The 72089-nt window shown below is 40.1% G+C and overlaps 5 protein-coding genes and 1 non-coding gene across 6 annotated transcripts; all 6 read right to left on the bottom strand.

Annotated features, from left to right (window-relative positions):
• Window positions 1-5893: 5893 nt before the first annotated feature.
• LOC112926985 (olfactory receptor 10A6) lies at window positions 5894-6838 on the bottom strand. The gene has a single exon (XM_026008128.2). It carries the CDS (start codon window positions 6836-6838, stop codon window positions 5894-5896), a length of 945 nt encoding a protein of 314 aa, XP_025863913.2.
• An 11215-nt stretch (window positions 6839-18053) lies between these two features.
• Window positions 18054-19010, bottom strand: LOC112926983 (olfactory receptor 10A3-like). Its single transcript, XM_026008126.2, has one exon. The coding sequence runs from the start codon at window positions 18996-18998 to the stop codon at window positions 18054-18056; it is 945 nt and encodes a 314-aa protein (XP_025863911.2). The 5' UTR covers window positions 18999-19010.
• Window positions 19011-27590: 8580 nt separating this feature from the next.
• Window positions 27591-28535, bottom strand: LOC112926984 (olfactory receptor 10A3). The gene has a single exon (XM_026008127.2). The coding sequence runs from the start codon at window positions 28533-28535 to the stop codon at window positions 27591-27593; it is 945 nt and encodes a 314-aa protein (XP_025863912.2).
• Window positions 28536-46741: 18206 nt separating this feature from the next.
• LOC112926986 (olfactory receptor 10A3) lies at window positions 46742-47686 on the bottom strand. Its single transcript, XM_026008129.2, has one exon. The coding sequence runs from the start codon at window positions 47684-47686 to the stop codon at window positions 46742-46744; it is 945 nt and encodes a 314-aa protein (XP_025863914.2).
• A 593-nt stretch (window positions 47687-48279) lies between these two features.
• LOC112927110 (U6 spliceosomal RNA) lies at window positions 48280-48386 on the bottom strand. Its single transcript, XR_003236457.2, has one exon. It is a non-coding gene; the product is annotated as a U6 spliceosomal RNA (small nuclear RNA).
• Window positions 48387-56389: 8003 nt separating this feature from the next.
• NLRP10 (NLR family pyrin domain containing 10) lies at window positions 56390-59547 on the bottom strand. Its single transcript, XM_026008149.2, has 2 exons — window positions 59265-59547; window positions 56390-58086 (listed from the first exon to the last, which is right to left on the bottom strand). The coding sequence occupies exons 1-2, from the start codon at window positions 59545-59547 to the stop codon at window positions 56390-56392; spliced, it is 1980 nt and encodes a 659-aa protein (XP_025863934.2).
• Window positions 59548-72089: the final 12542 nt, after the last annotated feature.

Here is a 72089-nt window from a genome sequence, read left to right as displayed (position 1 = left end):
AGGCAGCGACAGTTTAGTTACCAAGGAAACAGATCAACTGTACAGAGAGGCATGTTTGACACCTGGAGACCAGGGAGCTGTAAACATGTGTATTTCTGCTGCTGTTTCTTTTCTTTTAGCACAAGGGGGATGCCAAGTAAATCAGGGCATACATCCTCCTCTTAAATCATTGAGAAATTGTCTACAGTGAATTCTCTGGACCACCATTCTCAAAATTTTTAGTCTCAGGACCGCTTTATACTCTGACAATTTATAGATAATCTCAAAGATCTTTTGTTTGTCCAGATTACAGTAATTGATATTTACTATATTAGAAATTCAAACTAAGACATTTAAAAGATATGTACGTATTAGCTCCTTTAAAAATAACAGTAGTTATTGTTAAATCACACATTAACAGAAATAACATTTTGATGGAAAATAATTATATCTTCAAAAAACATTTAGAAGAGTGGTATTGTGTTGCATTTTTGCAAATCTCTTTTGTCTGGCATAATAGAACATAGCTGGATCCTCATTCATTCTACATGCAATCTGTCATGATAAAATGCATCAGGTAGCTTCTGGAAAATTCCATTGTACATTTCTGAGAGGATGAGAGATAAAAGGCAAATAATATTTTAAAAGTAATTTTGACCTCGCAGAACCCCTGAAAGGGTCTCATTGTTTGTCAGGGGTCCCCAAACGAAATTTGAGAATCACTACTCTAAAGAAAAGTGCAATAAAAGATGGTCACTGAATAGCTTTATTTCTAAATGAAACATAAAGAAATAGACCAAGAAAAAAGGTTGCAGTTATTAAGATGGAAATGTCTATGCCCCACTCTTGATATTTCCACTGCTATTGACCATTAAAACCTATAGGGAGTTCTGGCCTGCTTCTGGCATATTGTTCAAATGACATCAGGGATGGTCAGCTCCTGTTTCTGGATGATAATCAGGAAAACAGAGAAACAGCCCACCTAGAAGGCCTAACACCAAGACCAGGTTTTCTATATTTTTCTTTGAAACATTGACGTGATAATCTGTAAATTGCCAAATATCACAAGTCCACAAAATGTATTAGCAAAGGCTAAGATGTTCAAAAAAAAAAAAAACAGGTCATACTTAGAAACAGTAATAACAGAGATTGAAAGAATTTTCATGTGCAATGAATGTCTGCTTTCCCCTCTTAAGTTCTGGTGGAAAAGTAGAAAATTAGAAGAAATGTGAACTTTCTAAAAAGAATTGCCTTTGTCTACTTCCCCAAAGCAACTCTTTCCTATGCCCATATTATTCACATGAGGTGTCAGGAGAGTTGCACAAGCAATCCTCATACCGAATAATTTAGAGTTTATACCAGAGACTGTAGAAAGAGATGAAGAGGGACACTATATCATACTTAAAGGGTCAATACAACAAGAAGACCTGACAATCATGAATATTTATGCTTCTAATGTGGGAGCCGCCAAGTATATCAAACAATTAATAACCAAAGTAAAGAGATACTTAGATAATAATACACTAATAGCAAGAGACTTTAACATGGCACTTTCAGCAAACGACACATTTTCTAAGCAGAACATCACCAAAGAAAGAAGGGCCTTAAATGATACACTGGACCAAATATATTTCACAGATATATACAGAACTTTCCATCCGAATGCAAGGGAATACATATTCTTCTCAAGAGCACATGGAACTTTCTCCAGAATAGACCACATACTGGGTCACAATCAGGTCTCAACCAATACCAAAAGATTGGAATTGTCCCTTGCATATTTTCAGACCACAACGCTTCAAAACTAGAACTCAATCAATCACACGAAGAAATTTGGAAAAGACTCAAACATATGGGGGTTAAAGAGAGTCTTATTAAAAGATGAATGGGTCAACCAGGAAATTAGACAAGAATTAAAAAGATCCATGGAAACTAGTGAAAATTAAGTACAACCATTCAGAATCTTTGGGATACAGCTAAAGCGGCCCTAAGAGAGAGAGAAATACATCGCAATACAGGCCTCACTCAAAAAATAAGAGGGTTGCACAAGGACGTGTGATGATCTCAGGTCTTGTCTCTCCTGCAAGAATGGTTAGTATTTGATCTGAACAATTCTGCCCACAATCTCTGCTGACGGCCTGTTCTAGGACTACACCTGTAGCCAATGTGGTACCTCCAGGAGTGTGCTCCAGCCTGCGATGTCCACTGGGACAACAGCTCAGTGCATGGCCATTGGAGAACTGCCTGGGTTACATAAGCCCAACTTGAGAGGGTTTTTAGTTCCTTTGCTTCCATCATGTGAGATGCAGTAAAGCAAGATTATAGACCAACAGCATGAACTCTGACGTCCAAGAAAGGTGTGTTCTAATCCCAAACAGCCAAAAATAATCTTGAATACTCAAATTATTTAGTGTCTCTCAGCTCCTCTGTTGAATGGTATTGTTGAGAAGAATAGAATGAGCTCAACCATGTAAGAGGCTTAGCCAGGTATATAGTGAATGTCCAGTAAATACTAGCTATTTTTAAAACGCAAGTTTGATTTTGTTTCTCCCTTATATAACATCCTCCAGTGACTCTCCCATGCCTTTCCACACTGAGTGCAAACTCCTTTGTTTAGCTCATAAAGTCATTCACAGTCTGAACTTATTTTCTGTCCTTCCTCAAGTATTCCACGCAGCTGTCACACAATTCCACTCGAGATCTTAAAATCTAACATGTTTTTCAGACCAGCTTTTCTTTAGATGTGGAGTCTTCTTTCATGTTTTTGCCCTGTAACTAACGCTTATCAGTCTTTACAAACGAACCACAGTGAGCTCCTCCTGGAAGTCTTATCCAGTGAAGTCTCACAGCACAAGTGTTAACCACAGTTATAACACTCACCACACAGTGTTGTTAAGAGTTCATTTATTTGCTTCGGTCATTCAAAGTGATCTCCCGAAAGTTTTGCCTAGCATCCAGCACAGCAACTGGTACATGTCAGGTACCCAATAAGTGGCTTTGAATTTATGAATGGATATTCAAATGAAATTACAGACATAACCCACTCTTGTGAATGCATAATGTGTGGGATGTGGGGTTAATGATTATGGCGATGGTGATGATATGGTGATGGTGGTGGTAATGACAGTGGTGATGAAGGTGGTAGTGATGGTGAAGGTGATGGTGGTAGTAGTTAGTGGTGGTGATGGCTAAGGAGGTGGTGATGGTGAAAGTGATGATGGTGATTTTGATGGTAGTGATAGTGGTGGTGGTCATGGGGGAGCACCATGCCACCATGGTGGCAAAGGAATGGAGATGGGAAAGGGGGAAGATTGAAGATGTCCCTCAGTCTTTCTGCTCCTAAGCCTAACAAAAAGATACATCTACACCTATTAAGGATATGAAAATTGCCACTGCATTTGTCATTTGTCCAAATTCTTTGATCCCAGGGCTGATGTGATTGCTTCTATTGCTTTCTGTGAGTTCACCAGAGATGGTATTGGTGAACCACGGACAAATTTAGCTCCCTGAGCTTTCAGCAGTGAGATTAAAGCAATTATATACTTGAGCCACTAGATGGCAGTGAGGATTTAGTCTATCTTTCCGCATATTTCACTAAATCCCTCCTGGAGCTCTCTCATTCCCTTAGGGTTTAGGGCACCATCCTGAAGCTTCTTTCCAGATCCACTTCCTTTATCCCTAATACCTTTCCCCTAGCCTCCCAATGTTAGCTCTTTGGTCCCTGGAATGCCTACAACTTCACAGCTCTGTCTTCCTCTCTCTATGATCCATACAACACTTTGGTCCATTTGTATCTCTCTCTTCCTCAGGTAAAAACATCTCAGCTCCAAGCTTGAGCCGCACTGATTCACTACCTCTCCTTTTCTTTTGGATTCTTTCCATGGAACTTCAAACATTCTGGAGTCATTCCATCTTAAGAAGATCCTCCCTGGATCACGCATCCCTCTTTAGGTATTCCCCTATAGCCTGTTCCCCTAATTTAGAATCTCCATTCTGAGCCTGACCTATACATCCCAACTATCTACTTGACTGATTTTCCACAAAAGTCTCAAACTTTACTCATCCAAAATTGGATTTCTCCCCCAAAATTCTTCCTTTCCAATGTTCCACATCTCAACAAATGGAAACCCCATCCACTTCCTATTCCAACAAGAAATATGGGTGCATTCTTCACTTCTCTCTCCTACCCCCACTCCCAACAATCCATAACAAGTCCTGTCAATTTGACTTCTTAAGTATGAGTAGAATCATCCACACTGCTCCATCCACACTCCTTCCACTCTTAAAAAAAAAAAGATTTTATTTATTTATCCATGAGAGACTCAATCCCAGTACTCAATCCCGGGACTCCAGGATCACACCCTGGGCTGAAGGCGGGTGCTAAACTGCTCAGCCACCCAGGGATCCTTGCCTATTTCCACTCTTGAACTCCTTCCATCAATAATGAGCCAGGAAGACATTTTAAAAGTACAAACATGTCCATGTCACTGCTTTGTTTAACTCACTGGTCCCGTATCACTAGCAGGTGAATTCAGAGTTCTTGTACTGACAAGATTTTACTTAGTCTGGCTTCTGCCTACCTCTTCATCTCATTCCTCCTTTACTGTTTAGCCTCCTGCCTTCACTGGAATAATATCAAGTTCTTTCCTATCCAGACTTTCACACATGTCCTTCTTTCCACATACATGACTCTCCTCCCCACCCCCTCATGCTGGAGTTGAGCCTGGATAACTCCTACCTGTCTTTGGACTCAGTTTCAATATTCACTTTCTCAGGGAGGCCTTCATGGTCCTTCCAGTGCCAATGCTATCCTATGCACCGCCCCCATATCAGATAAGGTCTTCTTATGATGATTCCAGGGTATCTTGTGTTTTTCCTGTTTAAAAATTATCACAACTGTAATTGTGTTTTTAGTGCGTGGTTATTTGTTTAATAGTTATCTCTTTCATTAGACTATATTGCCAATCTTGATGCTCTCAGGACCTGGCACAGTCTCTGGTACATAGAAATCATTCAACAAATATTGGTAAATAAACAAATGATCTTCAAAAACAATCCCTTGCTGCTGTCTAGTCACACACTAGGTGAATATAGTCTAAGATAACCCTGATTAAAACTAGATATGACCTTTAATAGACCAGTGTGATCCTTCCAGTAAAGAACTGCTCTTTTCAACTCATGCATGGAACAGATTTTCACTCAAAAAAAAAAGTGCCCCCCCCCCCAAAAAAAGCCCATCTTCTTATTTGTTGTTTTGCTGGGTCTTCAAAGGCAACCTGAATTACGTTTTTAAAAAGTAATTTGTGGGGGCCACCTGGATGGTTCAGTTGGTTAAGCAGCTGACTCTTGCTTTCAGCTCAGCTCATGATCTCAGGGTTGTGGGATAGAGCCCTGTGTCCTCCTTGGGCTCTATGCTCATCAGGGAGTCGGCTTCAGGATCCTCTCTGTCTCTCTGCTTCCCCTACGCTGCTTTCTCACTCTCTGTCTCCAAAACAAATAAATATTTTTCTCTAAAAAAGTAAGTTGGCAATATTTATAAAATATTATATTTTATTTGCAAATTCACAGTTGCTTTGACCCATTCAGCCCACACTGTGAAACCTATTCTACAGAAATTAAAGCTCGAATATATATGTGTATAAAACTAGTTTCTTCATTTAGCATACTGCAAGGGTCAAAACTAATAAGCAAATTTTAAAGAAACTTTTATATTCAGTATTAATGAACATTATATATCTATGAAAAAAGAATAAACATGAATATATGAACATATCTTTAATATATTAACAAATATGTAGAAAACAAGAGGTTAAGCATATTCATGCAAAGAAATGCAAAATGTTGCCACCATTTATTAGGTTTAAGTAAAGTTCAGTCAGGCAGTGACCATATATCACATGGCTTCTCAGCACAATCAGAATGTGTGTAAATCCACTCTTCTTCGCCATAGTTTCATCAAAGCTCTTTTCATCTCACTATTTCTGAAGCTGTAGATCAGTGGATTCAGCAGAGGTGTAAGAAGTGAGTAAGACAATGACATCAGCTTCTTGGTTTCAGGGGAGTAGCCAGATTTGGGTTGTAAATAAGTCATACTGGCTGTGCCATAGAAGAGGGTCACAGACGTGAGATGGGAGGCACAAGTGGAAAAGGCCTTTTGCCTCCCAGTGGCTGATGGCATCCTCAGGATGGCAAAGAGAATCCAAATGTATGACAAGAGTATCAACATGAAAGGAACCATGATAATCAAAATGGTGCCAGTGAATGCATAGATTTCAAACAGAAAGGTATCTGCACATGCAAGTTCTAGCACTGCTGGGGTTTCACAAGAGATATGATTGATTTCATTGGGGCCACAAAAAGGAAAACTGGAAACCCATGATGTTTGCACAGTACCTAACATGAAGCCTAAGGTCCATGATGTTATAAGTAATTTCATGAAAACCCTTTTGTTCATTATCATTGGGTAGCTCAGAGGGTGACAGATTGCAGCAAATCGGTCATAAGCCATCGTCCCCAGGAGAAAACATTCAGTGCCACCAAAGAAAAGGATGAAATACATCTGTGCAAAACAGCTCACAAATGAAATGGACGTTTTCTTCCTGGTGAGGACCACCAGCATTTCAGGCATAATGACTGCACTGAAACTCATGTCCACCACAGACAGGTTCTGGAGAAACAGGTACATGGGCACATGGAGGGTCTGTTCCAAGGCGATGATGACTATAATGATGGCATTTCCCATCAGAGTCACCAGGTAAACAGCCAGGAAAACCCCAAAGAGCTGCTCTTGGAGTTCAGGAAAGTTGGAAAAGCCCAAGAGGATGAATTCAACCACAGAGCTTTGATTTTGCCTTTTCATTCCAGTGGTGGAGAGCATATCGTTTTTATGGACATTGTATACAAATGATGAAGTCACAGTCCAATAGCTGGGAATCTGTGTCTGCAATTCACCCCAGGTATTCTTGGCAGAAGATGTAAAAAGGAAGGCATCCTGTCTAAATTCAGTAGGCAATGTTAGAAATGGTCATTATTTGGATTAATAAATGTCAAATAAAAAGGAGGAAGTGAAGAATGCTGGCTCAGAAGTCTTGTCTGAAAAGTAAAAAATTATATCGGAATGCTTTTGTAATTTGTACGTCATATAGTTTGATTTTGAACATAGCCTTAAAACAAACATTGATATTTTATAAGTGGTTCCATTCCCATGTCATAACTATCAGAATCATCATTTTTCTCAATTTATATAAATAGTTATTTTTAAAACCACCAAAAATAAAGTATTAAAAAGTAGAGAAAGGGAAAGAGATACCCACAAATTTTTTTTAAACAACTGAATGATTCAAAGTTACAGCACAGTTGATTTATGCTTCTTGTAAATATTTATCATTTCAAAATACTGGTATGAGGCTTATTAAATATGAAAAAAACAGGGGATCCTTGGGTGGCTCAGTGGTTTAGCTCCTGCCTTCGACCCAGGGTGTGATCCCGGAGACCTGGGATCCAGTCCCACATCGGGCTCCCTGAATGGAGCCAGCTTCTTCCTCTGCCTGTGTCTCTGCCTCTCTCTCTGTGTCTCTCATGAATAAATAAATAAGTCTTTAAAAAAAAGGTTTTTTGAAAAAAATTATGAAAAAAAACATCTAAGTTCAACCCCATTTGTGGATTCCAGCAGAGTTTTCATATTTCATATTTCACTATTAAGTGATCTATAAATAGTGTGAATTGCTTCAGGGCTATTGATTACTGCAAACACTGATCATGGCCAATTATACTGAGATTCGTCTGCATGGGAAATTTTAAGAGCCAGTTTTCTACGGTTAATCCTTGTGACCATTATATTTAAGAATCATCCAGTTTTCATCACTCTAAAACTATTATTTAAACATTTCCTGTCTCTCTCTTTCTCTCTATCTTTTCTCTATCTCCTATTATCCTTCTCATCAGGAGTTCATTTAATCATTAATTATTATTCAACAAACACTGATTGAGCAAGTATCATTTTCTAGGTTCAGTAATCACAAGAACACATTGGATCCTCAGCTCAACAGAAAGCGGGAAACAATATACAAAACAGCATTCCACTGATAGCCCAGTACTTCAGGTCCTATCTATTATACCTTGCTCTGTGTTTCTCCATTATCAGCACTTGGTATTATATGAATATATACAAATTATGGAGTTAGAATTTACATGTACACACATGTATATATTACATATTTATAATATTTACAGATTACATATAAGTAATATATAACTCCATCATTAAAATATAAACTCCAGGAATCTAAGAATTTGGTTTTTTCTTTGCTACATTCACAATGACTACAATAGTCCCCTGGCCTGTAATTGATACTAAACCAATGTTTGATGAATAATGGAATAAAAAAATGAGGAAATCCATGATCTTTAAGGAAGAGACTGTCGAAAAGAAGAGTGAAACCAACAAGGAAAATTGTTGGCAAGCAGAGGTAATAATAAGGGGCTACAAGACATTTCTACAAGGGATTCAGTAATTTGGAATAGGGTGGGAACACGAAAAACAAATCATAGAATACCACAATAGGTGGAGGAGGAAGGCATAACAAGGAGAGAACACTTGCTCAGATCAAAGGTATTTGATGACTCCCTAGCATTTCAGTGGAGACCTACTGGCTTTACTGTGATGTTTTGAAAACGAGCCGAAAACACGTGGGAAATAAGGAACACAGGAGAACAGAAAGACACAGCAGATGAAAACATTTCATGTTTTCTTGAGTAAAGATCAGTAGCACATTAGCATAGTGGAAAGCAAGTTGATTTGAGTTTGACCATATCATCCATAAAAATTAAATGTCCACTAATCATACTAATTATACTTTGCATCACAAAAAAATTGAAATTAGTAAAAAACAGTCACAGGATCAAACACCTAAAACTCATTTCTAATGAGAGAAAAGAATAAAGTGTATTTAGTTACAAATGTTTAGAAGTGGATAGATTTGGAAAATTGGAAAATTTAGAATATAATGTAAGTAAAATAGAAAAGTTTTGTAGAATGGATAATAAGCATCTTATGGGGGAAAAAACATTCATGACTGGTAATGGGTCACTGACTGCAGTTGCTGCACCCTTTCTCGGGAACTTAGAGACCCCAATGCCCACTTGGAGAACTCTGGAAAAGAATATTGAGGCAGAGTAGAGCGCTCCCTAATAGTTTTCATCCCACCAGTTGAAGAGGTAGGAGTTGCACTTATTTTTCAGTTCCCTTCCAGCTGCAAAATTCTAAGATTTGACGATTAATGTCTGCCAAGTACTTATACCCCTAATTATTGCCCAAACTTTTCTCCAAAAAGAAGAGAAAAAGGAATTAACCAGCATCAAAACCAAGGAGTCTACTGATTCCGCTGTGTCAGCTGTGTCTAGGATCCTGAGCACAGAGACATCACTTCAACAGCATCTCCAATGATCAGCTGGAGATGAACCATAAGTGGAAAGCCCACCAACACACACACAGCAGAATCCTCCCTTTCTTACCTATTGACTCTGTCTCTTTAAATGTCTTGCTACATTGTCAAAGTTTTACCTCTATCAAAAGCCATCTTCTCTCAAATACAACTCCGAGCTTCAGGGCTTTGATTCTAGAACATTATATGACATGGAATCATATGCCCTGTAGAATCCCTCCCTGGAGGACTTGGAATCACTTCATAAACACTCTCTCATATTTTTGCATGATGACTAAAGGGGCTTGACCTTGGCGCCTCAGGTGAAAACCCTCAAGAGCACACACCTGGAGCATTGCTCCTTCCTATTCCTATGGGGAATAAATGCCTCTTCACACAAGAGATTCAGTTCAGCATGATGTCTCCAAAGGAGGTGAAAACGGAGGCTGACTAACACTTGTAAACCGGAAAGAAGAGATTGATGGTGTGAGAGCTTGAGCAAAGGCTGGTGAGGACGACTGGGTGGAATGCACAGTTTGGGCGATGGTGGGAAACTAGTTAAGGCAAGCAGAGTGAAGCCTAGTTGTAGAAAACTAAATGCTCATTCTATCATCAAGGAATTTTTGATCATTTGTAGAAGAAATATAGTCACTGAAAATTGTGAAAAAAAAATCATTACAATTGATTAAATTGAAAGAACTTTTAAGCTATAAATCAAGTAATCTGAACTACTTTTCACTGATTCTATAACTCTCTCTACAAAATAAACATAATACAGTAAATCTCATTGGATATAAATGAAAACCAAGAGATTCAGGGATCCACTTACACTGGAGTGAACAATCAAGGAGACAATTGGGCTCACTTCCCACAGAGTGAAGATATGAAACACTCTGCAGATTTGGCTCTGTCCCAAACTGGACGGTGTGACTGAATGCAGGTTACCTTGGTCTACTTCTCACTGCACATTCCTAGAGCAGGTTCCATTCTGAAGGAAGCTCACCTCCCCTGGCAGCAGTAAGGCAGTCAACAGCACCCAGAGATTCATTCTATCTACTCTGTATCCAGTGGAAAATGTAGCCATTATCCTGAGGTAAAGGAATTTTCACTTCACATTCCAATCCTGGGATGCCTCCTAGGTCATTCACTATGATGGAATTACTCCCCAGGCATGAGCCAGTCCCATCACCAGGCTGGCAAATGCTGCCTGATATGCATTCTCTATGATTCATACACCAGAGTTCCCATGCGGGCTTCTGTCATACATGTTCCGTTTTTGTTTTTGTTGTTTTTTGTTGTTGTTGTTGTTGTTTTTAGTTATTTATGATAGTCACAGAGAGAGAGAGAGAGGCAGAGACACAGGCAGAGGGAGAAGCAGGCTCCATGCACCGGGAGCCTGATGTGGGATTCGATCCCGGGTCTCCAGGCCAAAGGGCGCCAAACCGCTGCGCCACCCAGGGATCCCACACGTTCCGTTTTTGATGTCAGTGGTGGTAACGCAGGTGATGTGTAGTTTCCCAGGAGTCATCAAGATTTAGTCAGCACTTGTGCACTTTCCACTAGGTGTAGTACACATGAATGAAGAGTGTGCAGAAACAATTCAGGTACATGCAAAAGGGGATGAAAAGGAAGTTATATTAATATAAAATTACAATTTCATGGCCAATAGTACTAAATAGATCAAAGAAGAATCAAAATGTAGAAATACTAACACACCTACCCCCATGATTCACCAATAAGATAGACCAGAAAGATATAAAAATGAAAGGTTATAAGAAAAGAATGTTGATTTAACATATGATAATAACAGTAATTGTAAGACAGTACACTACTTTTGGAAGGTGCTAACGTTATGTTTTCCTTCCAAAATATTTTTGGAATATTTACAAAGGGTCATTATATACGTGTAGGAAGGATATGTCAATAACTCCGAATATTTGGGGGTGATAGACATAGCATACTGTGCAATAAAATAGCAGAGCAACAGCACAAAGCATAAAAGAAAAATATCTCTTTAGCTGGCCAGAAGCTGGAAATGAAATTCAGATTACTGAGATAACACTTTCAAATGAAGTTATTGCATTTTCATGTGTTAATATGTCCTAAACTGTACTCCCAGTCTTCTCCTAAACCTGATCCACCATCAACATTCCTCATCTCAGGGAACAGGAGCTCAGAGCTTCCAGCTCCATGGGCTGAAAATCAAGGAGTCGTTTTTCCCCCAAAATCACATCAACTCCATAACCTACCTGTGGCTCTGTCTTCAAAATACTGGGTATCAAATCTGAACATTCTACATTTCCTTGGGCTAACGCCCTGGTCCAAGCTACTATTGTCTCTCAAGTTAAATAACTGCCATGGCCTCTCAACTTCTCCTTTCTTCATCCTCTGCCTCTGCTCAAAACCTTCCAATAGCACCCTCTCCTCTTCTGGTTAGAAGCCAAACTCATGTATTAAAGATCTATTCCCCTAGAACTCTCTGAGCTTAACTCTACCACATTCCATTGTATACTGTCATCCAGCCCCACTGGCCTCTTTGCTAGTCCTCAAATCCAACAACTCTGTCCCCATCTCATAGCTATTGTCCATGCTTTTCTCTGAACAAAATGCTAACTCCCTTATGTCCCTTCTTCCCAGGGACAGCTTCTCCAAGAGCTCCTCCCAAGTCAACATGCTGAAAAAGAGAAATGTATGTACACATACCGAGTCCTCGGACACCCATAGGAAAAATCAGAGTCTGGACAAAACCATGCAGAGGGATGGCCTCTGGCAATGATATCAAGAATGAGAGTCCAGGTGCTTTTGAGACTTTTACATTATTTTGTAATCTATGTACTCTTTAAATTTTAGAAAGTGATGACTTTTGTAGAAGTTTAAAAACAAGGTGTTATTTAAAAATACAAAATGAAATGCAACATCACAAAAGTTGGGGTAAAGATGGCAATAGCATCCTAGAAATTTCCCCCAAATTACAATACCAATGAGAACAGAAACCTAAATTTCATCTTGAAAGAAACTAGTACATATCTTATCCAGAATTACATTGCGTGAAAGGGGTTGTCACAAACAGCAAGGGTCAAAACACGATGCATGAAGATCAGAGGGGATTCCAAAGAGACAGTTCAGATAAAGCTAGAAAGTTTCTCTGGGACTCAGGGTCCTCATAGCATAGTCCCCGGATCAACAGTTTTAGAACTACCAGGGAACTATTCTAAATGCAAATTAGCAGGTGCCACCACAGATCTACTGAAACAGACACTCTGTGTGGGGCCAGCAACCTGTGTCCTTATCTCCATCCCCACCTGAGAATCAGCACAAGTGGCACACCCTTGAGGGAATGGTAATTGTCCTGTTGTTTGCAACAAAGAGAGTTGGGTGGATAAGCTGGTGCTACAGGCTTCCCTGGAACTGCTCTGACATAAGGGAAAAGCAGGTAGGCATGGATAATCAGAGGATCCCACAAATACACCACAGTTTCAGGAAGCTGTCAGGAGGACAATGTGGGCCAATATGAGCTCCGATTATCTGATGGCAGAGGAGTAGTAAAGGAACAAGGGACACATCTTTATTACAGAGATATAAGCTGTGCTGCACACCAATGCTTCTCCAAATTTAAAATGCACAGTCAGTTAGGGATCCTTTTATTTTTTTATCTTTTTAAAAGATTTTATTTATTTATTAGAGAGAGACAGAGAGCAAGTAGGGTGAGGGACAGAGGCAGAGAATTGAAGCCAACTCTACACAGAGCATGGAGACCCACCCCGGAGCCCCAATCCCACTACCCTGAGATCAGAACCTGAGCAAAACCGAAACCAAAGTGGGAGGTTTAACAGATTGACCCACCCAGGTGCCCCAGGGATCCTTTTAATATGCAGATTGGAAATCATTAGGTCTTGGGTGGGAGCTGAGAGTCTACATTTTTACATCCCACATGGAGCCCTTGTATGTGGCCAATAATTGAGTAACACATTTAGAAAGAGTGCTACTGTTCACCATGGCTAGTTCCTGGTGACTTGTGAAAGAAACATGGCCTGGCCCCATTTCCAAACAGACATTCTGTACATGGCTGGTCCAGAAAGAGTACACTTTGCTCCACTTCTGGGATACCAGAGAGGTCCTGAGCCAGACTAATACCCAGAAACTAAAGGGTAAAAGGAGGAATGGAACAGGAAAAGCAGGCGATGGATAAAATACTCACCTCAAGGATGTGGTCAGAAAGTGGATACAATTTATCAGCAAAAACATTGCCAAGAATGTTTACCATGTTACGACCTTACTGCTTCTGTAATGAAGAGCACAAAGCAAAAAATACACATGCTCAGGGAAAATAGGCAAAACAACCGAAACTGATGAAACCTTAGCTAGCAGTGTTCAGGATAGGTGTCAAAAAAATTTTGAAGTCACAAATAGGATGTCCATATTGGAAGTATTGAAAAAGAGAATAGACGCTACTCAAACTTAGTGGTAGAGAGAAGATTAACCAAGCAAAATGAACCAAAACAAACACAGTTTTTTTTTTTAAAGACTTTATTTATTTATTCATGAGAGACACAGAGAGAGAGAGAGAGAGAGAGAGAGAGAGAGAGGCAGAGACACAGGCAGAGGGAGAAGCAGGCTCCATGAAGGGAGCCCGATGTGGGACTCAATCCCAGGTCTCCAGGATCACGCCCTGGGCCAAAGGCAGGTGCTAAACCTTTGGGCCACCCAGGTGTCCCCATGAACACAGTTTAACATGATCAATGTAAACAATATAAACTGGCAAAGCTAACAAAAACGATCCAATGCATGCATAATCGATGTACCTAAAGATCCAAAAGATTATTTTTTTCTCTTCCTTATGATTTTTTACATAAAAAATCATTACATTTTAATTCTAGTATAATTAAGAGTGCTACATTAGTTTCAGGTGTACAATATAGTGACTCAACAATTCTATGTAATCTACTCAGGGCTCATCACAGGAAGTGTACTCTTAATCCCCTTCACCTGTTTCACCCATCTCCCCACCCACTTCCACTCTGGTAACCAACAGTTTGTCCTCTAGAGGTAAAGGTCTGGCTTTTTGGTTTGTCTCCTTTTTACTTTGTTCATTTGTTTGTTTCTTAAATGCCACATAGATGAGTGAAATCATTTAGTATTTGTATTTCTCTGACTGACTTAGCTCAGTAGCATTATATCCTCCAACTCTAACCATGTTGTTGCAAATGGCAAGATTTCATTCTTTTTTTTCTTTTCTGTGGCTATTATTTCATTGTGTGTGTGGGGGGGTGTGGTGTCTATGCCACTTCTTGTTTATTGATGGACTTGGGCTCTTTCCATAATTTGGCTATTGTAAATAATGCTGAAATAAACATAAGGGTGATGTATCCCTTTGATTTAGTGTTTGGTATCTTGGGAGTAAATACCCCATAGTGCAATTACTGGATCATAGGGTAGTTCTATTTTTAGCTTTTTGAGGAACCACCACACTGTTTTCCACAGTGACTGTACCAGTTTGCATTCCCACAGCACAAGAGGGTTTACCTTTCTCCACAGCCTTACCAACACCTGTTGTTCCTTATGTTGTTAATTTTAGTCTTTCTGACTGACATCTGACATGAGGTGATAGCTCCTTATAGTTTTAATTTGCATTTCCCTGATGATGAGTGATGTTAAGCATCTTTTACGTCTTCTCTGATCAAATGTTCATTCATATGTTCCGCCTCTTTTTCATTGGATTTCGTTTGGGGGGGAGGTGTTGAATTATAAAAGTTCTTTAAATATTTTGAAAATTAACCCCTTTACCAAGTGTGTCATTTGTAAATGTCTTCTCCCATTCAGTAGGTTGGCTTTTGTCGATTGCCTCCTTCATCGTGCAGAAGTTTTTTATTTGATGTAGTCACCATAGTTTACTTTTGCTTTGGTTTCCAAATATACTGCAAAATGAACATTTAGAAATATATCTAAGAATCTAGTGGTGGTGAATGTATCTTTAAAAGCTGCATAAAGTCTATTCGGAGACAAAGTCCATAATGAAATATGTGAATTAAAGGTTGCAGAGAGTAGCTTGTGAATCCAAGAGTGATTATCAGGGTGGTTGTCATCTAGCTTTGTTTTTGAATAATGTTTGTGACTTCCTGTAATTAAAAATGCCAATCAGGGAGCCTTGTTGGCTCAGGGTCTGCCTTTGGCTCATGTCATGATCCCGGGGGTCCTGGGATGTAGTCCCACATCAAGCTTCCCTCAGGGAGCCTGCTTCTCCCTCTGCCTGTGTCTCTTCCTCTCTCTGTGTGTCTCTCTTGAATGGATAAATAAAATCTTTTTTAAAAAAAATGCAAATCGGATAAATGAAGCATTTTGGAACAGAATATCTAGAACTGGCAAGAATCTTGCAAAGAGACACTCCTACTCTGTTGTTGGAGGAGGTGGTTGGAATAACCCAACTGCAGAAAAACCTAAAATAGTACCACCTTAGTAACCTAGCATGACACACTTTGATCTGGCAATTCTGTTTCCTAAAATTCTATTTATAATAAACACACACAAGAGATGTGTAGAATGATGTCGAACAGTTTGATAACAGTGAAAGTCAGAAGTAAACCATCCACTTGAGGAAACTGGTCACATTACTATGTTTACTCATTTAGAAGGCGATGCGCTTATTAAAACAATAAAGCAAAATCCATACAGACATAAAATTATACCCTTGAAATATTCTGTGAAATGGAATAATTGGAAAATAGACTGTAAACTCTCCTTCCTCCTATTCTGAAAAAGAGAAATGTATGTATGTTGGACCCTGGCTCATGGGTGCCAACGTGTCCCGGTGGACGCCCCAGAGACTCAGACCCCAGACAGGCAGATGCAATTAGCAAGAGGGTTTATTGAACGTTTGCGCAAACGGGCTCTCCGCCTCAGAGGAGGAAGAGAGCCCCGATTAGCAATTACAGGCATCTTTTAAAGGCAAAAAAAACTGCTTAAAGACAAAAGAACTGCGGGAGTCGCATAGCATTCAGGTTATTGATTTCTCAGATGGTCAACATGAACCTATTCAGGGACATTTCAATCAGGGCGTGGGGGGAAATGGTTTTCTTATCACAAACAGAATGCTTTTTGTTGCTAAAATTACAGGAAGGCACCTGGATGGGCTGCCTCTGGATTAGAGCTGGTCCTACTGGGGGACGGGGGGTGGGGGGTGGGGGTTCTTCAATGTACACATACCAAGTCCCCAGATACCGATAGGAAAAATCAGAGCCTGGACAGAAACCATGCAGAGTGATGGCCTCTGGCAATGACATCAAGAATGGGAGTCCAGGTGCTTTTGAGACTTTTACATTATTTTGTAATCTATGTACTCTTTAAATTTTAGAAAGTGATGACTTTTGTAGAAGTTTAAAAGCAAGGTGTTATTTAAAAATACAAAATGAAATGCAACATCACAAAAGTTGGGGTAAAGATGGCACTAGCATCCTAGAAATTTCCCCCAAATTACAATACCAATGAGAACAAAAACCTAAATTTCATCTTGAAAGAAACTAGTACATATCTTATCCAGAATTATATTGCATGAAAGGGGTTGTCACAAACAACGAGGGTTAAAACATGATGCATGAAGAATCAGAGGAGATTCCACAGAGGCAGTTCAGATAAAGCTAGAAAGGTTCTCTGGGACTTAGGGTCCTCATAGCATAGTCCCTGGATCAACAGTTTTAGAACTACCAGGGAACTTATTCTAAATGCAAATTAGCAGGTGCCACCACAGATCTACTGAAACAGACACTCTGTGTGGGGCCAGCACCCCACACTTAGTGAATGGTGTCCTTACCTCCATCCCTGTGACTCTGATGTATACCATAACCACACCTGAGAATCAACACAAGTGGCACACCCTTGAGGGAATGGCAATTGTCCTGCTGTTTGCAACAAAGAGAGTTGAGTGGATATGCTGGTGTTACAGGCTTCCCTGGAACTGCTCTGACATAAGGGAAAAGCAGGTAAGCATGGATAATCAGAGGATCCCACAAATACACCACAGTTTCAGGAAGCTGTCTGTTAGGATGACAATGTGGGGCAATATGAGTTCTGATTATCTGATAGCAGAGGAGTAGTAAAGGAACAAGGAACTCCTCTTTGTCATCAAGATACAAGCTACGCTATACACCAATGCTTCTCCACATTAAAGTGCATCTAAGTCACTTCGGGATCATTTTAAATAGCAGATTTTAATTCATTAAGTCTTGGGTGGGACCTGAGAGTCTACGTTTTTACATCTCAGATGGAGCCCTTGTATCTGGCTGTAATTCAGTAACAGTTTTATAAAGAATGTTACTGTCATCTTAATGTGACACAAACTTTTTGCCCCAATGGAATTACTGTGAAGATTGCCATCAGAAATAAAGAATCAGTACACACGATATAGGGACTCTAGGTTATTGAACCTCATTTTAATGACGTAATCCATAATGGGCTGATTATCATACTAGAGGAACAGATAAACTGTTTTATTATATATTGTATTAAAATTAACACTAAACTGTTGAAAAATAGAAATTCTTATTATTGAACATGGAAAAATAAAAAACGTGTTCATACCAAGGAATATAGAATGTTTGACCACATATAAAATTTAAGTAGAATTCAGTCAGGTAGTGACCATATGGCTTCTCAGCACAATCAGAATGCATGTATATCCACTCTTCTTCGCCATAGTTTCATCAAAGCTCTTTTCATCTCACTATTTCTGAAGCTGTAGATCAGTGGATTCAGCAGAGGTGTAAGAAGTGAGTAAGCCAATGACATCAGCTTCTTGGTTTCTGGGGAGTAGGCAGATTTGGGTTGTAAATAAGTCATACTGGCTGTGCCATAGAAGAGGGTCACAGACGTCAGATGGGAGGCACAAGTGGAAAAGGCCTTTTGCCTCCCAGTGGCTGATGGCATCCTCAGGATGGCAAAGAGAATCCGAATGTATGACAAGAGTATCAACACAAAAGGAACCATGACAATCAAAATGGTGCCAGTGAATGCATAGATTTCAAACAGAAACGTGTCTGCACATGCAAGTTCTAGCACTGGGGGAGTCTCACAGAAGAGATGATTGATTACATTGGGGCCACAAAAAGGAAAACTGAAAACCCATGTGGTCTGCACAGTAGCCACCATGATCCCTGAGACCCATGAGAACATTACTAATTTCATGAAAACCCTTTTGTTCATAATCATTGGGTAGCTCAGAGGGTGACAGATTGCAACAAATCGGTCATAAGCCATCGTCCCCAGGAGAAAACATTCAGTACCACCAAAGAAAAGGATGAAATACATCTGTGCAAAACAGCTCATAAATGAAATGGACGTTTTCTCCCTGGTGAGGACCACCAGCATTTCAGGCATAATGACTGCGCTGAAACTCACGTCCACCACAGACAGGTTCTGGAGAAACAGGTACATGGGCACGTGGAGTCTCTGTTCGAAGCAGATGATGATTATAATGATGGCATTTCCCATCAGAGTCACCAGGTAAACAGCCAGGAAAACCCCAAAGAGCTGCTCTTGGAGTTCAGGAAAGTTAGAAAAGCCCAAGAGGATGAATTCAAGCACAGAGCTTTGATTTTGCCTTTTCATTCCAGTGGTGGACAGTATATCGTTTTTATGAACATTGAATACAAATGATGAAGTCACAGTCCAATAGCTAACAGTCTGTGTCTGCGATTCACACCAGGTATTAATGGCAGAAGATATAAAAAGGAAGGCATCCTGACTAAATTCAGTGTGGCAATGTTAGAAATGACCAATCTCTTGGATTAATAAACATCAAATAAAAAGGAGGAGGTGAAAAAAAGTAAAATAAATAAAATTAAATTAAAAAATTTAAAAAAGGAGGAAGTGAAGAAGGCTGGCTCAGAAGTTTCATCAGAAAAGCACAAAATATTATCAAAATACTTTTATAACCTGTACAGTATATAGCTTGCAAATTAAGTATAGCCTTAAAACAACATCAATATTTTATAGTTGAGATTCCATTCCTACGTCATGGCTATCAGAATCATCTCTTTTTTTTCCAATTTTATTGAAGTAGAAAATTTAAAATACAAAAGTTAAAGTATTATAAGTAGACAAATGAGAAAAGATACACACAAAAATTATTTAAACCCTCTAATAATTCAAAGTTATATCGCAGTTGACTTACTATAAATATTCAAAATGTTCAAAATGTCTGTGTGTAATGCTTGAATATACAGTCTGGCAGGGACAGACTAAGGGGTTTGATGTACTTATCTTAGGTGATCTGTAATTGTGTGAATGCCTTTAGGCTTACTGATTTTTGCAAAGACTGCTCGTAGACAATTCTATTGAGATCGGCCTGTATGAAAAGCTTTTTTTTTTTTTTTTTTTTTGAAGAGGGAAAGACAGAGAGTGAGTAGGGGATAGAGAAGGGCAGAAAGAGAGGGAAAGAGAGAATCTTATGCAAGCTCTGTGCCCAGTACAGAGCCCAAGGTGGGGCTCAATCTCACCACCTGGAGATCATGATCAGAGCCAAAATCAAGAGTCAGACACTTAACCAAGAGAGCCATTCAGGCACTGTGGCCTGCATGGGAAATTTTAAGAGTCAGTTCTCTAAGGCTAATCTCTGTGACCATAATGATTTAGGAATCATACAGTTGTGATCACTCTGTGACTGTGATTTAAACATTTTCTTTCTGTCTTCTGTCTTTGTCTCTCTTTTTCTCTCCTACTGCCCTGCTCATCAAGAAATTGATTTGATCGTCAATTATTCAATAAATACTGTTTTAGCACTTGCAATGTTCTAGGTTCAGGTACCTCAGGGACAGATTGGCTTCACACTCCACAGAGAGTTCAAAACATTACACAAAACAGCATTCCACTCTTACCTCAGTTCTCAAATTCCTATCTCTTCTATCTTGGCTGTTTTTCTCACCTATCAGTAACTGACATATTTTAGTGAGGAGGTTACATTTTACATGTACACATATGTAGATATTACATATTGATAATATTTGCATATTATATATACATAAAGTCTAATTCCCTTGCTAAATATAAACTCCAGGAATCCAAGATTTTGTTTTGATCTTTGCTATACTCACAATGTCTTCAACAGTCGTGGCCCATAAATGATACTAAACCAATGTTTGATGAGTAATGGAAATTAAAAATGAGGAAGTCCACTATGGCATCTAGGAATAGAATATTGAAAAGAAGAGTGAAACCAACACACCACATTGCTGGCAAGCAGAGGTAATAACAAGGGGCTATGAGAGGTTTCTGCGAGGGATTCAATACTTCTGAATGAGGAGGGAGTGTGTGTGAACAAGCACAATCATAGCATGTCACCAGTGGAAGGTACAGGAGGTTGAAGGGGGATGACTTGCTCAGGTCAAAGGCATTTCATGACACCCTAGCATTACAATGGAGACCTACTGGCCTTTGTGTGATGTTTTGAAAGCCAGCAGAAATACACTGTGGGAGATGAGGAACCCAGCAGAACAGAAGGAAACAGCTCATGCCATCTTGAGTAAAGACCAGTAGGACATTAGCACACAGTGGAAGGCAAGTTAATTTATTTCTGAATTTGACCATATCACCCGTAAAAATTATATGTCAATACTAGCCATACTAATTATATGTTGCATCTCAAAAAGTGACCTGAAATTAGTAAAATATAGTCATAGGATAAAACACCTAAAATTCATTTCTAATGAGAGAAAAAAATAAAGTATATTTAGTTACAAAAGTTTAAAGTGGATAAATTTGGAAAATTTAGAATATAATGTAAGTAAAATAGAAAAGCTTTGTAGAATGGATAATAAGCATCTTATGGGGAAAAAAATTCATGACTGGTAATGGGCCACTGACTGCAGTTGCTGCACCCTTTCTCTGGAACTTAGAGACCCCAATGCCGACTTGGAGAACTCTGGAAAAGAATATTGAGGTAGAGCAGAGCGCTCCCTAATAGTTTTCATCCTACCAGTTGAAGAGGTAGAAGTTGCACCTATTTTTCAGTTCCCTTCCAGCTGCAAAATTCTAAGACTTGACGATTAATGTCTGCCCAGTACTTATACCCCTAATTATTGCCCAAACTTTTCTCCAAAAAGAAGAGAAAACGGAATTAACCAGCATCAAAACCAAGGAGTCTACTGATTCCGCTGTGTCAGCTGTGTCTAGGGATCCTGAGCACAGAGACATCACTTCAACAGCATCTCCAATGATCAGCTGGAGATGAACCATAAGTGGAAAGTCCACCAACACACACACAGCAGAATCCTCCCTTTCTTACCTATTGACTCTGTCTCTTTAAATGTCTTGCTATATTGTCAAAGTTTTACCTCTACTCAAAAGCCATCTTCTCATAAATTCAACTCTGTGCTTCAGGGCTTGATTCTAGAACATTATATGACATGGAATCATATGCCCTGTAGAATCCCTCCCTGGAGGACTTGGAATCACTTCATAAACACTCTCTCATATTTTTGCATGATGACTAAAGGGGCTTGCCCTTGGCGCCTCAGGTGAAAACCCTCAAGAGCAAACACCTGGAGCATTGCTCCTTCCTATTCCTATGGGGAATAAATGCCTCTTCACACAAGAGATTCAGTTCAGCATGATGTCTCCAAAGGAGGTGAAAACGGAGGCTGACTAACACTTGTAAACTGGAAAGAAGAGATTGATGGTGTGAGAGCTTGAGCAAAGGCTGGTAGCTAGAGGTAGAGGATGACTGGGTGGAATGCACAGTTTGGGCGATGGTGGGAAACTAGTTAAGGCAAGCAGAGTGAAGCCTAGTTGTAGAAAACTGAATGCTCATTCTATCATCAAAGAATTTTGACCATTTGTAGAAGAAATATAGTCATTCTATCATCTATCATTCTATCATCAAAGAATTTTTGACCATTTGTAGAAGAAATATAGTCACTGAAAATTGTGAAAAAAATCATTACAATTGATTAAATTGAAAGAACTTTTAAGCTATAAGTCAAGTAATCTGAACTACTTTTCACTGATTCTATAACTTTCTCTACAAAATAAACATAATACAGTAAATCTCATTGGATATAAATGAAAACCAAGAGATTCAGGGATCCACTTACACTGGAGTGAACAATCAAGGAGACAATTGGGCTCACTCCCCACAGAGTGAAGAGATGAAACACTCTGCAGACTTGGCTCTGTCCCAAACTGGACGGTGTGACTGAATGCAGGTTACCTTGGTCTACTTCTCACTGCACATTCCTAGAGCAGGTTCCATTCTGAAGGAAGCTCACCTCCCCTGGCAGCAGTAAGGCAGTCAACAGCACCCAGAGATTCATTCTATCTACTCTGTATCCAGTGGGAAATGTAGCCATTATCCTGAGGTAAAGGAATTTTCACTTCACATTCCAATCCTGGGATGCCTCCTAGGTCATTCACTATGATGGAATTACTCCCCAGGCATGAGCCAGTCCCATCACCAGGCTGGCAAATGCTGCCTGATATGCATTCTCTATGATTCATACACCAGAGTTCCCATGCGGGCTTCTGTCATACATGTTCCGTTTTTGATGTCAGTGGTGGTAACGCAGGTGATGTGTGGTTTCCCAGGAGTCATCAAGATTTAGTCAGCACTTGTGCACTTTCCACTAGGTGTATTACACATGAATGAAGAGTGTGCAGAAACAATTCAGGTACATGCAAAAGGGGATGAAAAGGATGTTATATTAATATAAAATTATAATTTCATGGCCAGTAGTACTAAATAGATCAAAGAAGAATCAAAATGTAGAAATACTAACACACCTACCCCCATGATTCACCAATAAGATAGACCAGAAAGATATAAAAATGAAAGGTTATAAGAAAAGAATGTTGATTTAACATATGATAATAACAGTAATTGTAAGAGAGTACACTACTTTTGGAAGGTGCTAACTTTATGTTTTCCTTCCAAAATATTTTTGGAATATTTACAAAGGGTCATTATATACGTGTAGGAAGGATATGTCAATAACTCCGAATATTTGGGGGTGATAGACATAGCATACTGTGCAATAAAATAGCAGAGCAACAGCACAAAGCATAAAAGAAAAATATCTCTTTAGCTGGCCAGAAGCTGGAAATGAAATTCAGATTACTGAGATAACACTTTCAAATGAAGTTATCGCATTTTCATGTGTTAATATGTCCTAAACTGTACTCCCAGTCTTCTCCTAAACCTGATCCACCATCAACATTCCTCATCTCAGGGAACAGGAGCTCAGAGCTTCCAGCTCCATGGGCTGAAAATCAAGGAGTCGTTTTTCCCCCAAAATCACATCAACTCCATAACCTACCTGTGGCTCTGTCTTCAAAATACTGGGTATCAAATCTGAACATTCTACATTTCCTTGGGCTAACGCCCTGGTCCAAGCTACTATTGTCTCTCAAGTTGAATAACTGCCATGGCCTCTCAACTTCTCCTTTCTTCGTCCTTTGCTTCTGCTCAAAACCCTCCAATAGCACCCTCTCCTCTTCTGGTTAGAAGCCAAACTCATGTATTAAAGATCTATTTCCCTAGAACTCTCTGAGCTTAACTCTACCACATTCCATTGGACTCTCTCATCCAGCCCCACTGGCCTCCTTGCTAGTCCTCAAATCCAACAACTCTGTCCCCATCTCATAGGTATTGTCCATGCTTTTCTCTGAACATGGACTATTACTCTCCAAAATGCTAACTCCCTTATGTGCCTTCTTCCCAGGGACAGCTTCTCCAGGAACTCCTCCCAAGTCAACATTTGTGACAATCAACTCCAACCCTAACTCTACTATCTTGATTTATTTTTCTCCACAGCATTCCTCAGCGGAGATGCATCTAAATCAGAAGGACACAGGAAGTTTAAAAAATAAAATATGGAGAGAGAGATTCCCACATGCTGATCAAGGGAAATTTATGTAACTATATTATTATGGGAAGAAGCAGACTTCAGAGCAAGAAGCTTTACTAGGGATAAGAAGAGTTACTTCATAAGGAGAAAAGGTACAACTCTCTCCAAGAAGATAGAACAATTTGAAATCTGCAAGTAAGCAATAATATGGCTGCAAAATAGATCAAGCAAATATTGACGGAACCACAAGGAAACTTAAATGACTGGCAGTCATAGTGGGAGACTATAACACACCTCTTTACATAACGGTTAGAAGAAATACATAAAAACCTGTAGGACAATATTCCCATCACACTTTAGTCTAGTACACATAGAGAACTCTGCAGCCAGCACTGGAAAGAAAGCACATAGTTTTCAATCACGCTCAATATTCAAAAATCTGACAGTATATTGGGCCACAAAAAAAAAAAAAAAAAAAAGATCAACAACTGTGCCCTTGAACACTATACAGGAGATTGTGTGATCACAGTACTCTTCCACTGAGACTCTATAATTGAATATAACTGGAAAACAACCACATGTTTAAAGCTGAGAAATACTTGTCTAAATAACATGTGAGAAAAGAAGACGAGGCAAGAAAATTAGAAAATATGTTACACAAAACAAGAATGAAGGCCAGAATGCTTCTATTGCACTGAAGTAAGCATGAAAACAATGAAGTAAGTGTGCACTTCCAGGTGTTGGATAGGAACAACAAAACACAGGAAATAGGTCTGGAAGATTATTGGTGAAGAGGCACGTCTTAATGAAATAGGAAGTAAGCATACATAGAATCAAAAAAGCCAAACATGATTCTTTGAAGAATCCAACAAACCACGAATCCATATTTGGTCTAAGAAATGACAGAAAAGAAAAAGAAATATAACCATTACCTGGCATTTTAAAACACGGTATCACCACAGAACATGTAGACATTAGGAAAAATATTGTGCCACAAATGTGAAATTTAGACTATGTGTATTCTCAGAATATAGAACTTACTATAATAATATCATAATTATAACAAATTATAGAACTTATCCAAATTGAAACAAGAACAGAAAACCTACAGTCTCAAAACTATTCAAGATGTGAAATTGACAATTTAACCTTTATAGGTTATAAAGGAAAACTTCATGTTTAGTGGATATAGCAAAACATTAAAGGAAGAAATAAATTCAATCCTACCTGAATCTATACTGAAAAATGAAAATTTAAAAGAATTATCTAAGAATCAAGGATTTGTTGGATAGATCTTAAAAATAAAAACAAAACAGTATAAAGCCTATACTGAGAAAAAGTCCATAAGAAATATGGACTGCATAGACTGGCTCTGAAAGATGGCAAGCTCCAAGTGTGATTATCAGAGTGGTTGGAATCTACTGTAGCTTTTGAATAATGTGTTTTGCTAGTAAATAAAAATACAAGTCAGATGAACAAAGCATTATGGAACAGAATGTCTAGAACTGGCAAGAACCTTACAAAGGGACACTCCTACTCTGTTGGAGGAGGTGGTTGGAATAACCCAACTGCAGAAAAATCTAAAATAGTACCACCTTAGTAACCTAGCATGCACACTTCGATCTGGCAATTCTGTTACCTAAAATTCTATATATAATAAACACACAACCAGATGTGTAGAAGGATGTTCAAACAGTTTCATAATAATGGAAGTTGGAAGTAAAACACCCACTTGAGGAAACTGGTCACATAACTATGTTTACTCATTTAGAAGGTGATGCACTTATTTAAAAACAATAAAGCAATATCCATATAGACATAAGTGATACCTTGAAATATTACACACAATGGATTAGTTGGAAACTCTCCCTCCTCCTATTCTGATAAAAATAAATGTATGAAAAAAAAAATAAATGTATGTACACATACCCAGTCCTCGGACACCCATAGGAAAAATCAGAGCCTGGACATAAACCATGCAGAGTGATGGCCTCTGGCAATGATATCAAGAATGAGAGTCCAGGTGCTTTTGAGACTTTTACATTATTTTGTAATCTATGTACTCTTTAAATTTTAGAAAGTGATGACTTTTGTAGAAGTTTAAAAGCAAGGTGTTATTTAAAAATACAAAATGAAATGCAACATCACAAAAGTTGGGGTAAAGATGGCACTAGCATCCTAGAAATTTCCCCCAAATGACAATACCAATGAGAACAGACCCTAAATTTCCTATTGAAAGAAACTAGTACATATCTTATCCAGAATTACAATACGTGAAGGGGTTGTCACAAACAACGAGGGTTAAAACATGATGCATGAAGAATCAGAGGGGACTCCACAGAGGCAGTTCAGATAAAGCTAGAAAGGTTCTCTAGGACTTAGGGTCCTCACACCATAGTCCCCGGATCAACAGTTTTAGAACTACCAGGGAACTTATTCTAAATGAAAATTAGCAGGTGCCACCACAGATCTACTGAAACAGACAGTCTGTGTGGGGCCAGCAACTTGTGTCCTTATCTCCATCCCCGTGACTCTGATGTATACCATAACCACACCTGAGAATCACAAGAGGCACACTCCCAAGGGCAGAGCAATCATCCTGCTGTTTGCAGCAAAGAGAGTTGGGTGGGTATGCTGGTACGAGAGTCCCTGGAAAATCTCTGACATGAGATAAGCAGGTAGGCATGGATGATCAGAGGATCCCAAAAATATACCACAGTTTCAGGAAGCTGTCTATCAGATGGAATATGGGACAATGTGAGCTCCGATTATCTGATGGCAGAGGAGTAGTAAAGGAACAAGGAATTCATCTTTGCTTTAAAGATAAAGCTACACTGTACACCAATACTTTCCAAATTGAAAGTTCACCCAAGTCACTTGGAGATCCTTTTAAATAGCAGATTTTAATTCATTAAGTCTTGGGTGGGACCTGATAGTCCACATTTTTACATCTCCGCATGGAGCCCTTGTGTCTGGCCGTTATCAGTTACAGTTTTATAAAGAATGTTACTGTCATGTTAATGTGACACATAATTTTGTCCCATTGGAATCACTTTGTAGTATGTATCAGAAATAAAAAATCAGTATACAATTGTTGAGACTCAGGTGTTTATTGGACCTAATTTTAATGACAATCAGTAATGGCCTATATATCATACTACAGGAATATATAAGCTGTTTTATTATACATTACATTAAAAATTTACCACAGTGCACTATTAAAAACAGGAAACCCTATAAAGGAACACGGAAAAATAGCAAACTTGTTAATACCATTGAAAATAGACTATTTAGCCACATATAAAATTTAAGTAAAGTTCATTCAGACAGTGACCATATATCACATGGCTTCTCAGCACAATCAGAATGCATGTATATCCACTCTTCTTCGCCATAGTTTCATCAAAGCTCTTTTCATCTCACTATTTCTGAAGCTGTAGATCAGTGGATTCAGCAGAGGTGTAAGAAGTGAGTAAGACAATGACATCAGCTTCTTGGTTTCTGGGGAGTAGCCAGATTTGGGTTGTAAATAAGTCATATTGGCTGTGCCATAGAAGAGGGTCACAGACGTCAGATGGGAGGCACAAGTGGAAAAGGCCTTTTGCCTCCCAGTGGCTGATGGCATCCTCAGGATGGCAAAGAGAATCCGAATGTATGACAAGAGTATCAACACGAAAGGAACCATGACAATCAAAATGGTGCCAGTGAATGCATAGATTTCAAACAGAAACGTGTCTGCACATGCAAGTTCTAGCACTGCTGGGGTTTCACAAGAGATATGATTGATTTCGTTGGGGCCACAAAAAGGAAAACTGAAAACCCATGTGGTCTGCACAGTAGCCACCATGATCCCTGAGACCCATGAGAACATTACTAATTTCATGAAAACCCTTTTGTTCATAATCATTGGGTAGCTCAGAGGGTGACAGATTGCAGCAAATCGGTCATAAGCCATCGTCCCCAGGAGAAAACATTCAGTGCCACCAAAGAAAAGGATGAAATACATCTGTGCAAAACAGCTCATAAATGAAATGGACGTTTTCTCCCTGGTGAGGACCACCAGCATTTCAGGCATAATGACTGCGCTGAAACTCACGTCCACCACAGACAGGTTCTGGAGAAACAGGTACATGGGCACGTGGAGTCTCTGTTCGAAGCAGATGATGATTATAATGATGGCATTTCCCATCAGAGTCACCAGGTAAACAGCCAGGAAAACCCCAAAGAGCTGCTCTTGGAGTTCAGGAAAGTTGGAAAAGCCCAAGAGGATGAACTCAACCACAGAACTTTGATTTTGCCTTTTCATTGCAGTGGTGGAGAGCATATCGTTTTTATGGGCATTGTATACAAATTATACAATGCTGACAGTCCAATGCTGACAGTCTGTGTCTGCAATTCACCCCAGGTATTCTTGGCAGAAGATGTAAAAAGGAACACATCCTGACTTAATTCAGTTTGGTGATGTTAGAAATCACTTGGATTAATAAACATCAAATAAAAAGGAGGAAGTGAAGAAGGCTGGCTCAGAAATTTCATCTGAAAAAGCACTGAACATTATCAAAATACTTTTATAACCTGCACAGTATATAATTTGCAAATTAAGTATAGCCTTAAAACAACATCAATATTTTGTAGTTGAGACTCCATTCCTATGTCATGGCTATCAGAATCATCTCTTTTTTTTTTTTTTTCAATTTTATTGAAATAGAAAATTTTAAATACAAAAGTTAAAGTATTAAAGTAGACAAATGAGAAAAGATACCCACAAAAATTATTTAAACCATCAAATAATTCAAAGTTATATCGCAGTTGACTTACTATAAATATTCATCATCTTCAAAATGCCTGTGTGTGATGCTTGAATATGAAATCTTGGCAGGGACAAAGGGGTTTGATGTACTTATCTTAGGTGATCTGTAATTGTGTGAATGCCTTTAGGCTTACTGATTTTTGCAAAGACTGCTCATAGACAATTCTATTGAGATCGGCCTGTATGAAAAGCTTTTTTTTTTTTTTTTTTTTTTTAAGAGGGAAAGACAGAGAGTGAGTAGGGGATAGAGAAGGGCAGAAAGAGAGGGAAAGAGAGAATCTTATGCAAGCTCTGTGCCCAGTACAGAGCCCAAGGTGGGGCTCAGTCTCACCACCTGGAGATCATGACCAGCAAAATCAAAGAGTCAGACACTTAACGAAGAGAGCCATTCAGGCCTGCATGGGAAATTTTAAGACAGTTCTCTAAGGCTAATCTTTGTGACCATAATGATTTAGGAATCATACAGTTGTGATCACTCTGTGACTGTGATTTAAACATTTTCTTTCTGTCTCCTGTCTTTGTCTCTCTTTTTCTCTCCTACTGCCCTGCTCATCAAGAAATTGATTTAATCATCAATTATTCAATAAATACTGTTTTAGCACTTGCAATGTTCTAGGCTCAGGTACCTCAGGGACAGATTGGCTTCACACTCCACAGAGAGTTCAAAACATTACACAAAACAGCATTCCACTCTTACCTCAGTTCTCAAATTCCTATCTCTTCTATCTTGGCTGTTTTTCTCACCTATCAGTAACTGACATATTTTAGTGAGGAGGTTACATTTTACATGTACACATATGTAGATATTACATATTGATAATATTTGCATATTATATATACATAAAGTCTAATTCCCTTGCTAAATATAAACTCCAGGAATCCAAGATTTTGTTTTGATCTTTGCTATACTCACAATGTCTTCAACAGTCGTGGCCCATAAATGATACTAAACCAATGTTTGATGAGTAATGGAAATTAAAAATGAGGAAGTCCACTATGGCATCTAGGAATAGAATATTGAAAAGAAGAGTGAAACCAACACACCACATTGCTGGCAAGCAGAGGTAATAACAAGGGGCTATGAGAGGTTTCTGCGAGGGATTCAATACTTCTGAATGAGGAGGGAGTGTGTGTGAACAAGCACAATCATAGCATGTCACCAGTGGAAGGTACAGGAGGTTGAAGGGGGATGACTTGCTCAGGTCAAAGGCATTTCATGACACCCTAGCATTACAATGGAGGCCTACTGGCCTTTGTGAGATGTTTTGAAAGCCAGCAGAAATACACTGTGGGAGATGAGGAACCCAGCAGAACAGAAGGAAACAGCTCATGCCATCTTGAGTAAAGACCAGTAGGACATTAGCACACAGTGGAAGGCAAGTTAATTTATTTCTGAATTTGACCATATCACCCGTAAAAATTAAATGTCCATACTAACCATACTAATTATATGTTGCATCTCAAAAAGTAATTGAAATTAGTAAAATATAGTCACAGGATCAAACACCTAAAATTCATTTCTAATGAGAGAAAAGAATAAAGTATACTTAGTTACAAATGTTTAAAAGTGGATAAATTTGGAAAATTTAGAATATAATGTAAGTAAAATAGAAAAGCTTTGTAGAATGGATAATAAGCATCTTATGGGGAAAAAAATTCATGACTGGTAATGGGCCACTGACTGCAGTTGCTGCACCCTTTCTCTGGAACTTAGGGACCTCAATGCCCACTTGGAGAACTCTGGAAAAGAATATTGAGGCAGAGCAGAGCGCTCCCTAATAGTTTTCATCCTACCAGTTGAAGAGGTAGGAGTTGCACTTATTTTTCAGTTCCCTTCCAGCTGCAAAATTCTAAGATTTGACGATTAATGTCTGCCAAGTACTTATACCCCTACTTATTGCCCAAACTTTTCTCCAAAAAGAAGAGAAAAAGGAATTAACCAGCATCAAAACCAAGGAGTCTACTGATTCCGCTGTGTCAGCTGTGTCTAGGATCCTGAGCACAGAGACATCACTTCAACAGCATCTCCAATGATCAGCTGGAGATGAACCATAAGTGGAAAGTCCACCAACACACACACAGCAGAATCCTCCCTTTCTTACCTATTGACTCTGTCTCTTTAAATGTCTTGCTACATTGTCAAAGTTTTACCTCTACTCAAAAGCCATCTTCTCACAAATACAAGTCCGTGCTTCAGGGCTTTGATTCTAGAACATTATATGACATGGAATCATATGCCCTGTAGATTCCCTCCCTGGAGGACTTGGAATCACTTCACAAACACTCTCTCATATTTTTGCCTGGTGACTAAAAGGGGCTCGACCTTGGCACCTCAGGTGAAAACCCTCAAGAGCACACACCTGGAGCATTGCTCCTTCCTATTCCTATGGGGAATAAATGCCTCTTCACACAAGAGACTCAGTTCAGCATGATGTCTCCAAAGGAGGTGAAAACGGAGGCTGACAAACACTTGTAAACTGGGAAGGAAGAGATTGATGGTGTGAGAGCTTGAGCAAAGGCTGGTGAGCTAGAGGTAGAGGACAACTGGGTGGAATGCACAGTTTGGGCGATGGTGGGAAACTAGTTAAGGCAAGCAGAGTGAAGCCTAGTTGTAGAAAACTGAATGCTTTTTCTACCATCAAAGAACTTTTGATCATTTGTAGTGGAAATGTGAGGCACTGAAATTTTTTGAAAAAAGTATCATTACAATTGATTTTATTGAAAGAGCTTTTAAGCTATGATTCAAATGATCTGGATTAGTATGATTTGAGGAAATCATTTATCTTCACTGATTCTATAACTTTCTGTAAAATAAACATAATATGGTTAATCTCCTCAGGTGGCTCAGTCAGTTAAGCCTCTGATTGGATTTGGACTCAGACCATGATCTCAGAATTGTGAGATGGAGTCCTGAATTGGCTTTTACCCTGGGCATGGAACCTGCTTAAGATTCTCTCTCTCCCTCTCCCTCTGCCCCACTCCTCCACACTGTCCTTACCTCCTTCCCTCTCTCTCTCTCTCAAAAAAAAAAAATATATATATATATATATGGTTAATTCTATTGAGTATCAGTGAAATGTCAAGGCATTTAGGATTCAGTCTACACTGGGGTGAATTACAAGGAAACCACTTGGCTCAGTCCCCACAGAGTGAAGAGATGAATCACTCTGTAGACTTGGCTCTGTCCTGAACTGGACAGTGTGACTGAATGTAGGTTATCTTTTTCTACTTCTCACTGCACATTCTTAGAGCAGGTTCCATTCGGAAGGAAGCTCACCTCCCCTGGCAGCAACTATTTGTTGAAGAGACCATCTTTTTCCATTGGATATTCTTTCTCATTTTATTGAGGCTTAACTGAACATAAAAAAAAAAGTGTTGCTACAGCTGATGTCAGAGAAATTACTGCCTGTGCACTCTTCTAGGTTTTATGGTTTCAGGGTCATTTTATGGTCATTTAGGTCGTTAATCCATTTTTAGTTTACCTTCGTGTATGGTGTAAGAAAGTTAATCCATTTTTAGTTTGCCTTTGTGTATGGTGTAAGAAAGTGGTCCAGTTTCATTCTTATTCACGCGTTGTCCAGTTTTCACTACACCGTTTGAAGAGATTATCTTTTTCTTATTGCATATTTTTGCCCCCTTTCTCAATAATTATTTGACCACATAATCATGGGTTTATTTGTGGGCTCTCTATTCTGTTCCATGGATCTATGGGTCTGCTCTTGTGCCAATAGCATAGTGCTTTGATTACAGCTTTGCAGTATATCTTGAAATCTGGGATTGCAATACCTCCAGCCTTTTTCCTCTTTTTCAAGATTTCTTTGGTTATTAAGGGTCTCTTGTTGTTCCATACTAATTTTAGGATTATTTGTTATAGTTCTGTGAAAAATGCTGCTGGTATTTGGAGGGGATTGGATTATATCTGTAGATTACTTTCAGGACTATGAACATTTTAACAGTATTTGTTCTTCCAATCCATGAGTATGGGATGGCTTTCCGTTTGTATCTTCTTCAATTTTTTTCATCAGTGCTTTTACAGTTTTCAGAGTACAGGTCTTTCACCTCCTTGGTTAAGTTTATTCATAGGTATTTTATTATTTTTGATGCAGTTGAAAAGATTTGATGCAATTGAAAATATTTTTGATGCAATTGAAAAGATGCAATTGAAAAGATTGTCTTATTAATTTTTCTTTCTCCTACTTCATTATTAGTGTATAAAATATAACAGATTTCTGTATTTTGATTTTGTATCCTCACTGAATTTATTTATCAGTGTTAGTAGTAGATCTAAAAGAAATCGTTCAAGGATCAAGGAAATGACTAGTATCTAGCTCATAGATTTGTTGTGGGGATAAAATGTGAAAAAGGCATTGGGCATTTGACAATGCCTGGCACACAAGAGCTAGAGCTTGTGATCCTTTTGTTGTTCTTCTGTAACTACTACTGCTATTATTGTTATTGTTACTGATCCTCACAGTATACCAAATGGTACTATTATCAATATCATGCTTTTATGATGAAGAAGCTAATTTTCAGAAAGTAGAAGTAGCTCTCAAAACATGGAAGCAGAACCAGTATTTGAAATCAGGGTCATTGAAACGCCGGGACACCTGCATCCCAATGTTTTTAGCAGCAATGTCCACAATAGCCAAACTGTCGAAGTAGCCTCAGTGTCCATCGAAAGATGAATGGATAAAGAAGATGTGGTCTATGTATACAATGGAATATTACTCAGCCATTAGAAACGACAAATACGGGCAGCCCCGGTGGAGCAGCGGTTTAGCACTGCCTGCAGCCCGAGGTGTGATCCTGGAGGCCCGGGATCGAGTCTCACGCCGGGCATGGAATCTGCCTGTGTCTCTGCCTCTCTCTCTCTCTGAATAAACAAGTAAATAAATTTAAAAAAGAAAGAAAGAAAGAAAGAAAGAAAGAAAGAAAGAAAGAAAGAAAGAAAGAACAAATACCCACTATTTGCTTCAACGTGGAGGGACCTGGAGGGTATTATGCTGAGTGAAATAAGTCAATCGAAGAAGGACAAACATTACATGGTCTCATTCATTTGGGGAATATAAAAATTAGTGAAAGGGAATAAAGGGAAAGGAGAGAAAATGAGTGAAAATATCACTGAGGGTGACAAAACATGAGAGACACCTAACTCTGGAAAATGAACAAGGGGTAGTGGAAGGGGAAGTGGGCGGGGGGTTGGGGTGACTGGGTGATGGGCAATGAGGGGGCACTTGGGGGGATGAGCACTGGGTGTTATGCTATATGTTGGCAAATTGAACTCCAATTTAAAAAATTTTTTTTTTAATGAAATCAGGGTCATTTGACTCTTGTATGTTCCTGGTGTTTCCTCTAAGTCATGCTGCCTATCATTTCAATCATTTTTTGCATATATGGAATGAGCAAAACGAGCATTGTATACTTAATTTATATTTGTGTTTTCTAGTTCATTAAACCTTCTATATCCTTCAAACATGCTTTAGACAAGCATATAACACTAAAATAATTTCCTTTTTTATATCTGCTTTCCCTGTAGCCCAAACCATTGTAGATAGTAGTTATATCCATGGGTTGTGCCTTGGTATATCACTGGAAAGTTATACTTTCCTCTTGCAATTTAAATCATCCTTACATCAAACCTTAGACCTATTGTGACAGACGTGAAAATGTGTTGTTCAGATACCTCTCCGAGAACAGATTCACTTTCCAGATGCAAAAGAGGTGGACTGCTGTGTGCTCTTTTGTGGTCAGATTGAGCTTCCAAGCCAGGCCACACTCTTCTGGGTAAGCCCCCAATGACCAAGCAAGGGTCTTGCCATCTCTGGCCCACACTGGATACCCCTAATGGACAATCTGGAGCTCCCTGTTGGGTGTGCAGAAGACTTTTCCAGGCCTGTGTGGCAGTCAAAGGGCTTCTCCTATACAATCCTGTTTCAACCCTGTATCTTTCCCAGGTATTTTCCTTCCCTGGGGAGACTCCTTCTCAGCATCTGCTCCCCAGAAAATCCAGCACAGATGGTACACAAAGTAGTCAGTGAAAGCAGGCAGTAAAATAGGGATTGGAAATTGGATCTTTATCACCTGGCTCGCCTGTAGATCCCATCCTTGTTTTGTTACTATATTGAACGTAGACATGTCCTGGGCACAACAGGAAATTCAGTGATAAAAACTTTCAGAAATGATAACTTGGAATTATATAACTATGGAGGGAAATGTGCTGGCATTGAAATTAGGAGAGGGTAGAAGGCAATACATCAGAAAATAATAGCATTACACAGTTGTTACAAAATCCCTTTGACCCCTGAAGGTAGATCACAAAAAAGCTGAGTGCAATGAACAGGCCATTGAAAGCTAACTGTGAGAGCTTTGGGGAAGAGAGGCAGGTGGAAGTCTTCAGAGATAGGGAAGATGGCCTGGTCAGTTTGAATGATGACAAACACACAATGGGGTTTTTTTGTATTTGAAGATGAACTCCTTTGAATTGTTGTCTTGTACTTTATCTTACTAAGCTAAAGATGTCTCTACATCCCCACCACATGTCACGTTGCAAACATTTCCATTTCTTGTCTTAGAAACTGAGTGCAAGTTCCCACTAAGAGAAAAAAAATCCCATTTTGTTGCATAAAATAAAATGTAGATAAAGGGCTATGAAGAAAGAACAGGGTTTTCAGGGGGAGAAAAAATAGAATAAGACAGGTCAAACACAGAAGAAACAAAAAAGGTCACCTTAATAAGGAAAGACATTTTCAGAAGGTCTGCAGGAGAAGTAAGAATTAGTTGGAAAGTAGAATGAGAAACATATCAGATAGAGATAAAGGCATGTTCTGACAGTCCCAGCCCAGGATGGGATAGTGACACCAAAAATGGAAAGCAGACCTTGCAGCAGGAATGTAGGCAAGTGAATGAGTAGCGAGAGGACAGAATGCAGCATGAAAGAGTAGAAAGCATAGACAGGGCCCAATTAAGCTGGGCTCCACACAGCACACCAAAGACTTTTTTTTTATCCTGAATACATAGAAACCCCCTGAAATATTTAAACAGGAAGAGACATTGTAAGATTTACATTTTAAAAGTTCACTTATTTCCTGTCCGTGTTGACTATGGTTGGAAATCTTGGCATCAACTTTGACACCAGGAAAGCGTGATTTCAAGTGTCAATCCTACCAGCTGTCATGAGATTGAAACTGCCAGAGTGGCTGCAATTTAGAGTAGCATGAACAAAGGAAACAGAACAAAAAGTATAATGAGAGTGAATACTTGGAACTAAAGGGAGAGAGGATGTCACATCAAGGAAGGTAGGAAATGCAGAGACAGAGAAAAGGATTGCAAGTGCTGCACAGGGCCCTGGTCATGGAGAAAGGTAAGAGGGAGAGAAGCACATGGAGATACACACAAGGAGAACACTTCCCCAAAGACAGCAGCTGGGAAAATGGGAGAGGCTAATTGTGAGTTCTTGCGAACAGCAGGACTTAAAGCCTAGAGTTTTAAAGGTCAGTGGGCTTGGCTGGAATAGCATCCTCCTCCTGGAGAGAAAGTAGGCAGGTGGTGGGGTGGAAACAAAATCTGAAGAATGTTTGGTGTACACAGGGAGGGGATTATTTGCCCTTCTTGGGATCCTCCCTGAGAGGGAAATGTTCAGGAAGATGCTCTCCAGGAACAAAGGAGCCAGCCAGCACCATTTTATTTCCCCATCTCTCAGCATAAACACAGAGCCACTCACCTGTGGTAAACAACACTCTCGCTGCCTAATCTGCTTATACCAAGTCCCACACCCCGTGCTCTGGCATTAATGCCCTTCTCTGTAAAGCCTGTCTGAATCCCAGTGCAGCAGGCCCTTTCCCCAGAAGACCAGCACAAGCCACTGCCCACACCATGTCTCCTATACAGAGAGTTCTACAGGGCCTCAGTTCAAGTGGAAGTAGTATCAGATCTCATTTAACAAGCAGACCAGAGCATACCTAGTTAAAACTTGCCATGTTCTGACCAAGACCCAATTACTGGCCACTGCAGGCAAGGAGAACCTCTGTGGACAACTGGCCTGAAGGATAAAAGCAGCCAAAACACAGCAATAGAGTGCACATAGCACACACCAGGGACACTCCCTGAAGTGCCAGGCCCTGGAAACTGTATAACTTCTTCTTCATAAAGCCATTACTCCCAGAAGCTGGAAATACAATGAGCTCTTCTATCTAACACAGAGAAAAAGACAGACTTAGACAATATGCCAAGACAGAGCAATTCAACCCAAATGAAAAAACATGATAAGGTCACAGCCAGAGATTTAAGTGAAAGAGATATAAGTAACATGCCTGATAGAGAATCTAAAGTAACAATCATATGGCTACTTGCTGAGCGTAAAAAAAGCATGAAGACATCAGGGAGACCCTTACAACAGTGATAAAAGAGTTTTAAAAAATAAATCATGGAGCCTGCTTCTCCCTCTGCCTGTGTCTCTGCCTCTCTCTGTATGTCTATGAATAAATAAATAAAATTTTAAAAAAATAAAAAATCAGAGATGAAGAATGTAATAACTGAGACTGGAAACAGTCTAGATGTAATGACCACAATGATGGAAGAATTAAAGGAATGAATAAGTGATATAGAGGACAAACTAATGGAAAAATAATGAAGCTGAGCAAAAGAGTGAAAGAAGAATTATTATGGGACATAAGAACAGATTTAGGGGACTCAGTGACTCCATCAAACGTCATCATATGATATTATATCATATGATGATATCATAGGAGTGACAGAAGAGAGTACAAACAGGGCAGAAAATTAATTTGAGGAAATCATAGCTGAAAACTTCTCTAATCTGGGGTGGAAAACAGACATCCAAATCCAGGAGCACAGAAAATTCCCATCAAAATCAACAAAAGCAGGCCAACACCAAGACATAATGTAATTAAATTTGAAAAATATAGCAATAAATTCAAAAAAACCTTAAAAGCATCAAGACAAAAGAAGCCCCTTCCCTTATGGGAAGACCTATAAGGCTAGCTGTAGACCTCTCAACAGAAACTTGGCAAGCCAGAAGGGATTGGCATATTATATTCATGATAAATAGGGAAAATATGAAGCTAAGAATACTTTATTTTTTAAAGGGAATTTAGAAATTATTTTTATTGTTCAGCTCCAGAAAGCATCAACCCAAACACAGGCTCTCCCTGTCTTTTGCCTACTGTACTTGTTTCTTTTTTTTTTCATTTGTTTATTTTTTAAATTTAAATTCAATTTGCCAACATGTAGTATAACACCCAGTGCTCATCCTATCTAGTGCCCTCCTTAGTACCCATCACCCCATCCACCCACCCTGCTCCCCTTCTGCAACCCTTTGTTTTCCAGAGTTAGGAGTCTCTCATGGTTTGTCTGCTTCTCTAATCTTTCCAAATTCAGTTTCCCTTATAGTCCCTTTCACTATTTCTTATATTCCACATATAAGTGAAACCATATGATGATTGTCCTCCAATTGACTTATTTCACTCAGTGTAATACCATCCAGTTCCATCCACGTCAAAGCAAATGGTGAGTATTCATCCTTTGTGATGGCTGAGTGATGTCCCATTGTATATATAGACCACATCTTCTTTATCCATTCATCTGTTGAAGGACATCCTGGCCCCTTACACATTTTGGCTATTGTGGACATTACTGCTATGAACATTGGGGTGCAAGTGTCCTGGCATTTCACTACATCAGTATCTTTGGGGTAAATATCCAGTAGTGCAATTGCTGGGTTGTAGGGTAGCTCTATTTTTAACTTCTTGAGGAACCTCCACCCGGTTTTCCAGAGTGGCTGTACCAGCTTGCATTCACACCAACAGTACAAGAAGGTTATTCTTTTTCCACATCCTCTCCAACATTTGTTGTTTCCTGTCTTGTTAATTTTAACCATTCTCACTGGTGTGAGGTGGTATCTCATTGTGGTTTTGATTTGTATTTCCCTGATGGCAAGTGATGTGGAGCATATTTTCATGTGCTTATTGGCCATGTGTAGGTCTTCTTTGGAGAAATGTCTGTTTATGTCTTCTGCCCATTTCATGACTGGATTGTTTGCTTCTTGGATGTTGAGTTTGATAAGTTCTTTATAGATCTTGGATACTAGCCCTTTATCTGATACGTCATTTGCGAATATCTTCTCCCATTCTGTAGGTTGTCTTTTAGTTTTGTTGATTGTTTTCTTCACCATGCAGAAGCTTTTTATCTTTTTTTTTTTTTGGATTTTATTTATTTATTCATGACAGACACACACACACAGAGGCAGAGACACAGGCAGAGGGAGAAGCAGGCTCCATGCAGGGAGCCCAATGCAGGACTCGATCCCAGGACTCCGGATCATGCCCTGGGCCAAAGGCAGGCACTAAACCGCTGAGCCACCCAGGGATCCCCCAGAAGTTTTTTATCTTGATGAAGTCTCGATAGTTCATTTTTGCTTTTGTTTCTCTTGACTTCACAGATGTGTCTTGCAAGAAGTTGCTGTGGCCAAGTTCAAAGTTGTTGCCTATGTTCTCCTCTAGTATTTTGATGGATTCTTGTCTCACATTTAGTTCTTTCAACCATTTTGAGTTTATCTTAGTGTATGGTGTAAGAGAATGGCCCGGTTTCATTCTTCTGCATGTGGATGTCCAATTTTCCCAACACCATTTATTGAAGAGACTGTCCTTTCTCCAGTGGATATTCTTTCCTGCTTTGTCAAAGATGAGTTGATCATAGAGTTGAGGGTCCATTTCTGGGTTCTCTATTCTGTTTTATTGATCTACGTGTCTGTTTTTGTGCCAGTATCATACTGTCTTGATGACCACAGGTTTGTGATACAACTTAAAGTCAGGCATTGTGATGCCCCCCAGCTTTGGCTTTCTTTTTCAACATTCCTTTGGCTATTTGGGGTCTTTTCTGGTTCCATACAAATCTTAAGATGATTTGTTCCAACTCTGTGAAGAAAGTTCATGGTATTTTGATGGAGATTTCACTGAACATGTAGATTACTCTGGGTAGCATAGACATTTTCAAAATATTTATTCTTCCAATCCATGAGCATAGAATGTTTTTCCATCTCTTTATATCTTCCTCAATTTCTTTCATAACTGTTCTGTAGTTTTTGGAGTATAGTTCCTTTACCTCTTTGGTTAAGGTTTATTCCTAGATATCTTATGGTTTGGGGTACGTGCAGCCAAGAATACTTTATCCAGTAAGGCTATCATTCAGAATAGAATGAGAAATAGAAATTTCCCCAGATAAAAACCAAAGGAGTTCATGGCCACTAAACCAGCCCTGCAAGAAATATTAAAGGGGACCCTTTGAGTGGGAAAGAAAGATAATAGCAAAAAGACTAGAAAGAAAAAGAAAATCTCCAGAAGCAGTGACTTTACAGCAAATTCAATGGCACTATATTCTCATCTATCAATAAATTACTCTGAATTTAAGCGGGCTTAATACTAATCAAAAGACATGAGTGCCAGAATGGATATAAAAACAGGGCCCATCTATTTCTGATACAAGAGACTCATTTTATACTAAAGACACCAGAATATTGAAAGTGAGGTAGTGGAGAAACATTCATCATACAAATAGACATCAGAAGAAAGCTGGGATCACAATATCTATATTGGACAAACTAGACTTTAAACCAAAGACTGCAATAAGAGTTGAAGAAGGGCACTATATAATAATAAAGGGGACAATCCAACAAGAAAATCTAACAATTGTAAATATTTATGCACACAACATGGGAGCACCCAAATATATACACCAATTAATACAAACATAAAAGAACTCATTGGTAATAATACAATAAAAATAGGGGATTTTACACTCCACGTACATCAATGGATAGATCATCTAAATAGAAAATCAATAAGGAGACAATGACTCTGAATGACACATTGGACAAGATTCAGAGCACTTCATCCTAAAGCAGCAGAATACACATTCTTTTCCAGTATATAAGGAATAGTTTCCAGAACAGATCAAATACTAGGTTACAAATCAGGTACAAGTACAAAAAGATTGAGATCATATCATGCATATTTCCTTTATTTTAATAAAAGATTTTTATTTTTATTTTTTTAATAATAAATTTATTTTTTATTGATGTTCAATTTGCCATCATACAGAATAACACCCAGTGCTCATCCCGTCAAGTGCCCCCCTCAGTGCCCGTCACCCATTCACCCCCACCCCCCGCCCTCCTCCCCTTCCACCACCCCTAGGTCGATTTTTTTAAATTTATTTTTGGGACAGAAAGAGCATGAACAGAGGGGCAGAGTGAGAGGAAGAGAGAATCCCAAGCAGACTCTACCCTGAGCACAGAACCCAACGTGGGGCTCCATCTCACGACCCTCCCTGAGATCATGACCTAAGCAGAAACCAAGAGTTGGGCACTTAACCAATTGCTCCACTCAAGGTGCCCCATACCATGCATATTTTCTGAACATGATGCTATGTAACTTGAAGTCATCCACTAGAAAAAATTTGGAAAAATCATAAATACTTGGAGGTTAAGCAATATGCTGCTAAACAATTAGTGGGTCAACCAGGAAACCAAAGAAGAAATAAAAAATACATGGAGACAAATGAAAATGAAAACACAATGGTACAAAGCTTTTGGAATCCAGCAAAGTGTTCCTAAGAGGGAAGTACATAGCAATACAGGCCTGCCTCAAAAAGTAGGAAAAATTTCAAATAAACAACTTCATCTTACGCCTAAAGGAGTTAGAAAATGAACAACAAACAAAGTCTAAAGCCAGCAGAAGGGAAATAATAAAGATTAGAGCAGGAATAAGTGGTATAGAAAGTAAAAAAAAAAAAAAAAAAGGAGCTGGTTCTTTAAAAAAAATAATAATAAAATTGAAAAACCCTTAGCCAGACTTATCAAAAAGAAAATGACCCAAATAAATAAAATCACAAATGAAAGAGGAGAAATAATAACCAACACAGCAAAAATATAAACAATTATAAAATAATATTATGAAAAACTACATGCCAACAAATTGGACAACCTGGAAGAAATGGATAAATTCCTAGAAAGGTATAAACTACCAAAACTGAAATAGGAAGAAATAGAAAACTTGAACAGACTAATAAACAGCAAGGAAATTGAATCAGTAGTAAAAAAATTTCCCAAAGCAAAGTCCAGGACCAGAGGCTTCACAGGTGAATTTTATCAGACATTTAAAGAAGAATTAATACCTATTCTTACAAACTATTCCAAAAATAGAAAAGGAAGGAAAACTTCCAAATTCATTCTTTGAGACCAGCATTACCTTGAAACAAAACAGATGAAGACTATAGTAAATAAAAGAACCACAGGCCAATATCCCTGATGAACATGAATGCAAAAATTCTGAACAAAATACTGGTAAACTGAATTCAACGACACATTGAAAAGAATCATTCCTGGGGATCCCTGGGTGGCGCAGCGGTTTAGCGCCTGCCTTTGGCCCGGGGCGCGATCGTGGAGACCGAGGATCGAGTCCCACGTCAGGCTCCCGGTGCATGGAGCCTGCTTCTCCCTCTGCCTGTGTCTCTGCCTCTCTCTCTCTCTCTTTGTGTGGCTATCATAAATTAAAAAATAATAATAATAAAATAAAATAATAAAATAAAAAGAATCATTCCTCATCATCAAGAGGGCTTTATTCCTGGGTTGCAACAGTGGTTCAGTATTCACAAATCAATCAGTATGATACACCACATTAATTAAAAAAAGGATGAGAACCATATGATTCTTTCAATAGGTGCAGTAAAAGTATCTGACAAAGTACAACATACATTCATAATAAAATCCCTCAACAAAGTAGGGATAGAGAGAACAATACTCAACATAATATTTAACGTAGTACTGCAAGTCCTAGCCTCAGTAATCAGACATCACAAAGGAATAAAAGGCATGCAAATTGGCAAGGTAGAAGTCAAACTTTCCCTGTTTACAGATGATACTCTATATAGAAAATCCAAAAGACCCCACCAAAAAATTGCTAGAACTGATACATGAATTCAGTAAAGTCACAGGATATAAAATCAAGGTACAGAAATCTGTTGCATTTCTTTACACTAATAATGAAACAGCAGAAAGAGAAACCAAGAATCAATTCTATTTACAATTGCACCAAAAACTATAAAGTACCTAGGAATAAACCTAACCAAAGAGGTAAATGATCTGTTTTCTGAAAACTATAGAACACTAATGAAAAAAATTGAAGAGAACATAAAGAAATGGGAAAAGATTCCATGCTCATGGATTGGAAAAATAGTCACTGTTAAAATCTCTGCATTACCCAAAGTAATCTACAGATTTAATGCAGTCTCTATCAAAATACCACCATCATTTTTCATAGAGCTAAAACCAACAATCCTAAAATTTATATGGAACCACAAAAGACCCCAAATAGCTAAAGCAGCCTTGAAAATGAAAAGTAAAGCTGGAAGCATCACAATTCCAGACTTTAAGCTACATTACAAAGCTGTAGTAGTCAAGACAGTATGGCACAGGCCCAAAAGGAGACATAGTAATCAATAGAACCAGAATAGAAAACCTAGAAATGAACCCGTAACTATATGGTCAATTAATCTTTGACAAAATTGGAAAGAATATCTAATGGAAGAAAGATGGTCTCTTCAACAAATGGTGTTGGGAAAACTGGGCAGCAGCATACAGAAGAATGGAACTGGACCACTTTCTAACACCATACACAAAAGTAAATTTAAATGGATTAAAGACCTAATTGTGAGAGAGGAAACCATCAAAATCCTAGAGGAGAACACAAGCAGCAACCTCCTTGATATCATCTGTAGCAACTTCTTACTAGATATGTCTCCTGAAGCAAAGGGAACAAAAGCAAAAATGGACTATTGGGAATACAGCAAACTAAGAATCTTCTGCACAGCAAAGGAAACAATCAACTAAACTAATACTGCATGGGAGAAGGTATTTGCAAATGATATATCTGATAAGGGTATTAGTTTCCAAATTATATAAAGAACTGATATAATTCAACACACACAAAAAAAGTAATAATCAGTTTTTTTTAATGGGCAGAGGATATGAACAGACATTTTTCCAAAGAAGACATCCAGATGGCCAGCAGACACATGAAAAGATGCTCAACTTCATTCATCATTAGGGAGATGCAAATCAAAACTACACTGAGTCAGAAACACCTCACACCACACCAGTCAGAAACGCTAAAATTAACAACACAAGAAACCAACAGGTGTTGGCAAGGATGTGGGAAAAGGGGAATCCTCTTGCACTGTTGGTGGGAATTATAAACTGATGGAGCCATTCTGGAAAACAATATGGAGTTTCCTCAAAATGTTAATAATGGATACACTACACTACAATCCAGCAAATGCACTATTAGGTATTAACCCAAAGGATACAAGAATACTGATATAAGGGGGCACGTGCACCCTGACATTTATAGCAGCATTATCAACAATAGCCAGATTATGGAAGGAGCCTAAATGTCCATCAAGTGATGAATGGATAAAGACATATTATATATATATTACTTGCCATCAAAAAGAATGTAATCTTGCCATTTGCAAAGACATGGATGGAGCTAGAGAGTACTATGCTAAGTGAAATAAGTCAGTCAGAGAAAGACAAATACCATATGATTTCACTCCTATGTAGAATTTAAGAAACAAAATAGATGATCATAGAGGGAAAAAAGAGGGAGCAAACCAAGAAACAGCCTCTTAACTAGAGAGAACAAACTGATGGATGCCAGAGTAGAGGTGGGTGGGGGGATGGGTTAAATAGGTAATGGGGATTAAGGAGTGCACTTGTCCTAATGAGCACTGGGTGTCGTATGTAAGTGATGAATCACTATATTGTACACCTGAAACTAACATTACATTGTATGTTAACTAACTAGACTTTAAATTAAAAAGAGGGGGAAAAGAAAGTGAATATTTGTTTTGTTTTAAAGATTTTATTTATTTATTTATTTGACAGAGAGAGTACACAAGCAGAGAGATCAATAGGCAGAGGCAGAGGGAGAAGCAGGCTCTCTGCTGAGCAGGGAGCCATATGTGGGGCTGTATCCCAGGACCCTGGGTTCATGACCCAAGCCAGAGGCAGATGCTTAACCGACTGAGCCACCTAGGTGCCCCAAAAGTGACTATTTGTCTTGGGATTTAGACTTTCAAGGATTTTTTTTCTGAATGGCCTTATTTAATTGAACCTCCTAAAGACTACAAGATGGAAATGTCTGGACAAACACTAATGAAAGGATTCCTAAATGTCTGTTTAGTGCTCCACTGAAAAGAAGATTACACAACCTTCAAATATTATTCAAACTGGTTTTGACCATTTGATGACAAAATTTCCTTTTGTGAAAATCGAATCAGTTTACCAGAGGCAGTAGTAACTAAAAATTGTTTTTCCCACAGCTGAATGACAGTGGGAATAGCATTTTTCTCCTTTATTACCATCCCTGGAACAGAAACTAAGGGCAATAGGAGCTCATGTGATAAAAATCCAATAAAGGGGCCCCACTATTTATGAATAACAACATTAAAATAGCAAGTAACCATCAAATGTCCCAAATGTTGCCAGATGAGAGATTATTCTAGGGAAGATCCCACAGTTAGTGATGTGATTTAGGACCAAAGAAAATGTGCACAAATAATTAATCACTTGGTTTCCCACAATAAAAGAAATGAATCATCCTATGTTTATAAACATAGTGTGTGAGGGCACTTTGGGCCTACAAAGGGAAATTTAACAAAAGTCTCTAAAAACAGTGGTCTATCAGTGAAAAAGAGAACTTGTATCAAGTGAGACTTCAGGGAAGTGCTCATTTAGTCCTTCACTCATCACTGGGTGAATATATGAAAATAAACCAAGAGCACTCCTGTTTTGATTAAAATCTATGTAAATCCTTAAAGTAGAACCAGTTTGGTCTCCTCAGAATAGCTGATTTATTTTCCTACTCATTCACAGAATTTCTGGATTTTCACTCCAGAAATAAAAATCTTATCTACGTACTGGTCTCTCGAAGCTCTACCCTGTTTAGTTTAGCAGAGTGGCTCTTCAGGTTACTCTGAAAAGTTTCAAGGACTTTGAAAAATAGCTATGCAATAACTCTGAAAACTTAAAAGCGTGCATGTTCTTCATTCCATCAGACCTACCTTGAAGAATCTGTCAGAAATAAAGTATCAGGGCAGCCCCAGTGGCTCAGCGGTTTAACGCCGCCTTCAGCCCAGGGCGTGATCCTGGAGACCCAGGATCAGTCCCACCTCGGGCTCCCTGCATGGAGTCTGCTTCTCCCTCTGCCTGTGTCTCTGCTTCTCTCTCTCTCTCTCTCTCTCTCTCTCTCTCTCTCTCTCTCACCCTTTCTGTGTCTCTCATGAACAAATAAATAAAATATTTAAAAGAAAAAAGAAATAAAACATCAGTAGTTATGAATGTATGGGACTAGGTGTTTATTGAAGCTTTGGCTTTATGATGACAATCCAGTAATGACCTAGATGATCATAATAGAGGAACATATTAACTGCTATATTATATATTATATTTAAAAATAATGACACAAGTACACTATCAAAAATACAGATCCCTATAATATTATTGACCTTGGAAAAATAATAAATTAAGCATGTTCATACCAAGAAATGCAGACTGTTTGGCCCATTTATTAAATTTAAGTAGAGTTCAGTCAAACACTGGTCAAATATCACCTGGCTTCTCAGCACAGTCAGAATGTGTGTGAATCCACTCTTCTTCGCCATAGTTTCATCAAAGCTTTTTTCATCTCACTGTTTCTCAAACTGTAGATCAGTGGATTCAGCAGAGGTGTAAGCAATGTGTAAGCCAATGACATGAGTTTCTTAGTTTCTGGGGAGTAGCCAGATTTGGGTTGTAAATAAGTCATACTGGCTGTGCCATAGAAGAGGGTCACAGACGTGAGATGGGAGGCACAAGTGGAAAAGGCCTTTTGCCTCCCAGTGGCTGATGGCATCCTCAGGATGGCAAAGAGAATCTGAATATAGGACAGGAGTATCAACACGAAAGGAACCATGACAATCAAAATGGTGCCAGTGAATGCATAGATTTCAAACAGAAAGGTATCTGCACATGCAAGTTCTAGCACTGGGGGAGTCTCACAGAAGAGATGATTGATTTCGTTGGGGCCACAAAAAGGAAAACTGAAAACCCATGTGGTCTGCACAGTAGCCACCATGATCCCTGAGATCCATGAGAACATTACTAATTTCATGAAAACCCTTTTGTTCATAATCATTGGGTAGCTCAGAGGGTGACAGATTGCAACAAATCGGTCATAAGCCATCGTCCCCAGGAGAAAACATTCAGTACCACCAAAGAAAAGGATGAAATACATCTGTGCAAAACAGCTCATAAATGAAATGGACGTTTTCTCCCTGGTGAGGACCACCAGCATTTCAGGCATAATGACTGCGCTGAAACTCACGTCCACCACAGACAGGTTCTGGAGAAACAGGTACATGGGCACGTGGAGGCTCTGTTCCAAGGAAATGATGACTATAATGATGGCATTTCCCATCAGAGTCACCAGGTAAACAGCCAGGAAAACCCCAAGGAGCTGCTCTTGGAGTTCAGGGAAGTTAGAAAAGCCCAAGAGGATGAATTCAACCACAGAGCTTTGATTTTGCCTTTTCATTTCAGTGGAAAAGAGTATGCTGTTTTTATGGACATTGTATACAAATCATGAGGTCACACAGTCCAATAGCTGGTAGTTTGAGTCTTAAATTCTTGGCAGAAGATGTAATAATGAATTCATTTGTCAGATCTTCAAGTTGGCAAATTTTGAGAATAACCAATATATTGGAAGAGTGAGTCATTCAAATACAAATGAAGTGAGAAATTTTGGCTCAGAAATCTTGCTTTCAAGGTATGAAATAGCAGGTGTTCTCTGCCAACTTTTTTGCTAGGTTGAAAATAAATCCTATTCTTAAAACACAGAAACCATTGTCCGTTACATTGATGTATGCATTTCTGTTCTTTTCAATTGTATTTCATATGTGATTTTTCCAATAAAGGCTTTAAATAAAAAATAGCAAAAAAGGACAAAAATTTATAGCTATTAATTCTAAATTAAAACAAATTTTGATGAGTATTTATTACAAATGCCAAAGTTCAAAATACATTTATATTGCCTTATGAAAAATGAGATACCTGAATAATATACCAAATAGAGAAACACTCAAAAGGGGTTGAATTTTATTTTATTTTATTTTATCTATTTATTTATTTATTTTTATGGAACGCTTCACGAATTTGCGTGTCATCCTTGCGCAGGGGACATGCTAATCTTCTCTGTATCGTTCCAATTTTAGTATATGTGCTGCCAAAGCGAGCACAAGGGGTTGAATTTTAGATGCTCTTATCTCAGATGACCGTAAGTAAATTATTTCAAGCACATCTATTTTTTGGTTAGAATGGATCTATTATTCTGAAATTTGCCTGAATGAAAAACTTTAGAGATCAGTTCTCCATCGCCCATCCTTATGACCATAAAATGAATTGGGGGGCTATATAAAATTCCATTTTTGGTTATTCTGGTCCCGTTATTTAAACTCTCTCCGTTTCTCTCTCTCTCCACCCCCCACCACACACATATTATTAGCAAGTTCATTTAACCATTAACAATTCATTAAACACTGTTTGTGCACCCACCATGTGGCGCCCATATACCCTCAGAGATACATTCATGACATAAATTTGACAGAGAGGTCTTCCCGGAGAGAACAGCATAAAATAGCATCCCCTACCCCCCTCCTCCAGCACCCTATGACTTCCACCTCCCTGGTCTATATTTTGCCATAACACTTGTCACCAACTGAAATCACACATATTTATTAGGGTTTTATGCTTATTATCTAATTCCCCCTTCTGGAACGTAAGCTCCAGGAAGACAGGAACTTTGTTCTGTTCTTTTCTGTATCTTCGGTGCCTGGAATAGATAATAACTAGATATAATAGATGCTAAATCAGTATTTGTTGAATAGATGGAAGAATATTAAAATTCAGAAACCTGGACTCTGACCTTAGGGAATCTATTGTCTGAATGAAAAATAAAACAAGGGAATAGAGAGCCCCAGAATCAACCCATGGCTTTTTTGTAGAGGTTTGCAGCCCCTGTAGGATTGGAGATATCACTGAATTGGAGGGCTGGGCCACAATCCTGATTCTGCTACTACCTCCAAGATGAGTCTCTGAGTCTTCTTGCACTCAGACTCCCCTGTGTGGTTGGGAGCAGGGCCTCCCTTCTGGACCTGACATCGTGTTTCTCTGATTTGTTCATAGAAAACTGCAGCCTTCCCTTCCATTCAGATGAGGGGGAGGCTGAAGGGAAGGTAGAAAAGCGGTGGGTGGGCACAGAGGAGGAGGCATATATGCTGAGTCCTTTGGGCTTACCAATCCCAAGCACAGCTGACCATCTTCTTCCTGTCTAGCTGCTCTTCTGAGCCCCTATCTGGATGGAGCACCTTGCTTCTCCCCCCCTCCTCCCTTGTCACCCAGACCTTCTCTCCCTCCCCTGTCCCCAGCATCCTATTCACTGTCAGACCCACAGGTGTTTAAAATCTGGAGTCATGGCCTCTTTCCTTCCCCTGCTTCCTCCCCCTCCCTACCCTCATCATTAAATGCTCTCCTAACAGGCTTCTCCATGTTTTGTGACTTCTTTTCCAATCTATCCCTCATACCTCTGCCAAAATAATATCATCCTTTCTCCCAGAATCTTCAGGGTCTCCTTTTAAGACTCTTAACTCTGGGAAATGAACCAGGGGTGGTGGAAGGGGAAGAGGGCGTGGGGTGGGGGTGAATGGGTGACAGGCACTGAGGGGGGAACTTGACAGGATGAGCACTGGGTGTTATTCTGTATGTTGGCAAATTGAACACCAATAAAAAATAAATTTATTATAAAAAAATAAATAAAATAAAATGCCTACTTCTCAGGCTGGCATTTAAGAGAAACTAGATGGGAACAAGTGTTTTAGAAATTTGAAAAGGGAAAATTACTTCTGAGTGGAGAGGTGAAGTAAACAACCATAATCAAAGGATGCTATGGGTGGAAGAGCCAGGAAGTAGAAGGAGGAAGGCAGATTTGTTCAAATCAGAGGTATTTGTAACATCTTAATACTAGAGTGGGGGCCTCCTGGTCTTTGGATGGTGCTTTGAAAACTGACAATATTTCATTGTAGGACATGAAGAAGCCGGGAAGACAGAAGCTGAATATATGTATTGTTGCCTTGAACTCAGATTATTAGGACATTAACAGATAGTAAAAAGCAAGTTGATTTACAGAGTTTAACCATGGTGATAAATCAAATATCTGTATTAACTTTAATAATTATGTTTTGGATATCAAGTAATCTCTAAAGTTAGTAAGGTGGACCCTGAAGAAAAAAAAAGCATTTAAGTACCATTTGTAGTAGATAAAAATATATATTAAGCTCCAAGTATATAAAACTAATAAGTTTTAAAAATATTAAAATTTAGAGTATCTTATCAAAAATAGATGAACTTCAGGGGACCGATAATTATGAAACAAATCTAAATCACTGTCTTTATGTATGATAGAAAAAAGAAAGAAGAAAGAAAGAAAGAAAGAAAGAAAGAAAGAAAGAAAGAAAGAAAAGAAGAAAGAAGAAAGAAAGAGAAAGAAGAAAGAAAGAAAGAAAGAAAGAAAGAAAGAAAGAAAGAAAGAAAGAAAAAGAAAAAAGAAAACTGAACCTGAATGCTCCATCTTTTCCCTTTCACATGAGTTACCCTAATGGTGACCTGATTGATTGAATGACATGTCCTTCTGGTTCTACTGTTAACTTTCTGTATGACCTTGGCCAAATCACCCCCTTCTCTGGGTTTCATCTTTGGCGTGACTGGCCTTATTTCTGATCACCTCCCACCCCAGCTACAAAGCTCTATGAATTGATGATTAGTGCAAGCAAACTACTTAAAGTTCTAATTATTGCCCAAAGTTTTATGGGACTATAAAAGACAGAGTGGTTGACATTCTCACTTGAGCAATGATAAGTATCTCCAATTATCAGTGAGAAGAACTTTAAATGGCAAACCCACTAACAGGCACATAAGCAGAATCTTCAGTTCCTTACCTTCAGTTCCTTACCTCTCATTTTCATTCATTCAATCATCTGTTTCACTTCTTTAGTTTAAAAAAATACTCTCCCATAAATAAAACTTAGTGATTCAATGCACTGATTATATAACATTATATAGTATTGAATGTTTGCCCTTGGAGAATTCTCTGGAAAACTTACACTCAATTTATATAGACTTCCCCCTATGGACATAAGAAAGCTCAATTACTCAAACTTGAAGCAACACTCCTTCAGGTATCTACAGGGATAAACATCTATTCACTCAAGAGACTCAATTTTACCATGATGCACCCAACACCACCATTAAGGAATGAAAGCAAAGGCTGAGTAAAAGTAAAGACAGTGAAGACAGGCAGGGATAGGGGTATAAGGAAAGGCAGGTTTATCTAGATTGATTGCATGGGATGGGCAGTTTCTGCAGTGATAGGAAACATGTTAAGACAAGTAGGTTGAAGTTACTTTGTGGAAAGCCTGGTGTCATTACCAATTTTTAAAATATTTTCCTGTAGAAATATGGAAACACTGAAAATTCGGTGGGGGGGGGGCATTAGTCATTTAGGTGATTTTATAGATCGTGCTTTTTATCTTGAAGAGAAAATATCTGAACTAACTATATGGCTGAGCAAATATGTAGCTTCTCTGGCTTACTTTTCTGCTAAAATGATATTATTAATCTCACAAGGTATGTGAAAGAACCAAGGGACTCATAGGTTAGCCTGTACTGACTTGAGCAATCAATGAGACCATTGATTCAGTCCCATCAGAATGTAGGGACGAATGAATTTGCAGGCTTGGCTTTATCCTAAATTCAGATGAGGTGAACAGGATCTGGTTCCCTTTCTCTATTTCTCATCTCTGCTTTCCTAGAGTAGGTTCCATTCTCAAGGAAGCTCTCCCCAACTACAGACAATGTCTACCAATACTTAGAGATACATCCTTTCTAATCTGTATCCAGTGGGAAACATACTAGTTATCCTGTGGGAAAAAGGTGTTCATTCACAAAAAACAATTTGAGGACCCCTCTCATATCATTTGCTGTAGGAGGATTACATGAGAAACCATGGCCCAGACAATGTGATTGATGAGGATGGAGAATGCTGCCAAATGGTACCTACCCCATAAATGAGGATAGCATCTACCCAAACAGTGCATACTTTAAAAAATTTAATGAAAAAAATCCCCAAGAGAAATAATGGTATTTTTGGCAAAGGAAGGAGACTAGGGACACCTGGGTGGCTCAGTGGTTGAGCATCTGCCTTCAGCTCAGGGTGTAATCTCCAGTCCAGGGATCAAATCCCACGTAGGACTATCCTGAAGGACATGAATGTAGAGGGTGAAGAAGACAGGATTTCAAATCTTAGTGAAGGAGGGATGGAGAATAAATGGAAATAGGGCAAGGAAAATCTGTAAATGAATCACTTCAAGGATTTCACACACTTCGGGGTCTGGTTCTCGAGTTTAGGAGTGAATGGGAAAAGATTATTTAAAAAGTCAAGAAGTGAATAGTTACACATCCTACTAACAAAAGGGACCTTCTTGAGATTGACCATCCCGTCATTCAGGCTGAATTGGACTATACAGGGTATTGCTAAGAGCACAATATAGATGCCCCCATCACCTTCTCCATGATAACAACAACAACGACAAAAATCCACTGGAGCCTTGAAGTGGGAAATGGGAAGCATGAAACATAGAGATTATTGTCTTCCTGAGTCTCTAATGAATTAAGAAGCATGTTTTGTTTTGTGTGGGGTTTTTTTGTGTGTGGGGTTTTTGGGTTGTTTTGTTTTGTTTTGTTTTGTTTTGTTTTGTTTTGTTTTGTTTTGGTAAGGAGGGAGTTACATTTCTGCCAGTGTTCCAAAAAGGGAAGAGGAAATTCTAAATTATCTGAGAGAAAGCATAGTCACTGACAACCATGTCAAAAATCAATTTACACATGAGTCCAATCTCAAAATTGCCACAGATTTACTAATATAAATTCAGTCTTTTCCTGGCAAATATTCTCCACATATTCCCAAGAATACTCACATTTCTAACCTACTTAGGAGCCTTCCCCCCAGTCTGTGGGTTCTGCAAAAGGCCACTTTCATTTTAAGAGTCCAGAGAAGGGGAGAAGAAATAGGGAAATTGTCAGGACTAATTGAAGCTACAGCAGCAGATATGTTACTGTGTGGCTCATGGCTGCTGCCTGCCCCCACCACCCTCCTCTACTTAGGGTTGCCAGATTGAGCAAATAAAAATATAGAATTCTCAGTCAAACTTGAATTTCATATAAACAATCTTTTAGTGTGTGTCCCATGCAAAAAAAAATATTTATAGTTTATCTGGAATTTGGATGTAACTGGGCATCTTGTGTTTTGTCTCACAAGCTTCCTCTACCTGCCATTCTCAAACCCCAGTCTTTCCGAGGGGGTCCCCATGGTTATTCCCTAGGAAACCACAACCTTCTCTTTCCCATGGTTTGTACCTCCACTTCCCCAGAGGGAGGCTAAGTCAGCACCAGGTAAAACCAGGGTCTCTCTGCACCTAGAATCACTGCTCCCTTCAACCACCAAGCTCTGGATCCCAGTTGGACCCATTCTTTCAGACTTCTACACACAGGTGTCTCATGGCCTCTTCCTCTTACCCAGCCCCTCCGGGAACCCCAGACCATTGTGTAATATCTGTGTGACATATTATTCTGTATGTTCAGAATCCTTTCCTTTGGGGAACCACTCTCCCATTCCATGAGTTTCAAGAAGTGCTGATCTTTTCTTACTTAGCCCGCAGGTGTGACCTAGGCCATCAGACTTAAGCCTATGTAATCAGAGAAGTTCATATTCCAGACCACAGTGGTTGTTCAAGGCTTGGCACATACCCAGGGTCAGGTCAGAAGCCTCTTCCAACTTCTCTGCTAGACCTATTGATAAAGATGATTCTGTTCTTTTAGGGTTGTTGACTGTAAGGATGGCTTAAGTTGACACCCCTTATGTCTATCTTCTCTGATACATAAGAGCCACTCTATGAAATAAGAAGAAAGGGCAACTATAAAAAGAGCAATAGAGGGGAGAGAGAGTGAAAGCCTTGATGCCATTACCTATAAAGAGCTGGACATAGCTAAAACTAGAAGTCTGTTATCTGTAAAAAATAAATACAGTGGGTCATTTAATTTTTTGCTTCAGCTACTTTGAACTGAATGTGAATCCTAATCAAAATAAATTATCTAAAAAAAAATAAAAATAAAAATAAAAATAAATTATCTAAACCTCAATTGCATGTTAGACCTATGTTTTTTTTAAATGGGCCTCCTTGACCCCATGAATATCCAGCAGTGTGGCTAGGCACCTGTTCCCTTGTTCCCAGATTCTCTATGATATTCAGGGGTCGGTCTGCTGTGAATATCTAATCTCTTAGGGGGTGACACAACCTCACCCACACTGGATGCCAGCCAGCCTCTGTAACAATGCAGTACAAATTACTCTTTAAATAAGCACATGTACACACATACTGTTTGTTACACATATTCTGGACACAAACACAGTCTATGTGTTCAATATATCATCTATATAATTATCAAATTTGGAGCCACCAAATTTCCTGTGTGAAAAAGAGTGAATTGTTATGATATCCCAAATTGACCACCCAAGTGAAGTTCCCTTAGATTCAGAAGTTTGGGCATGTCTTGCTGGAAGTGGTACGTGTGGAATCAACTTGTAAGGAATCATGACAGGAATAAAAATGTGTGAAAAGCAAAATGAGGGGTGTCTGTAACCTTTCTGTGGGGCACTGAAGGTCAAGGCAGCACTGGCATTCTTGGCTGCTCTGGCACCAGCAGCAACAGCTGGGGTGAGAGTAGGTTTGTGGTGCCCACACCAGGTCCTCAGGGGCCTCTACTGTGTTGGCTGAGGGGTAGGACCAAAGAGATCTCTCTGAGGAACTCCAGAAATTTTTATTTATTTATATATTTTTATTTAAATTCAATTTGCCAACATATAGTATAACACTCAGCCCTCATCCTATCAAGTGCCCTCCTTAGTCCCTGTCACCCAGTTACCCTTTCACCCCACCCACCTCCCCTTCTGCAACCCTTTGTTTGTTTCCCAGAGTTAGGAGTCTCTCATGGTTTGTCTTCCTCTCTAATTTTTTCCCACTCAGTTTCCCTCCTTTCCCTCATTGTCCCTTTCACTATTTCTTATATTCCACATATAAGTGAAACCGTATGATGATTGTCCTTCTCCAATTGACTTATTTCACTCAGCATAATACTCTCCAGTTCCATCCACACTGAAGCAAATGGTAGGTATTCATCCTTTCTGATGGCTAATATTTTCTATTATATATATACCTCACATCTTCTTTATCAACTCATCTGTTGAAGGATATCATGGCTCCTTCCATATATTGGCTATTGTGCACATTACTGCTATGAACATTGGAACCCCAGAAATTGATGGGTCTCCTAAATGAACTTCAATTTCCTCATCTGTGAAACGAGAGTCAGGAACTGACCCCACCTATATTTAAAATTCCTTTGAACTCTTCTTGTCTATACAGAATGAGCCAGAGCAGAAAAAAAGGGATTATGACTTATCTCTAGGAACTGGCTGGTCTTTCCAAAAAAGAAAAGGGAGGTAATGGCATCACTGGGGACGAGTGACATGGTATTAGTGCAGAACTAGGTCAAATCACAGTAGACTTTAAGACCAAAGGTCTGTGACAAGACATGGTTCATTTCCAACACAGAAATTCTAGAAATTTCTAGAAAGATGGGAAGCTACTATTTATTTAAGCAGCAATTGATCACAAAACAGAGTCAAAGGGATATTCCCTTATAACCCAGTACAATATTTCTTTTAAATGTTGATATTAATATGCTTCACATTATCCAATCTTACAGAATGAGGACAATCCATAGTTTACCGATCACATGTTTGGTCACTAATATAAGCATTAACATTAAATTCCACAGTAGAGGAGGTTATAAGCAGCTTCTGTAGGAAGAAGAGATGCTAAATAACTGAATTTGAGCCACTGATGATAAATGTGATTGTTCCTAGGGACTCAGTCCACATGGCCTTTCCCTATGTCCTATATTCCAAGTTTTCTGAACCTGTATTATCTAATTTTCTTTTCTACTTGCTCTTCTGCCCTTCCACTCTTTCCAGTACCTATTAGTCTAATCTCTCATCTCTCCATTTTTTTTTACACTCTGTCTTCCCCCATCTTCCTGTCCCTGACTCTCCAACCTTCCTGACCCTTCAGCTCTACTGTCCCATTCCTCCACTTCCCGTCCTACTGCTCCTACCTTCAGCATCTCGTTTCTCCGTTTCTCTGCCTTTTCCATTAGAAGCCTCCATTTGTGTCTTTTCTAGATTATCTTTGTCCACAAAAGGACATTTTTCCTTCTCTTTCCATCTATTAATCAAGCTGGTTTTGACAGAAAATGAGTTCCTGTCATGGGGTTTCTTTTTATTTGAACGTTGCATCTTAAGCGATACATCACTTATCTGAACACCTTTTACCAGATTCCTTATTTTAGACTGATTCAGGGAGAATTCCAAATCCCAGGCCCCTTTATGCTTTATAGATTTCATTTGTTCTTTAAAATGCTTCAGATCCTGCTTTACCAAGGGAGAAATTTTGAGGGAGAACTTTAGCTCGAAGTTCGAGGAGGTCTCTTTTTTCAATATGTCCAATAAAAAATGCATACTGAGGGTCATCTCCTCATTCTCTGCCTGCCTTTCTTCATCCAGAAGCCTCTTCACTTCTTTGCGGGACTCTTTCCCCAGCTGACTCTGGTCCTCTTTCACCAGGTAGGACATGGCATGAAAAAACTCCTGGAAGCTAATGTGGCGAAAGATATAGAACTTCTTGATGTCAAGTCCCTCTTGGTAATCCATGCTACTCAGAAAAGCAGCAAGTCTGGTCCCATCTAAATTGTGCTTCCTGAGGTCAGCTTCTTCAAACATGAATCTCTGGTGCTGGATCCCCTCAGCTGCTAAGGAGCACAGACCTTTCAGGACCCTGTGCCGAGTAAGCTTGGAGCAGCCTTCATTGTCACTGGGGGGCAGGAAGGTGGAGACATAGGCCATGAAGATGTCTGTGCCATTACTGGGAGTCTCTGAGATCTCTCTGCCCTTCTCCATCTGCTCCTTGAGCCAGGAGCAGATCACCCAGCAAATGCCTGGAATTTGACATGATTTGTAGAGAACGTCATTTCCTCGTACAATGTCAAAGGCATTTCTGGCTTGCTCCTCATCCATGAAATAGGAGCTGAAATACCTCCTCCGTTCATCCTCAGAGAAGCCAAGGATGTGAATATGGTGTGATTGTTTCAGCAAGGGATTCAAATTCTGCAAAGCCAAGGGCCGGGTGGTGATAAGAAGTGAACATGTGGAAAGCACTTCTCTTCTAATTAGACAGTGCAGCACTTTCTCCATGGGGCTCAGCCTCAGACTCTTCAAGCCCCTTACAAAGGGTCTCTGCAGTTCATCAAAGCCATCCAGGATGAACAGCAGTCGCTCAGCCTCCCTCAGCATCTCTCTGACAGGTGCTTGGTTGTCCCCACAACACCAGAAGAGAAGCTGGTCCAGTACGCCCTCCTGCAACAGAACCACTTCTCTGCAGCTGACATAAAAGACATAATCAAATCGGCCTGGGTACAGGGTACCAGTGGCCCAGTCCAGCACCATTTTTCTGGCCAGTGTTGTCTTTCCGGTTCCAGCGGACCCCTGTAGCACCACTGTGGGCGGGGCTTGGTAGGACTTTTCTCCTGGATCAAACAGAGTCTCCACCGAGGCAGAGTCCAATTCCTGCTCCAAGACAGGGCAGGCAGATGATTCTGGGCTCCCTGGGCTAGAAGTGGCCACCAGAAGCAGTTGACTGTGGCTGCCGCAGATTGACTCCTCTTGCCTCTCCTCTAGGCAGCAGCGCACATGCTCTCGATATATTTCTCTATAATCTGAGCCAGACACATGGGGTGTTAGTGGGTCAGACAGAAAGAAAGACAAAGAAGGCCCTTCAAACTCTAGGCTCTGCTCTCTAGTTTCATCTTGTATACTCTCCGACTTGTATCTCTTGAAGTTTATATTTTGGGCTTTAAGGGGAAGGACCCCTGGACACGTGGTGTGTTCCTGCACACAGACACATGCATGGTGGGTATATGCACATCCATGTGAGTGTGCAAGGGTGTGTTTCATGTGTGTGAGGATATCGATGGGGTATGAGTGAGTGTATCCACGCACACTCATGGGAGTACACTTACGCAAGTTTGTGTATTTTTGTGTGAGGAAGGTGCATCAGTGCGCATCAGCAAATGGGCATTTGTAAGAATACATGTATGTGCAAAAGTGTCTGTGCGTATGAATATCTGAGTGCTCCTGTGAAACATCCCCATTAGAAAGGTGAGGACAGAGTGGAGAAAGGAAAGGGAAGCTGGGGGATGGTGAAATAAGTAACAGGAGCCTGTTCTTGGTAATGATCAAGCTGTGTGCTCAGGATAAACCAGCTCCTGAGCAGAAGCTATGATTATAGGTCAGAAGAGCTCTCGGGTATAAGAGGGGCCCCTGGAGGGAGCACAGGCACCTCCCCTGGAACCCCACAAGAAAGGACAGGCGACCTTCTGGGCTTCAAGCCCACATTGTTCTCTAGGGCAGCATTGATCCCCCTGTTCCTTGAGAGAGCAGAGAGCAGGATGCAGGAGCAGGCTGTCCTCTGTGGAAAGGAGTCTGGGCTGCCCGTTGGGACAGCAGCTAAGGAAAGATATGACCCCCACAGCCCGAGGCCATTCCTGCTGATTAGTGGAAACCCCTTCACCAACACCATCTTCATTCAATCTCTAAGCCCTCTCTGCTACCCTCCTCTTCTCTGGCACTACAACTGGAAGTAGGAGGTGGGGCATTATGGCTAATGTAGTCTTTCTATGAATCTCCATGCCTCGGCTCAGGCCCTGTCCCTACACTTGTCAGAGCCTTTAGCTGGAGACCACCAGGTCCTTGGGCACTGGTGCTCCCAGGCACAGAAAGAGGGCAAGAGGGAGAGACAGCAAAAATTCCGGGCTATGGGAGTCTCTGGAAATGTCATGGGGGTGGGAGAGTCCTGGTGCCACCCTGACCTCCCCTCATCCCTGGCTCCACTCACCGTTCAGACAAATGTGGCTGAGCTGGTCCACTGGTTCTAACAGGTTCATGACCCTCAGGACCCTGACCACCACCTTCACGGCCTCCAGTGCTCCGTAGAGTGAAATCAGCCGAGAAGCCAGGTCCACTGGGCTCAGGCCCTCCAGTTCCCCACGCGCCAGCTGCAGCCGCCCCTCAAGCAGGCTTATGTCCCGTAAGTGAAACTTGAATAGCTTGAAGTTTTTCTCCTCAAGGTCTCTCAAAGCCCAGAGCAATGCCTCCCGGGGGTTGCGAGTCAGGGCCATGGTGTTGGGGTGAAGGGTTGAGTTCAGACCCGTGATCTGGAGAAGCAGAGCGGGGAAGAGAGGCGGGTGCTGAGGGAAGAGCAGCCTGCAGGCACCTCAGCCGCCTGCTTTACTTAGCAAGCTGCTGAGCGCAGGCCAAGGAGAGATGAGAGATGAGCGAAGTTCCAAGAAAGGCGAGCGGGTGAGACAGCAAAGAGCTTTCCTATGCATTCCCCACTGTGCCCCTTTGTCCACTGGCTGATGTGTGTCTGTGCCACCAAATGAAAAGGAAGGTGTGTGGGTGTGTAGATTCTATCTCTCCATCTCTCTCCTCCACCCTCCTCTTGCTCACACCACGGTTTATCAGGCCCTAAGTAGCTGCTTAAGGCAGTTTGGGTTACAAATAGACACTTTTTTTTTTTTTTTACGTTTTACAAGTGAACCTCTCTCTGACTTTGTGAACCTATACAGAATATTTACTAGGACTGCTGAGGAATGGCAAGAAGGTAGAAACTCTATACTCCTCAGCCCCTTGGCTTCACACAGAATTTCAAAGCTGGAAATCTTCTAATTCAGATATGGAGTTAAAGGCAGCCCGGGTGGCTCAGCGGTTTAGCGCCTTTAACCCAGGGTGTGATCCTGGAGACCCGGGATCGAGTTCCACATTGGGCTCCCTGCATGGAGTCTGCTTCTCCCTCTGCCTGTGTCTTCTGCCTCTCTCTCATGAATAAGTAAATAAAACCTTAAAAGAAAAAGATAAGGAGTTAAGTTCAAGTAATAAGAGAAACAGCTGTACTTTGAGGACTCACTAGTTGTTATCTCTTTTGATCATCACATAAATTGTCTTGGGGATCGCTCCAGATGAGAAATTTGACAGAGAAGAGTGGGTTTTCCAGAGCTGGACCAGTGGGCAAAAAGGCAGGATTTATATCATGGCCTATGACCTAGGTAAATAGGGACAGAAAGAGGTGAAAAGACAAAAACATTCAAGACAGGAGAAGAAAGTAGGTCATTAGACTAACTGCTATCCCACACTGGAGACGGATATAGATATGAAGCAGCAGCGAAGGGAGAGGGGGATCTTGAGTTGTGTTGAAAGTATAGAACTAATACATTGGTGGAATGGCAGTCTTCGGAAGAAGACAAGCAAATATTGGCAGAAACTTTCAGAGTCCAGAATTATCCGCTCTGATCCATAACCAATGGGGAATCCATCTCCATAGCAAAATGGCTGAGAGTTAGAAGAAGGTATTTGGGAACAGAGACCATTGCTGAGATTCAAATATCAGCATTTTAACTACACACCAAAAACAGATAAAAAAGTTTAGGAGAATATTAGACTACAATGGACTATGGGTGCAAGTCATAGGGTCATTTGCAAAAGCAAGCCTGTTGACATAGGAGCGAATAAAGCCTCAGACTTACTGAAAATCTCTGCTGTTAGCAGAGATAATTCAGGAAAGAGCAAGAAAAGATGGCACTATAGGATTCCACGGAGATGTGGGGTCTAGGCTTCAGGCCATTTGGACTCAAAGAGCTGGTGGTAAGGTGGGGATGACTCACTTCCCTGATGACTTCACCAGATTTTAAGTCATGACTTTGGGACTGAGTAGAAACAGATTTTTTTTTTTTCTAGTCAAACAGACCTCAAGCCAAGCCTAGATCCACTTAACCCAAACCCATTAGTTCACTTCTGCTTTGTGGTGCTGGTATTAAACGGATAAGTGGGGGTTCCTGGGTGGTTCAGTTGGTTAAGCGTCTGACACTTGATTTTGGGTCAGGTCATGATCTCAGGGTCGTAAGATTGGGATCTGTGTTGGATGAGGAGTCTGCTTAAGATTCATTCTCTCCCTCTCCTTCTGCTCCTGCCCCCCAGCTCTCTCCCTCTGAAAAATAAAAATAAAATAAAATAAAAAAAACAGGTGGGACAACCCTGACACCTCTCCTTTAATATGTAAAGGCCCTGGTACACGTGGGGCTGGAACAGATGAAGTGCTCCTGGTCCTCCTCAGAGCAGCACAAACACCCACACATTCTATCTGTCGGTAGATGAGTACTGCTCACCAGAGGAGAACTTGACCTCATTCTTCCACATATTAAGTTGAGAAACAAAGGAGGGGCCAAAGGGATGACTTGCTCTGGTTCCAAGAAAATAAAAGAGCCCAACAGCTACTTCTTCTATGCAATCCCAGTGCTCTCCTACCACTTGATGTGCAGCCAGGCTGGGGAAGTTTGACTTGAGATGCAAAGGAATTGAGGTGCTGTCACCACCATGTCCACAGCCATGGCACCATTTTAAGTTGTTGAAACCACTGGAGGATGTGCTTGATCGAAGTGAAAAGGGAGAAAGACAGGAGCTCCATGAAACAGGAATCCAAACAAGGAGGAAAGCAAAGTCCCTCAAGGACCTAGGGCATTGTGACAGGACAGAAGCCAGGACTGAGGAGAATGGGGCACTCAGACCATCTCCAAGGGAAAGGAAGAACTGACAGAGTAACTGATGCTACTAAGCCCTCTGGACGACCCTACCAAGAGGCTACTAGGAGGTACGGAAAAATTAACATTAAGTACTAAGAATGAATGAAATAAAGAAATTACTCCTTCTGGGATCCCTGGGTGGCACAGCGGTTTAGCGCCTGCCTTTGGCCCAGGGCTCGATCCTGGAGACCCAGGATCGAATCCCACGTCGGGCTCTGGGGGCATGGAGCCTGCTTCTCCTCTGCCTGTGTCTCTGCCTCTCTCTCTCTCTCTCTCTCTCTGTGACTATCATAAATTAAAAAAAAAAATTTAAAAAAAAATTACTCCTTCTGCGATAAAAAAAACAAGAAAGACAGAAGTTTACATAAGAGTAAACTACAGGGCAGCCCCCGTGGCTCAACGGTTTAGCGCTGCCTTCAGTCCAGGGTGGGATCCTGGAGACCTGGGATCGAGTCCCACGTCAGGCTCCCTGCATGGAGCCTGCTTCTCCCTCTGCCTGTGTCTCTGCCTCTCTCTCTCTCTCCGTGTCTCTCATGCATAAATAAATAAAATCTAAAAAAAAAAAGTAAACTATAGTACTCAGGTATGAATAATGTTTGCATAGAAATAATAACAGAACCACTGAATATTGATCTAACTAAAATGTAAAACATAATCACGTCAAAAGGCTAGTGGTGGAATGTTCTCGAGTGTTCTGGCATAGGAAGTCAACAGATAATGCACAAAATTGATGAGTCAAAGGTAGCAGTAGACATGTATTATTTAGAAGTGCAGAGATGCAAGAAGGAACAATTTACATATATTAGCAGCTGCTTCCAAAAAAAAAAGAGAACCAAAGGTAGTAGTGTGGGGGTTTGAGGAGATGGACCAGGAAAGTACTGGATTTGGAGTGTAAGCTTTATAATGTTAATTGCCCTCTTAAACTATGAGCATATATTACTTCAAAAAATAAAAATTTTCATGATTGGATTGTTTCTTTGTTGTTGAGTTTAATAAGTTCTTTATAGATCTTGGAAACTAGTCCTTTATCTGATACGTCATTTGCAAATATCTTCTCCCATTCTGTAGGTTGTCTTTTAGTTTTGTTGACTGTTTCTTTTGCTGTGCAGAAAGTTTTTATCTTGACTAAGTCCCAATAAGTCATTTTTGCTTTTGTATCCTTTGCCTTCATAGATGTATCTTGCAAGAAGATGCTGTGGCCAAGTTCGAAAACAGTGTTGCCTGTGTTCTCCTCTAGGATTTTGATGGATTCTTGTCTCACATTTAGATCTTTCATCCATTTTGTGTTTATCTTTGTGTATGGTGTCAGAGAATGGTCGTTTCATTCTTCTGCATGTGGATGTCCAATTTTCCCAGCACCATTTATTGAAGAGACTATCCTTTTTCCAGTGGATAGTCTTTCCTGCTTTGTCAAATATTAGTTGACCATAGAGTTGAGGGCCCATTTCTGGATTCTCTATTCTGTTCCATTGATCTATGTGTCTGTTTTTGTGCCAGTACCACACTGTCTTGATAACCATACCTTTCTAGTACAACCTGAAATCCAGCATTGTGATGACCCCAGCTCTGGTTTTCTTTTTCAATATTGCCCTGGCTATTTGGGGTCTTTTCTTATTCCACACAAATCTTAAGATGATTTGCTCCAACTCTCTGAAGACAGTCCATGGTACTTTGATAGGGATTGCATTAAATGTGTAAATTGCCCTGGGTAGCATTGAAATTTTCACAATGTTAATTATTCCAATCCATGAGCAAGGAATGTTTTTCCATCTCTTTGTGTCTTCCTGAATTTCTTTCAGAAGTGTTCTGTAGTTTTTAGGGTATAGATCCTTTACCTCTTTGGATGGGTTTATTCCTAGGTATCTTATGCTTTTGGGTGCAATTGTAAATGGGATTGACTCCTTAATTTTTCTTTCTTCATTTCATTGTTAGTGTATAGAAATGCCACTGATTTCTGAGCATTGATTTTGTATCCTGCCACACTGCCGAATTGCTGTATGAGTTCTAGCAATCTTGGAGTGGACTCTTTTGGGTTTTCTATGTACAGTATCATGTCCTCTGCTAAAAGGGTGAGTTTGACTTCTTCTTTGCCAATTTGAATGCCTTTTATTTCTTTCTGTTGCCTGATTGCTGAGGCTAGGACGTCTAGTACTGTGTTGAATAGCAGTGGTGAGTGTGGACAATCCTGTCGTGTTCCTGATCTTAGGGGAAAGGCTCCCAGTGTTTCCCCATTGAAAATGATATTTGCTGTGGGCTTTTCGTATGGGCAAAAGACATGAACAGAAATTTCACAGAGGAAGACATAGACATGGCCAACAAGCACATGAGAAAATGCTCCGCATCACTTGCCATCAGGGAAACACAAATCAAAACCACAATGAGGGCAGCCCTGGTGGGTCAGCGGTTTAGCGCCACCTTCAGCACAGGGCCTGATCCTGGAGACCTGGGATGGACTCCAACGTCAGGCTCCCTGCGTGGAGCCTGCTTCTTCCTCTGCCTATGTCTCTATCTCCTCTCTCTCTCTCTCTCTCTCTTTCTCTTTCTCTCTCTCTCTCTCTGTCTCTCACGAATAAATAAATAAAATCTTTAAAAAAATGAGATACCACCTCACACCAGTGAGAATGGGGGAAATTAACAAGACAGGAAACAACAAATGCTGGAGAGGATGTGGAGAAAGGGGAACCCTCTTGCACTGTTGGTGGGAATGTGAACTGGTGCAGCCACTCTGGAAAACTGTGTGGAGGTTCCTCAAAGAGTTAAAAATAGACCTGCCCTACGACCCAGCAATTGCACTACTGGGGATTTATCCCAAAGATACAGAGGCAGTGAAATGCCAGGACACCTGCACCCCGATGTTTATAGCAGCAATGTCCACAATAGCCAAACTGTGGAAGGAGCCTCAGTGTCCATCGAAGATGAATGGACAAAGAAGATGTGGTCTATGTATACAATGGAATATTACTCAGCAATTAGAAATGACAAATACCCACCATTTATTTCAGTGTGGATGGACCTGGAGGGTATTATGCTGAGTGAAGTAAGTCAATCAGAGAAGGACAAACATTATATGGTCTCATTCATTTGGGGAATATAAAAAATAGTGAAAGGGAATAAAGGGGAAAGGAGAGAAAATGAGTGGGAAATAACAGAGAGGGAGACAGAACATGAGAGACTCCTAACTCTGGGAAAGGAACAAGGGGTGGTGGAAAGGGAGGTGGGCGGGGGATGGGGGTGACTGGGTGACGGGCACTGAGGGGGGCACTTGATGGGATGAGCACTGGGTGATATGCTATATGTTGGCAAATTGAACTCCAATAAAAAATATATACAAAAAAACATAAAAATTACCAAAGTAAGAATAGAGAGTAAAGAAATGGAGCTAGTAATACTGTATTGCATATTTGAAAGTTATTAAAAGGAAATCTCAAAAGTTCTCATCACAAAAAAGTTTCTGGAACTATGTATGATGGTGGATGTTAGCTATATTTATTGCTATATTTATTTATATTTATTGGTGGTGATCATTTCACAATATAAACATATTGAATCATAATGTAAACCTGAAATTAATACAGTGGTGTACATCAACTAAATCTCAACGTGAAAGAAAGAAAGAAAGAAAGAAAGAAAGAAAGAAAGAAAGAAAGAAAATAATGTGTATAGATATATCTTTCAGGAAACTTGGCAACAAAAGCAATTGAGAGGTCAAGATGTGAAAAACGTGGGGCCAAGAGAAGATCTTGTTTGTTTTAACATGGGAGAGGGTGGGAAGGATTTGAATGCTGACAAAAAATCATCTGACAGAAGAACTGGGTTAGAAATGCAGACAAGAGGGGCACCTGGGTTGCTCAGTGGTTGAGCGTCTGCCTTCAGCTTGGTCTTGATTCAGAGTCCTGGGATCCAGGCCCACTTCAGGCTCCCTGCAAGGAGCCTGCTTCTTTCTCTGCCTATGTCTCTGCCTCTCTCTGTGTGTCTCTCATGAATAAAAAAAAATGCAGACAAGAGAGAGAAATACCAGGGGAGAGAATTGGGCTGTGGATTGAGGTAGGACTCAAAGTAAAGACAAAAGACTGGCCTTTGATGGGAGGATGGAGGATACATCTTCCATCCATGCCTAAAGAAAGTGACAGGGTCATTTGGCAGAGCAAGGCAGTTCTATGGGTTTTGTGGTCAGATGAGGGTACTCATGCCTGGTGGTCCCTGTATTCTCTGTGAAGGATGAGTAGGAGTATCTCCTAGGGGTGTGAGGGCAGGTAAAATGGGGAGAAGCCATGAGGAAACAATTTAGAGCCTCTCCTATGCACCTTTCCCTCCCCCTCCAAGGCCTCTCATGCCCAGTGCTCAGTGAGTTCTGCCAGAGTCCAGGAGAATAGGCAGGAATGGAAATTGGTCTCTCCCAGAGCCTTAACCAAGCTAAGGCTAGAGACAGAAGCAAGACAGAAAAGAACCAAGCCCGAGAGACAAAATGGGAAAATAGAGTGAGACACAGCCACACAGATCATGTGACACAGAGAACAGAGTCCATTAGCTGAGAAGGCTCTCAGATCAGCCTCTCCTAGAAGGTCCCTTGTCTGGAGATGATGGGTCAGGGACTGAGAGTCACACCTGAAGGAACAGAAATGAGATATTTTAAAAAACATATTTTAATTGAAGGGTGGAGGCAGGACATGAAATGAGGCCTCCCTCCCTGTAACACTGGCTTGGCTGTGGACAGAACTGGCAACTGGAGCAATTGAGTTCCAAAAGGGAAGGGGCAGAGACAAAAGAGACAGAGATACAGGGTGGGAACAGTAAGAAACTAAAAAACACAGAAGACAGGAATAAGCAGATGAAACAGAGGACCCTCGTGGCCATTTGAAAGTATTCACCTCTGCCAGGAGAGGCTGTCTTTTCTCAAGAGTACTCCTACATGCCTTGGAGGAGAAGGAAACCTGCATCCTCCCCAGTAACTTGGCAACTGCTAGCAAGATGGTAGTCAGAAAAACAGGCAGGCTGGCAAAGCACATGCACAAATCAGAATGGCAAATATCAGAGCTAGAGCATTTCAAAGCTCTTGTATCATTGGTGGAGCTGTTTAAACTCAAAGCAAATGAGTAAAAATGCATGGTAATTTCTACACCTGTGTGCTGCTGGAGCACCACCTCTCCAACAGTTGGGAAGGGAGTTGATGTTGAGGACAATAACTATCATGGCTTTCAGTGCTTTGACAAAACTTCAGATATATAGTTTTGGCAGATGCCAAGCCTCTGTGATTTCATCCTGTTGGAGCATTCACTGTATCCCTATAGGGTTCCACTTTCTCTTAGGTTTGCTGTGGCTGAGCCAAGAAAAGAAGTCTATACAAATCCCATGAAAGATTTTGAGGAAAAGAAGCTTGGTGTCTTTCAGAGCGCAAAATTATATTGGAATGCAAAGGAGTTGAGGTAGGACTCAAAGCAAAGGCAAAAGATTGGGTTGAATTCCATGGAAGTTTGTCACTAAACTGTATTCCTGAACTATGAAACATGAATATTGTGTAATAAGGAAATATTTCTTTGATAAATAATTAACAAATAAGAAAAATGCATGGTAAAATCAAAAGTAGTAATTAAAATCCTGAAATTAGAATATGTGGTTCCTAGCAGCAATGTCCACAATAGCCAAAATATGGGAAGATCCCAGATGTCCATCAACAGATTAATGGATAAAGAAGATGTGGTATATACATGTGTGTGTTTATACATTCCATTATATATGTGTGTGTATATATATATATATATATATATTATATATAAGTATTGGAACATTACTCAGCCATCAAAAAGAATGAAATCTTGCCATTTGCAACAATGTGGAGGGAACTGGAGGGTATTATGCTAAGTGAAAGAAGTCACTCAGAGAAAGACAAATATATGATTTCACTCGTATGTGGAATTTAAGAAACAAAACAAAGGATCACAGGGGAAAGGAAGGCAAAATAAAATAAGATGAAAACAGAGAGGGAAGCAAATCATTAGAGACTCTTAACTCTAGGAAACAAACTGAGGGCTGCTGGAGAGGAGGTGAGTGGAGGGACAGGGTAATTGGGTGATGGGCATTAAGGAGGGCACATGATGTGATGAGCCCTGGGTATAATATGCAACTGATAAATCACTAAATTCTACCCTGAAACGAATAATCCACTATATGTTAACTAAATTTAATTTAAATTAAAATTGTTTTTAAAAGAATATTGTTTCCTACCCAGCAGAAAAACAAAAACAGTAAGAAAACACACTCAGTCAAATAACCCCATTTTAAGGCCAAATATAAGTGAAAAAAGAATATGGAAAGTCAATCAAATAAAAACAAAAAATATATAATGTTAGAAATTAATCCAAATATGTCAACACAGAAAATGTTAACAGACTAGGCTTGTGAATTCAAAGACACAGGTGGTCAGATTGGATTATTTTAAGTGTGCAAGTATATGCTGCTTACAAGAGATACTCCTAAAATATAAAGATATGAAATGCTTGAAAGGAAAAGAGTGGGAAAAAGATATGTAAGAATATACATATCAAGGGAAATCTGGTAGCTATATTGATAGAGTTCAAAAACTAGCAGAGTGAAATAATATGTCATTTAGCCATCCATATATATTTGAAACAAACCATAATTTTTTAAGCAAATGATGTTGGACACAAAATTCAAGTGAATAGTCATTTCTTGGGCAATGAAATATTGGGGATAGCACTAGGTATATGCAAAGCAGCAGTACTAGTGCCAATTCATACTGGCTCCAAAATTCAGGAATTTTGAGAGCCAGTTGTTAAACTGCTAGTAGCTTGAAATTGGCCATGGTAAGAGTATTTATACTATAGAAACTGGCCAATGCCAAAACTAGGGCCATTTTTTTTCAAGGAGCTGGTTGTCAAACATTTACTAGCATACCACTGAATTATAATACTCTAATATTCATAATGATAATATCTGTTATTCTAATTTTCATAATAATGAATTGTATTGTATATCATTCTATTATAATAAATTTGTATTCTAATATATAATATTAATTTATAATAGTACTGTTGATAATGTTCTAATCCTTGGTTTGGGTTATAAGCTCTGTTCATTAGTTAAAAAATGAATGCAAGTTCTAGTTCCTGGATTGGATAATAAGTCCTGTTCATTACATTATTTAAAAAATAATGAGTGAGGTGCTCAGTGGTTGAGCATCTGCCTTCTGCTCAGGATATGTTCCCGAGTCCCGCATTGGGCTCCCTGCAAGACACCTGCTTTTCTCTCTGCCTATGTCTCTGCCTCTCTCTCTGTGTCTCTGATGAATGAATACAATCTTTAAAAAAAAATGTTTAAGATTTACTTATTTATTCATTCATGAGAGACACAGAATGAGAGAGAGGCACAGACACAGGCAGAGGAAGAAGCAGGCTCCATGCAGGGAGCCCAACACGGGACTCAATCCCGGGTCTCCAGAATCACGCCCTAGGCCGAAGGCAGGTGCTCAACCACTGAGCCATCTAGGTGTCCTGATTCTGTTGCTTTTAAACTGTGTGGCAGCTGCTCCTCACCACCCAGTCCTAAAGGACTTTCAGGCAGTGGGCCTTCCTTGCAAATTCCAGCATAGCAGAGGAGTGTCCTGGCACTAGTGGAGCCTGGATAAAGTTCACAATTTCCTGAAACCTGCTGGCAATGAGCAGAGACAAACAGTGGGAGGCAGCCTCCAAGCCCTTGCCTATGTGGGTCCAGTCTGCAGAAGGACAGGTGGTTGGCCACCCAGGTATGGTTCCCACACAGCCCTGCCCCACCAAGAAGTCCCAAGTCACACTTGCAGCCCTGAGAGAGCCTAGGGCTCCCTCTTGTGGCCCTCCCATAGTTGGAGCTATAGTCCGAGCTCCCTTCACTCCAGCTGGTCATTGAAGAGGTGGGAAGCGTTTATCAAGCTACAGGCCCCAATTTTAACACGAGCCTGCAGCTATGACCTTTGATTTTTCAGGAAGGACTGTCAAGCATACTGCTTAGGATAGCTAGGATCCCAGGTGTGATGGTGAATTTTATTTTATGTGTCAGTTTGACTAGGGCACAGGATCTTCGGATATTTGGTCAAACATTATTCTAGATGTATCTGTGAGGGTGCTTTTGGTTAAGTTTAACATTTAAATTGATAGACTGAATAAAGCAGAGTGCCATCCCTAATGTGGGTGGGCCTCATCCAATCAGTTGAAGGCCTACATGGAACAAAGAGCTGGTCCCCACCCGGAGTAAGAGGGAACTTCACCTGCCTGACTCCTTGAGCAGGAGTTTTTCTAGCCTTCAGACCCAAAATGAAACATAGGTTCTTCTTGGGTCTTAAGTCTGCCTGATTTTGGACTAGAAGTACATATTGGCCCTCTTGGGTCTCCAGCTTCTGACTAAATATCTTGGGACTTCTCAGCCCCCATAATCTTGTGAGCCAATCATATATATATATATAATCCCTTATATATATAATCCCTTATATATATATATATAAATGTATTGTGTATACACAATACGTTTTCTATATTTAAGGGAATAACTAACTCACTTTCTTTCTCCCCATGCTTTCTGCCCTTTTTTGATGAACTTAGGCCTCAGAGCGTCTGGTGTTTGGGTTTTTTTTTTTTTAAGATTGTATCTATTTATTTGAGAGAGAAAGAGAGAGAGAGAAAGGGGTTGAGCAGAGGGAAAAGCAGACTCCTTGCTGAGAAAGGAGCCTGAGAACTCTGGGATCATGACCTGAGCTGAAGGCAGGTGACCAAGAGTGTCTGTTTATAGCATTCAGCCTGCCTGGATCCCTCAGGCAATGACTGAAAAGCCAACATCCTGGATGTGTATGTACTTCCTCGTCCTGGCTGGTCAGCATTCCTAGGTCCTGCAACTTCCCTTATCATTCCCCAGTTCAAAGAGTCTCTGATTCCTCATCCAATTCTTTTTCTTTTCCTGCCAGAGAGACAGGTCTTCAGGCCATTAATGTAAAGGCAAAGTTATTGGTGGTGAAGTATTCATGCTCAACTCAAATACAGAGATAGGCGGTCCCAAGGGCATACACGGTCAGTTTGGGGCAACAACACCTCTCCAGCAGAGGCAGCTCTCCTCTGGCAGCTCTCCTCTGGCAGCTCTCCTCTGGCCTTCTTCCCACAGAATGATCTCAAGGGATCAGCTCTTGCTAAGGCAGACTCCCACTAGGCACCCACAAGGGAGGCCACAGCCTAGGGCAGCCTCTCTAGCATGTCCCTCATCCTGTGCAAGACCATCTCTTTCATCTGTCTTCCCCCTTGTTTCATTGGATGGTTCTCCTTCCCACATGTGTCTTCAATCTCTTTCCTCTAGATCCTTACCCTTAGTTTTAAAATACTTAAAACCTTCCCAGCCTAAATTGTGCCTTTCTCATCCTACTGTTCCCCCTGCTACTGCCTTAAACGTCTCCTCTCCTTCCCACCAACTCTCTTGAAACATTAGTCAGCACTCACTGCCATCAGTTCAAACTGACCACTCTCACACCTGAATTCTGATCCTCCAGGGCCACCCCCCACCCCCCTCAGTTCCACGGACACTGCTCTGCGAAGGTTGGTAATGACCCGGGTTACCAAATCCGAGGTCCTTTTCAATCCTCCTCCAATAGGCTGTTCAACTGTGTTGCGGGGGCAGGAGTGTGGACTAAAAGAAGGTATGTCTGCCCAGAACATTGACAGGGGAGCTCGATCATGTGAATTCTAATTATGGAAGATAGCTCCAAAGAGAAGGCAGTTCTTGGACGTAAGGGCCAGGGCTAGGAAGTCCAACCTCACCCAATTTGGACTTGCCAATTGGATGCCAGGACTTGATCTAATTAAAAGGAGTTGATTGGTTTCCTGACAGGTAGATATGACCACTCCCACTGTACCAAGAAGGAAACTGAGACTCAGAAAAAAATTATAGATTGCCCAAAGTTACACACAATGTTAGAATCAGAGCTCTTTTCCATTGCATAGCAGTGGTAATAGCTTCCGCTTAATAATAGTAACGGCTGTAGGGGCACCTGGGTGGCTCAGGGGTTGAGCATCTGCCTTTGGCTCAGGTGGTGATCCCAGGGTCCTGGGACTGAG

The sequence above is a fragment of the Vulpes vulpes genome, chromosome 11 (assembly GCF_048418805.1).
Source record: "Vulpes vulpes isolate BD-2025 chromosome 11, VulVul3, whole genome shotgun sequence".
Classification (NCBI taxonomy): Eukaryota; Metazoa; Chordata; class Mammalia; order Carnivora; family Canidae; genus Vulpes; species Vulpes vulpes.
Note: the sequence above shows the minus strand (reverse complement) of the source record. Positions and strands in the feature narration are given on the sequence as shown.

Bases quoted from the DNA above. Each gene is read 5' to 3' on its own strand.
- LOC112926985 (XM_026008128.2), bottom strand. From the start codon at position 6,838: ATGAAAAGGCAAAATCAAAGCTCTGTGGTTGAATTCATCCTCTTGGGC.
- LOC112926983 (XM_026008126.2), bottom strand. From the start codon at position 18,998: ATGAAAAGGCAAAATCAAAGCTCTGTGCTTGAATTCATCCTCTTGGGC.
- LOC112926984 (XM_026008127.2), bottom strand. From the start codon at position 28,535: ATGAAAAGGCAAAATCAAAGTTCTGTGGTTGAGTTCATCCTCTTGGGC.
- LOC112926986 (XM_026008129.2), bottom strand. From the start codon at position 47,686: ATGAAAAGGCAAAATCAAAGCTCTGTGGTTGAATTCATCCTCTTGGGC.
- NLRP10 (XM_026008149.2), bottom strand. From the start codon at position 59,547: ATGGCCCTGACTCGCAACCCCCGGGAGGCATTGCTCTGGGCTTTGAGA. The intron at 58,087-59,264 runs GTGAGTGGAGCC...TGTCTGGCTCAG, and splicing joins CAGCCACATTTGTCTGAACG to ATTATAGAGAAATATATCGA.